The sequence below is a fragment of the Haliotis rubra genome, unplaced genomic scaffold (genome assembly GCF_003918875.1).
Source record: "Haliotis rubra isolate DU_JTF1 unplaced genomic scaffold, ASM391887v1 Scf2, whole genome shotgun sequence".
In the NCBI taxonomy this organism is placed as follows: domain Eukaryota; kingdom Metazoa; phylum Mollusca; class Gastropoda; order Lepetellida; family Haliotidae; genus Haliotis; species Haliotis rubra.
The window spans coordinates 5,159,877-5,231,965 of NW_025766002.1; the positions used below are offsets into that span (position 1 = coordinate 5,159,877).

The 72,089-nt window shown below is 43.4% G+C and overlaps 3 protein-coding genes and 4 long non-coding RNA genes across 14 annotated transcripts; 4 read left to right on the forward strand and 3 right to left on the reverse strand.

The window, feature by feature from the left end:
* Window positions 1-8,354: 8,354 nt before the first annotated feature.
* LOC124275400 (thiopurine S-methyltransferase-like) lies at window positions 8,355-27,911 on the forward strand. Its single transcript, XM_046710958.1, has 10 exons — window positions 8,355-8,713; window positions 14,304-14,368; window positions 20,790-20,938; window positions 22,627-22,719; window positions 24,353-24,482; window positions 24,828-24,880; window positions 25,803-25,877; window positions 26,577-26,653; window positions 27,034-27,078; window positions 27,593-27,911. The coding sequence occupies exons 3-10, from the start codon at window positions 20,811-20,813 to the stop codon at window positions 27,760-27,762; spliced, it is 771 nt and encodes a 256-aa protein (XP_046566914.1). The 5' UTR covers window positions 8,355-8,713; window positions 14,304-14,368; window positions 20,790-20,810; the 3' UTR covers window positions 27,763-27,911.
* Window positions 8,581-9,301, reverse strand: LOC124275414. The gene is made up of 2 exons (XR_006898271.1): window positions 9,152-9,301; window positions 8,581-9,023 (listed from the first exon to the last, which is right to left on the reverse strand). It is a non-coding gene; the product is annotated as an uncharacterized LOC124275414 (long non-coding RNA).
* LOC124275412 lies at window positions 21,168-22,600 on the forward strand. 2 transcript variants are annotated; one of them, XR_006898268.1, is made up of 4 exons: window positions 21,168-21,343; window positions 21,462-21,647; window positions 21,717-22,027; window positions 22,094-22,600. It is a non-coding gene; the product is annotated as an uncharacterized LOC124275412 (long non-coding RNA). The 2 variants fall into 2 exon arrangements; XR_006898269.1 differs by lacking the exon at window positions 21,462-21,647.
* Window positions 27,912-28,355: 444 nt separating the features above from the next.
* On the forward strand, window positions 28,356-29,449 carry LOC124275411. The gene is made up of 2 exons (XR_006898267.1): window positions 28,356-28,923; window positions 29,381-29,449. It is a non-coding gene; the product is annotated as an uncharacterized LOC124275411 (long non-coding RNA).
* LOC124275415 lies at window positions 28,981-43,968 on the reverse strand. The gene is made up of 3 exons (XR_006898272.1): window positions 43,936-43,968; window positions 43,781-43,782; window positions 28,981-30,046 (listed from the first exon to the last, which is right to left on the reverse strand). It is a non-coding gene; the product is annotated as an uncharacterized LOC124275415 (long non-coding RNA).
* Window positions 30,381-39,505, reverse strand: LOC124275402 (thiopurine S-methyltransferase-like). 5 transcript variants are annotated; one of them, XM_046710963.1, is made up of 10 exons: window positions 39,482-39,499; window positions 37,040-37,113; window positions 35,043-35,200; window positions 34,317-34,409; window positions 33,646-33,775; window positions 32,864-32,916; window positions 32,218-32,292; window positions 31,381-31,466; window positions 30,831-30,875; window positions 30,381-30,551 (listed from the first exon to the last, which is right to left on the reverse strand). In XM_046710963.1, the coding sequence occupies exons 3-10, from the start codon at window positions 35,174-35,176 to the stop codon at window positions 30,424-30,426; spliced, it is 744 nt and encodes a 247-aa protein (XP_046566919.1). In that variant the 5' UTR covers window positions 35,177-35,200; window positions 37,040-37,113; window positions 39,482-39,499; the 3' UTR covers window positions 30,381-30,423. The 5 variants fall into 5 exon arrangements, with proteins under 5 accessions (XP_046566919.1, XP_046566918.1, XP_046566921.1 ...); XM_046710962.1 differs by lacking the exon at window positions 39,482-39,499 and adding an exon at window positions 37,755-38,037; XM_046710965.1 differs by lacking the exon at window positions 37,040-37,113 and having other exon boundaries at window positions 39,482-39,505.
* LOC124275399 (probable thiopurine S-methyltransferase) lies at window positions 42,236-58,339 on the forward strand. Of its 3 annotated transcripts, none has more exons than XM_046710954.1 (9): window positions 42,236-42,364; window positions 44,208-44,356; window positions 51,627-51,719; window positions 52,952-53,081; window positions 54,789-54,841; window positions 55,168-55,242; window positions 55,718-55,794; window positions 57,087-57,131; window positions 57,529-58,339. In XM_046710954.1, exons 2-9 carry the CDS (start codon window positions 44,229-44,231, stop codon window positions 57,708-57,710), a joined length of 783 nt encoding a protein of 260 aa, XP_046566910.1. In that variant the 5' UTR covers window positions 42,236-42,364; window positions 44,208-44,228; the 3' UTR covers window positions 57,711-58,339. The 3 variants fall into 3 exon arrangements, with proteins under 3 accessions (XP_046566910.1, XP_046566913.1, XP_046566911.1); XM_046710957.1 differs by having other exon boundaries at window positions 42,313-42,368; XM_046710955.1 differs by lacking the exon at window positions 42,236-42,364 and adding an exon at window positions 42,380-42,567.
* The last annotated feature ends 13,750 nt before the right edge of the window (window positions 58,340-72,089 follow it).

Below are 72,089 nucleotides of genomic sequence, written 5' to 3' on the forward strand. Positions count from 1 at the left end.
GATATTTTGGACAAATCAAGAGTACGTGGTACTCATCTTCTATTTCGTTAGTACAAAGGGACATAATCTATTGGCAAATGGGATTTTAGGCACACTCCATCTTCCTTTTTTTCAATCATAAGCATATGTGAACTAAGTCGGAAACGTGTAAACGCAATTCGGTACTTCCTAACATCAATATTAGTTAAATATTTCTCGATGCACAGAGTTTCCTTAATATGAAGATACAATCTAGTTTCACTTAAAGTTGATAATTGATGTTTCCACATTTGAGAATAAATGTCCTTAACCCTTTGCGTAAATTCTCTCACAAAATCACAACTTTCAGGAACATATTGGGCAACCCAAATATAGCCAAAACCAAACCTGAAGAGCGTATCTCTCAGTAAACTTGCCCAGTTTTCAACATCAGGGTTCTCATTTGAACTATTCAATAATGAATTATACATCAAAACTATATATCTATCTGGTTTACTTCTCAAAATCTTAAGCCAATATTTGATAATCCTGACAAGACGAATAACTTTTTAAAGGGAATGTACCCAATTCTCCATATAAGAAAGTTGATGGAGTTGACATTTTGACATATAATATGTGTTTCATAAATTTCAAGTGTACCTTTTCAATAGCATTAGCTTCCATAAAGCCCCAAACCTCGCAACCATATGAGAGAATAGGAGAAACAACTGATTGGAATAACTGATACTGAATATCTGGAGTAATGTACGCATTATCATTGAATATATTGTACAATGAACCAAGTGCCTTCAAACCTTGTTCTGATAAGATTTTCTGAGCTTGTGAAAACTGCCACCTGTTGAAAATATTAAACCTAGATATTTAAAATTATTGATTACCTCAAAGGGTGAACCATTATAGGACCATTTTTCAGCCTTGCCTTGTCTACCCCTTTACGAAAAATAACAACCTTAGTTTTTCGGTATTTATGGTCAAGCCCATTTCGTGCAGTAAGTAAACATCCTATCAAACCGTCTTGTAAACCTTTAACACTATTGCTAAAGAGCACCATATCATCAGCAAATATCAACAGAAGTAAACGTACATAAGAAATAACAACTCCCAAGTCATCAATAGAAGAAAGTTCTTCTACTATATCATTAATAAATAATGAAAACAAAATCGGCGACAGATTTTCTCCTTGCCTGACACCAATAGACGACATGAAAAAGTTTGAATGAATATTACTGGACAGCCTCACACAAGACTTAACCCCCTCATACATACTTCGAACTAGAGTTAGAAGTTTTGAACTTATCCCAAGCTTATATAATTTACACCAAAGTGCATGTCTATTTACATAGTCAAATGCTTTTCGATAGTCAATGAATGCACAATATAATTTAACTTTATTTTTAATTGCAATATTAATTAATCCATGTAGAACAAATATACAGTCAACAGTGCTGTAATTTTCTCGGAAACCGGCCTGTTCTTCAATAATTACACTATATTTTTCACACCAAGAAGAAATCCTCAAGTTCAAAATACGAGTAAATAACTTGCTGAAACATGACAGTAATGTGACGCCTCTATAATTATCCGGTATTACCTTGCTACCCTTCTTATGTATAGGAACGATAACTCCTTCAGTCCATCCTGATGGGAAATACCCTGTTCTAAAAAATAGCATTGAACAATTTCGTCATTACGGGAATCAATATTGATGAGCCATGAACCAAAAAACTCATTGATAATACCGTCATAACCAGCTGACTTACCCAACTTCAACATTTTAACAGCAGTGGATACCTCGTTTTCACTAATATCGACATCTAATTCCTCTATCCACACTTGTACATCATCAAGATCTATTTCTCTGAGAGTATCATTATCGGTTTCCGGGAGTATCTCAGGATTAAACAAATTCTTAAAATGGTCCTCAAAATTACAATTGCTGATACTACTTGACTTTTTGTTATGACCTTTAACTTTCTTCCAAAATTGTTTAATATTTGTTTTACTCAGAAGTGACAGATCAGCTGCCGCCTTCTTCTTATAAGATTTAACCTTGTTTCTACAACATCTCCGATAAACAGAGCGGCAGTGTACCATATCAACCCTGTCAATATCACTCCCAGATTTGGTAAATCTTGCCTCCGACTCCTTGAACTTTGCCCTCAAAGACCGACACTCATCATCAAACCAATACTTATCACGTGGTGCACGTGCGGCTGGCTTAGCCACGTGATCACTGCCGGCACGTAACATAACCTCAGTGATTGACGCAACACAGTTGTCAATATCAACCTTGTCAATATTTACTTTATCGAGAGTGTTTTTTAGGCTCTGTAAGGCACATTTTGTATGATCATCCTTGAGGTAATTGTGGTAGTCATCACATTTACTGTCCCTCCATTTATATCGATCTCTATATTCGCCTGTAGGTTTACATTCTTGGTAATAACTGTCCAGTTTTAACTTTACATGGAGACAGCGATGATCTGAATGTTCTGATAACTGTCCAATTTCAAAATAACTAATCAAAGGAAACATATCAATTGTTGACAAAAAATAATCAATAGTACTTTCACCCTGGCACCCACAAAACGTGAAATTACCCACATCACGATCACAACTCACTCGACCATTTACAATTCTTAACTGAAATGTTTTACAGAAATCCAAGAGCCTATTTCCATTTTCATTAATCGTTTTATCCTTAGATATACGTTTCATTGTAAATCCGTTATTGTCCATGAATGACATCTCTGATTGTATGTCATCAACCACATAGTCTTCAGGGAGTGGAATATGGTCCATATCTTGTATATTTTCTAGTTCGATATAGTCAGATTTTTCACCTGTACGGGAGTTGAGATCACCCATAATTGTAATGTCACCGCACTGTCGATATTCCGCAACATGTTGAAATAAAAATTCAAAAGTATCTAACCCTTGATAAACATTTCTCCTACTCGAGTTCGACGGGGTTATATAAACAAAAAACAAATACAGATCTTTTTCCAAATTAAATGTCACCTTATGGAAACGAAAAATCATAATGTCCTCACAATCACTGTGAACTTGTGTAACACCATGTGCTACACGGTTGTGGAAGTACGCCACCATTCCCCCAGAGTCCCTCTTCGCTCCTCTTCTCCTCTGTCTGTGCTTACTGTACACTTCGTACTCGTCAATATCAACATTACTGTTCTTGTTAGTCCAGGTTTCTGAGAGCAAGATAATATCATGCTCTGTAATGTCTCTCACAAAATGTGAAACATCAAGTTTACTCACCAAGTTGCCATTCACATTCCAGGATATAAACGACACGTCCCGTGGTACACCCTTGGGCGTTCTGTCCTAGCAACTCCCTATATCCTCCTGCTCCTCGAAAACCTGGATCTCTCGAACCACTTTTCCATCCACGAACAGCTTTGCTGGATACAATATTGTTGCCTTTTGTTGTTTTCTTCGCTTGTTTAAGTTCATCTTTCAGCTTGTCTCTTGCTGTTCTAATTTCCTTAGGGAAATCTTCGCTGACACCACTCTGTTTACCTTTCAGATTTCTCCCCTGTCTTTTGACGAACTCCTTGTCTTTAAAACTTTCAAATTTCACAACTATGGGCTTCGCTTTCCCGGCTGTGTTCGCTTTTCCAAGCCTGTGTGCCCTCCCTATCCTTATTTTTGAGACTTCGCCTGCAGATATCCCCATTTCTCTGGTCATGAAGGATTTAACCAGCATTTCACAGTCCTCCGTATTGCTTGCCGTTCCCTGTTTGGGAGAGGTAGCAGCAGGTTTCAGACCGTAGAATATCAGGTTGTTCCTCCTGCTTCTTGTCTCTTGTTCCAAACCCCTCCTTTCCAGCTCTTTAATTTTCTTCATGATATTTTCATAGTGTACCCTGATTTTGTCTACAGTCTTATTTGTTTCTATCAGTTCTGCTTTCAATTTACAAATTACCTCGACTTCATCCTGAATTTTAGCAACTTTCTTTGAAGTGGATTCAATATTTTGTTGCATGTTTTGCAAAAGTTCATCATGGTTGTCCAGCCGTTTCTCAATGGCAGCTACACATGTATTTGTTTTCATCACTGTATCGTTTAATTCACCTAGCGTGCTGTTCACCTTTGCTAGAGTCTCACTCACAGTTACGAGTTCCGACCGCATGGCCACGAAGTCCTCGTGCAACACGCCGCCATCTTCATCCGCTCCTGGTGTCGAGCCCTGTTCTCTTTTTTCGCTTTTTCGCTCCTGTTCTTCTTTAAGTTCCTCAGTTTTTCTGCTTGTGTCGATGTTGTCCACCTCTTCCATCCTTGCCTTTGGCATTTCTGCTCAGTTTGAGACGGTCCCCGTTACGCGTACTATGTCTTTGACTTATTTTAAGTGCTGATATTTCGAAAGAGTTGGTAACGTACCGACATGTCTATCAGCACATCAGTCCCAACACAAAGTCTTGTTACATATGTCAGATACTTGAAAGTTCCTTATAAATCAAGCGAATTATTTTTACAAGTGCATCATCTTCACTAATAAAGTCTAACGTTGGTACATTGCAACGACGGGCTCAGCCGATTAACGGGATTGGGTGATCAGACTTCCTGTCTTGGTTGACACATTTTATCGTATCCCAAATGCGTAGATCGATGCTCATGTTGTTGATCACCGGATTATCTGGTCCAGACTCGATTATTGACAGACCGCCGCCCCATAGCTGGAATATTGCTGAGTGCGGCGTAAAACTAAACTCAATCACGCACTGTTATCGGTTCTCCAACACAGATGGATGTATCAATGTTTTACAAGCTTCACAGATACTGTTTCTAGAAACTACACTTGAATATTATAAAACGTATGTATGTCCAAATATTGGAGATTTCCCCTTGATAAGCCAGCGAACCGACATGTCACCTCTTGCACGACTGTTGTTTCTTGGCAGTGTAATCAACAAAATATTATATACGTTACGCTGTTGGCAATGTTCAAGTACATATATATTATAGTGTGCTAATCCACATTGACGGAAGTATGTAATGACCGAAACTGCTGACAACAAACTTGTATTTACAAATCGGTTCCAGCAGCCTAAGACATAACCAGGCGTTGTGATAGTTGGGCATAGAGGGGATGCCAAGGTAGGAAATTTGTTATCATTCAAAAGCTGTCGGTACCTTTCTGAGAGCCATTCGATAAGGTATGAGTACTTTCTTTACCTATTATATGAATGTTCAAATACTGGTGATATCCCCTTTATAAACCATCGAACCGACATGTATCAACTGGGATAGATGTGAAATCAGATCAGGAAAATGTTTTTTTGACAGTGTGACCAACATAAATATCATCTACTTCCCACTGTATGCCGTGTACAAGCAAATATAAGCTTATCCACATCGTGTGTAACAACGAGAAAACAATGACATTGAAAGTATAATCCTTCAAATAAGATACATTTAGGGGTCTGAACCGTTTAGTTATATACATGTACGTGCACTGGTTAAGGCTTAGTAAATGGAGCAGATGGTGTTTAAACAGACATACACGAGTCCATAACCTAATAATACATTTTACTATCATGATCTATAAAACTCAATCTCCTAATATGAAGAGATCTTTGTTTCACATATGAGGTAGTTGGGTCTAATACATACTTATCAACAGTGTGAATTGCGTTGTCTCTTACACATATATACTCATGCCAATAATGGTTGTCACCCCCCTCCCCACCCCAACCCCACCTCACACCCCCACCCCCCACCCCCTCTCCAATTACAAAAATTGAAGGGGGTGACAACCATTATTGGCATGAGTATATATTCACTGTTTACCTGCGCAAGCTTCCTGTATGACAAAACTTTGCATCAAAATATTTACAAAGGTATAAGAATGTTCAACGAATTGGCATTTCCTTTTTCAGAAGCCATCAAAGCCAACATTTGACATCCAACATAAGGACGAAATTTGGTCAGTTTGTCTGAGGGTTTTGTGGGCAGTGCAATCAAAATATTCACTTAACAGTTCTAAATACGTATGGGAAAATGTTGTAATTGGTATGTGCAAATCCACAACGCTAATGTAATCGCAACACGAAGATATTGACATTAAAAGTACCACAAAAGCTCTTTATTTCATATATTACCATACATAAGAAGACAACTTATAGTAATTGTTATCCACATTGTTGATACAATTACAGCAGGAAGAAAACTGACAATACGACTATAATCATTGCAATATTCGACTTAAACAATGTTGACATGTATATAACAAGTAACTTACAATGACTTGTTGTTCGTCTCAGTAATATCCTTCTTATTTTTCGATGGAGTGTTTTGAATGTGAGCTTCACTTTCACATCCACACGGTAAGGGAAAGAACGTTTGTGTGAATGATATGCGCGATTGTTGTATGTGCTGTTGTAAGTTGATATTTCGTGTCATCTCCACATGTTCGGACAAATGGGCATGTTAATGTACACGTGACCCATCGGACCAATAGGCATGAGCATTCACAACTACATGCATACAGATGGTGCCGGCAAATATCGTCCACGCTGAGAAGATGCCGCCAGCAAGTATCGACCACGCTATCTATTGAGAGCGAGGTGTTTAGTGATAGATATTATAACAAAGTATGCGTCAGCACAATATAACCCCAATTGTTTTAGTCCACGAAAACGAAAAGTAGTCGTTACATGGGTGAAATATAAACAATGACACACACACACCAATTTTTTAACTGATATTTCGTGTTAAGAAATCGTACGTATAAAACTTGGATCTGAACGACTACATTGATAAATATAGTTAGCATCTCCATTTTAGCAAATTTCTGGCCCGTATCTTCCATCGTTACATGGTATTTTTACCGGACATATTTTTCGATCGCCCAGTGAAATAAACTAGGAGAAAACTTTTAGATCCATATCAATGATGTTAATTACAGGGTTTGTCATGCCTATATTAAGCCTCTATAGTTTTGTAAATATAAATGCCATTTATTATCTATTTGTTTTCCAATGCATTAGGAGGTCATAATTCATCCATGTTTTTAACTGTGGATGTGCTTGTGACATTCTCGACTCTCGGTGGGATGATAAAACAGTAAAAATATATTCATTATCTTGAGTTACTTTGGCACATATCATTTGTAAAAGTTTGTAAACAGATCCATATACATAGTCATTTTTCACAGAATGTTGTCACATATTAAGTGTCTGAATCGGTTTGCAAAACAACATGAAAAAGTTATCATTCCAATATTATTCAAAATGTTTATGATTATAATAAATATGGTGAAAGAAATGATCTGTATACAAAAATATCCACAATTACACTGCTCAATACAATGAATTTGACACAGTATTTGACTAAACTGAAAATAAGAAAATACACAGTATGATCAGTATGTTCATACATGCCTTTAAAGATACATACATTACCCATAATAATACAAATCCTTTTGCTTTACTGTATTATACTTTACAGCAGTGTACACATGCATAGTTCAACACACAAACATTGATTATGCTTATGTTTGCTCTGAATATGTTGACTAGTTCAATATTGTGGTTTTAATACCAACAGGTTTCCAAACTGAATGGAGCCCATTCCTCACCCCACCCCAGCCCCAGATATAGTTACAGTTTTTTATGTGTATGACAATGGGAAAATAGACGCATATGAAATATTCATAACTGTTCTTTACTAAACGTGACTTTAGCAAACTTAAGCCTCACCTGGGAGCGTGTATTTCAGAACATCGTTTACAGATAAAAAGTACTTTTTTCTAGTCATTAATACTGCTCGTTCAGTTTAGTTCCAGCATACCACAGGTGATAATGGACCACATCATCGATAAATGTATGTGGAATCACATTTGCTAAAATAGAGATGCTAACTAGATTTAATCAATGTGGTCATTTTGATCTATGTTTTATGTCTACAATTTCGTGACAATAGTGAGGTGACACCAAATATCAACGCACACGTCTTTCTTTAAAATGGGGTGTGTTTCACTGTTTACAGTTTGCCCATGTAACGACGACTTTCGTGTCTTGTTTTTGTTAAACCAGAAGAGCACCCACCCAACAGGAGTAAGTTGAGGTCATTCTTTTCATTATTATTTCAGGTTATGCAGGACAAGCTTTGAAGTATCCAGTCCTAGTCACAGGCCCTCGTGTCTTTGTGAGGGTTAACGAGATTGATCAATTTTGAGATTGAGATCAATTTTGAGATTGACCCCCAACTCGAAATGCTTCACAGTACAATAAATCATAACAAAGCCGACACTTCGGTGTACCCCACCTTCCTGCAATCAGAGGGCTTGCTTTGGCATACACCTTTCGTCATCCATTTGTGACGAGATCGTTTAGTTGAGGGTCAAAATCGGCTTTCAGTCGACTTGCAGAAATAACAATAAAGAATCAGGTAGGTGTCATGAGTGGTGATCGATAGGCCAACCATCCATGATTATATTTACATTAAATTTTAATCGATTGCAAGTGATGGTAGCGCAGCGATCGGCAAAGCAGGCGGGTGGGGTGCACCGAAGTGTCCGGCCTGGTCATGATTTATTGTACTGTGAAGCATTTCGAGTCGGAGGGCATCTCAATTTTGTTTTCTCTCTAATCTTTAATCCTCGCAAAAACACGAGGGTCTGTGGTCCCAGCAGCGTCACTACATTCATGGGAGCTGCTATACCTGTGTCGCTGGAGAAAGGCCCACCATGAACGCCCTTATGAAAGACTCAGTGAGGACCAACAGTGTTACATTTGCAATAACTGAGAGAAGCAACGGCTCAGTCTAACACTGAATACAGTTGCTGGATAAGTAAATGAAATTCCAGTTTTCAATTCATATGCATATGGATTGTGTCAACATGTAAGTGATATCGTTTGAAAAATCGTCTGGATCACGTTGTCAATTTTCAGTTGTATTCTTGTCAGGTTTGAGACTCTTTAAGTGGCATGACAATATGCATACTGATGTTAGTGGGGTCCTTTTGTTTGTCAACCTTTATGTCCCCTTTGACCTTTAGTCTCCCTCCGCTGCATGCTGACCTGCACTGTAACAAAGCAGCGTGGTGAGTGGTATCTGTACATGTCCATATAGGTCATTAGCCAGGCGTCTTTAGTACAGGAGGACCTGGGGGGTCAGGTTAGAAGGAGGGTCAGTAGCCATCTTCCACGTGCACTGTAACATAGCAGCGTGGTGAGTGGTATCTGTACATGTCCATATAGGTCATTAGCCAGGCGACCTCAGTACAGGACCTGGGGGGTCAGGTTAGAAGGAGGGTCAGTGGCCATCTTTCACCTGCACTGTAACATAGCAGCGTGGTGAGTGGTGTCTGTACATGTCCATATAGGTCATTAGCCAGGCGACCTCAGTACAGGAGGACCTGGGGGGTCAGGTTAGAAGGAGGGTCAGTAGCCATCTTTCACCTGCACTGTAACACAGCAGCGTGGTGAGTGGTGTCTGTACATGTCCATATAGGTCATTAGCCAGGCGACCTCAGTACAGGACCTGGGGGGTCAGGTTAGAAGGAGGGTCAGTAGCCATCTTTCACCTACACTGTAACATAGCAGCGTGGTGAGTGGTGTCTGTACATGTCCATATAGGTCATTAGCCAGGCGACCTCAGTACAGGACCTGGGGGGTCAGGTTAGAAGGAGGTTCAGTAGCCATCTGTCACCTGCACTGTAACATAGCAGCGTGGTGAGTGGTGTCTGTACACGGCCATATAGGTCATTAGCCAGGCGACCTCAGTACAGGAGGACCTGGTGGGTCAGGTTAGAAGGAGGGTCAGTAGCCATCTTTCACCTACACTGTAACATAGCAGCGTGGTGAGTGGTATCTGTACACGGCCATATAGGTCATTAGCCAGGTGACCTCAGTACAGCAGGACCTGGTGGGTCAGGTTAGAAGGAGGGTCAGTAGCCATCTTTCACCTGCACTGTAACATAGCAGCGTGGTGAGTGGTGTCTGTACATGTCCATATACGTCATTAGCCAGGTGACCTCAGTACAGGAGGACCTGGGGGGTCAGGGTAGAAGGAGGGTCAGTAGCCATCTTTCACCTACACTGTAACATAGCAGCGTGGTGAGTGGTATCTGTACACGGCCATATAGGTCATTAGCCAGGTGACCTCAGTACAGGAGGACCTGGGGGGTAAGGTTAGAAGGAGGGTTAGTGGACATCTTTCACCTACACTGTAACATAGCAGCGTGGTGAGTGGTATCTGTACATGTCCATATAGGTCATTAGCCAGGCGACCTCAGTTCAGTAGGAACTGGGGGGTCAGGTTAGAAGGAGTGTCAGTGGCCATCTTTCACCTGCACTGTAACATAGCAACGTGGTCCCTAATTGAAGTAGATATATTTAAGCTACAAAGAACTGACTGTACGTTTTCGGTTCATTGTCAACCCATAGTCTGTTTGATTTTTCATTCACATGCTGGTTAGAACGATGAATATGCATGGACTTCGCTAAAGTGTTCAGTACATAATCACAAAGGTGAGAAGGGAGGTAATTCCCTCCACTTTGACGGGGATTCCCCTACATTCTGTAGGTTGTGATGAAAGAGCAGCCCGCTTCTGTGGGCGTGGTTTAAACGTTATCCGTGAGGACATTCACTTAAGCCAAACGACCCTTAAAACGGGCGTGGCACGAAAGGTATTGTCTAGAGATTTCGTGTATTGGAACAGAGAGTTTAAAGTCAGAACATAATGCCATAATCAGTTCTCGTAGTGTGTCTTGTATGATATTGCATGATCTATGACCTATGGTTGGGCCACACACCATGCAAGAGGTCACGAGTATGATCATGTGACATTCCTTATATGGACTCGTTACTACGAACGCCTCTTGCCCCACAATAATCATAGTTTGAGTCATTTAAGGCAACTTTATCAAATGTCCAGCAGCTGAGAGGAACTCCATGGGGTCGTGATTCTGGTTGTCAGTTGGTCCTTCAGTCTTGTGAGTCTCTGGTCAATCTCTGTGTAGACGGGTTGGCGGACGGGCGCCGTGCGACATCTGCACCAACTTGCTCCTCTCAGCTTTCTCCAAGAGGTTACATTTCAGTTACAGATTCTTCCTTTTTTCATGAATCTAATGTGCCTATTTTTTAGATTCTAAAAGGATTTTAGGTCAAGAGAAGATTTTGTCAAAGGTCACATTAACCTCTGTTCTGATCATATTTTGTTCACTTGTACAGTTTTCTAGGAATGATTTATTTGTAAATTGTGGAAATAGCGAATGTCGATTATTTGGTGACCTTTGTTGGAAACATCATAGCAAGGTGTTACTGCTGATGTCAGGATAAACTCTAAAGAGAAACGAAATTCTAAAACATTGATCATATTTACTAATATGTGGAGCAAATTTGAATCAACCAATCATTCGAGTTTTTGGGAGATAGTAAAGAGAGTTAATGATAATAATAGTAATATGAATTTGTAAAATGTATATCTGACTTAACTCGGAGTGAAGTGAAGGCTTCACAGGCGAGGTATGGGAAAAGCAAGGAAATATATGACAGCAACTTATTTGAGTTTATTATCAATTTAATGTTGTATATGCATTTCGGTTCTATGATTCACCCTTCACCAAAGAAATCATTTTCTTAGAATAAAATGCATAAATAAACACTTGCCTAACCGTATTTACACAAACGCGCGCGCACACGCACGTACACACACACGCACACAATATATGTCCAGGCTAAAAATATAGACTTTTAGTTGAAGACTGTTTGGAAGAAAGAAATTCTGCCTACACATGCTATCTCTTCGACCGTCAACAAATTAGGGCTGAAACTGAAGTAAATGCGGTTTTGACTTTTACATAACCACCCTCCTACCTAAACTTACATGCGTTCTAAAACTATTTCTACCAGGGCCGGCAACATTTATCAAAGCCAGTACAACAATTTGTACATGTCTTTATGCGTTTCATTCATCTAAAAACATTTAAACAACATATGCCTTTAACCTGTTTCATTTTTACCTAAAAAATATCTTAAAATGTGTAAAAACTATTGCCATTTGCGCATTTAAACTAAAATATATACTTTGAAAGTTAAAAGTATACGTTATTTCAAATCAGAACAAGTGACTCTCCAGAATGTAGCTAATGGTCTTACTGACGTATGTGTCCTTCATTGCTGAGGCTACCTTATCCTTTCAGCGAAGAATGGTTGAAGGATTTATACCGGTAAACTCCTTTCCATGTAATTTTGTTGTATATATACAATAACGACTTTAGTGACATCATTATGTTATGAAAACATATTGTATTCTCGTCCATTTGGTCTATTTAGTCAGAGAGGACAGACTCACTGACTTGGTTGACAAATGTCATCGTATCCCAATCGCGTAGATCGATGCTATTGTTGTTAATCACTGGATTGTCTGGTCCAGATTCAGTTATTTACAGACCTGGAATACTGCTTAGCACGGCGTTAACCAACCAGAGACCATATAATAGATTATGATATGGTCTCTGAACCAACATACAAAAAAAATCCCAAAATATTAGACTGACTGACTGACTGACTGAGTTTGGTTTTTGTTACGCCGCTTTAAGCAATATTCCAGCAACATCACGGCGGAGGACACCAGAAATGGGCTTCACACATTGTACCCAAGTGGGGAGTCGAACCCGGATCTTCGGCTACCCCACCGCCCCCAAAATAATAGAACATTCATCTTCATCACCAACAAAGTTGAAAAGAACCCTCTTGCGTGATTTGACTAATTTGAACCTCCTACAAAAGCGACGACAAATCTGAGATTTATTTAATGACACGACCACACACACGCACACGCACACACATACTTTGTGTAAAACTACGTAAAACGTTTTGAACTTGCCCCGCGCCGCGATATCAACTTGTCCATGCGCTATCTTGGTGCAACGTCAGTGCCCGCGTGTTTCAATGACTTGGCAGAATATGTATTAAGGTGATGAGTAGGCACGCTTATCTAGAGGTAAAGTCTTGCTGCAGCAACCTCCAGGTCCATAACAACATGCCTTCACACAGCAAAGTGATCGTCGAACAGCTGTCTTTCCACTGGACCTCCATGACTGCACGTTTAGCCCTACAATCAGTCTAAACAGAGGATATGAATTTATACACAAACGGAAATATACTCATGTTCATATATATAGTCACTAAGACGAATATACACTTGACGCCAAAAGAAACGTTACCCTCCTACCTTTATGAATGATTGAAAAAAATATCAAAGATGTCTTAGAAGGTTTGATTTTATTTACAAGAAAGCTTAAGACCACAGCTTTATGCAAATCACGAAAGAATTCTCAAATGCATTCATATTTAGGTAAAATGCATCTTTTTCAGAGTGAAATTGTCCTATATTCGTCCCTGCCGAAATAAACCAATAATAGTGATTTTGATGTCCAAAAGAAAGGTTGAAATAAAATTCCGCTTTGGGACAATGATCAACCATTTGAAGTCACAAGTTTTCAACTACTATGACAAGAAACCATTGTTGTAGAGTGTGTAAAATTGTAAAATATTCATTCCTATGATTTCAGTCTTTTAAAACATTTTCTGCTGATTTGCATCAGTGAAAACAAGTAAAACGTGTCTGATATTGTGAAAAAATGTTTAGGAACATCTAAAATTATCATTGTTAATTTCTTTGCTTGTAAAGTAACACTTTTCCATTTTCTGTTTACACATAGCAATATCAATCGCCAAAACGCAGCAATATTGAAGCAGTATTTAAGTGAGTGAGTTTAGTTTTACTCAGCACTATTCCAGCTATATGGCGTTGATACACAAGTACGAGAAATATGCCAAATTAACAGCTGAAGGGAGAGAAAATAAAGAACTATTGGGATGGTTCAGATGGGTTCGACATACAATGCTGTTGCCAACGCCCTCGGATGTCACCGTATCACGGTTATAAGACTTATTTAGGGCTTCAGACAGCCTGGGGTCACCGTAGACAGACCAAGAAGTGGACGTGCACGCATCACAACGCCAGCTGAACATAGGTACCTCCGTCATCAAGGAAGAAGGGTAACGTTTCTTTTGGCGTTTAGTATATATATGGGGTCACAATAATTTCGTGTGAGTGTGCGCGCGTACATGCGTCCGTGTGTAGCATGTTAACAGTGTAGATAATGTTGTAAGAAGATTGTCTCTGAAGTCATGTCCAAGTTTTACATGCGGTTAACAATCACTTTATCAAATTATCTTTCACGCGTCCTAATAACATCTTTCTGGTACTGTGTGCTCACCTGAATCCCATGTTCAATCTCGTGTATTTGGCATCTTGCTTTAGTTCTGTGACCTGCTCTGCTTTTCAGACATCCTAGCACCTGTCATGTATCACTAAAAGGCCATTTAAGACTGAAGTACTCCATAAATGAGGGTAAAGCACTTTAATATTTTATTTCTCAAAATATGTTAACGTCTGAATTACATGCTTCCAACCCTTGTCTCGATCTTTCACTCCCAAAAAGGTAACCTTGTCAGTCTACGACACACAGTTTTAACCCCTAGTCTGGTAACATCTTGTAACAAGGTCACGATGTAACATCCTCCACGTGGATGCTGTTGTGATGCAGAGGGTGCGAACCAGAGGAAGCTGAGGAACGACTGTTTTGTTGTTTTACGCGGCACTCAGCAATATTCAACTATACGGTGGCGGTCTGTAATTAATCAAGTCTGGGACCAAACATTCTTGTATCAGAATCGTTAGCATCGATCTACTAAATTGGAATACGATGACAAGACGTGTCAACAAGCTTGGGTTGCTGAAAAACAATATATTCTAACACGGATCTTCACAGGTGTTTACAATGATTTCATTTTCCGTTTGAGACTTTATGTATGCCTCAAATATTTTGCGGAAGAAATATAATACTCGAGGAAAGGGTAGGAAAGCGCCACTTCGCGTGCCAGCTGTGACTGAGATGGGCAGTACAACAAGACGATCACATTGACCAGTTGGAGAGAATAACACTACTTCGCTATTTTATCTCATGTCATATTATGTAATCTCAGTTCAGTAAATCCCTCACTATGTGAAATCTATTCATGTAAAAATTTCATGAGGAACTGTTATAATTTATTCACGTATTCCTTTTTCGCACACCATGTGATGTAACCTCGACCTAGATTTGCCGATATGATTGCGCAATTGGCTTGTCGGGAATACTCGGAATTCTCCGTGAACAATGACTTGTATCTTATTGAATGACCACTGCAAGGTAGGTGGCTCGATCCTCTGGCCGGGCCGTGCCATGCGTGAAAGATGGTACTTGTTACCCTGCCTCAAGGTATAAAATATTGTCATGTCGACTAGAAGTCGGTTACACTTTCATTGCTGTAAACTGTTATAGCGCGTCATGATATCTGGGCATGAATATGACACCAGATATACGGACTTGTTCCAACACGCTGCTATGTAGGTGAAATAACCTTGTGTGTTGTTTCCCATTGCTTCTCCATGCTGGGATACTGAAGACCTGCAAAATCAATATACACATGTATCAAACATAGCTTGACAATCGATCCACGCATGCAGCTGGAATACGATGACATGTGTCAACCAAGTCAGCGAGCCTGACCACCCGATCCCGTTAGTCGCCTCTTATTATAAGTATAGGCTACTGAAGATCAAATCACGGGTCTTTATCAATCTACTGAAATGTTTTTATGGGTTTAAAACTCCCACCAGTACCTACTTGATTACCGCTATATATAATTCCAGCTTTATGATCTGATGGGCTGTCATTGTTTTGTTGATGTGTTTAATGTTATAAATAACTGCGTAATATTCCAGCTGTCTGATACTGCAACTGGATTATATACTGCGAGTGAATGAATCAGACCATGTGACTCTTCCAGCCAATATAAGCAAATGTGAGGCAGTTAACATGAGTGAATGGATATGAGGCAGTGAATATGTGTGAATGAATATAAGCCAGTGAATAAGAAGCAGTGTATAACCGAATGCATATGAGGCAGTGAATATGAGTGACTGGATATAAGCCAGTGAATACGAAGCAGTGTATAACCGAATGCATATGAGGCAGTGAATATGAGTGACTGGATATAAGCCAGTGAATACGAAGCAGTGTATAGCCGAATGCATATGCGGCAGTGAATATGAGTGACTGGATATAAGCCAGTGAATACGAAGCAGTGTATAACCGAATGCATATGAGGCAGTGAATATGTGTGAATGAATATAAGCCAGTGAATAAGAAGCAGTGTATAACCGAATGCATATGAGGCAGTGAATATGAGTGACTTGATATAAGCCAGTGAATACGAAGCAGTGTATAGCCGAATGCATATGCGGCAGTGAATATGAGTGACTGGATATAAGCCAGTGAATACGAAGCAGTGTATAACCGAATGCATATGAGGCAGTGAATATGAGTGACTGGATATAAGCCAGTGAATACGAAGCAGTGTATAGCCGAATGCGTATGCGGCAGTGAATATGAGTGACTGGATATAAGCCAGTGAATACGAAGCAGTGTATAGCCGAATGCATATGAGGCAGTGAATATGAGTGAATGAATATAAGCCAGTGAATACGAAGCAGTGTATAGCCGAATGCATATGAGGCAGTGAATGAATATAAGCCAGTGAATAAGAAGCAGTGTATAACCGAATGCATATGAGGCAGTGAATATGAGTGAATGGATATAAGCCAGTGAATCACCGAAAACCGAAAACTCACGCAGGCACATTGCTTTTACACCGGTAGAATTGACCACCTCTCTTAGTCCTTTTTCCAATGATTATGCTTCCACCAAATAATATAGTCCGTATGGAAAAAAAATTGTTATTCGTAAATGTGTATTAATTTATTATATTCTCTTTGTTGTAAGGCAACACAAATATCCCCATATATGGTACGTACGCTTCTGACAGTCCAAGACGGATGGTTTGACAGAGCAATTTAGTCAGGCATCAGTTACCTCCCCTTTATGACTCGCTTCCCCAGTCACTTCTACGCGAGACGGTTCGCGCAGTTTTAAGAAAGTAAACATGTTTCAACACAATAACAAACGGGTGTGCGTTGGTGTGCCTCGAAAGCTGCATATATATTTTGAATCTGCGATGAATGAGCTTTCAGAAAATACTAAATGTAAGTTTCTGAAAAATATGCACAAAGGTGAAATTCGCTGTTCAATATTGTCAAATTTTGCTTAAATTTTGCACATTTTGGACAAAATTTGACTATCTAATGTTTTCTTGACACGTTTTCATTCATGTCAATCAATAACTTGAACACCTATTAATTACTGTAGCAAATTTTGTTTCATTATTTTCATAAATAACACTTTTAGACGCGTGTTTGTGTGACATGCAGAACTTCCCTGTCTGTGATTAGGCAGTCACGCGAATGAGTGACCCCCTCTCAGGTAGTCACTTGTACGCGTAACGGGGGACCGTCTCGCGTACACGTTACGTCCTCTACAGGTGAATACGAAGCAGTTTATAACCGAATGCATATGAGGCAGTGAATATCAGTGAATAAATATGGGGCAGTGAATATGTGTGAATGAATATGAGCCAAAGAATACGAGGTAGTGTATATGCGCGAATGCATATAAGGCAGAGAATATGTGTGAATGGATATAAGCCAGTGAATACGAAGTAGTGTATAAGTGAATGCATCCGAATATGAATGCCTGAGTACTTGGCAGGTCGACAAGCAAATGGACATGCATAAGCCCATGACAAGAGAGTCCAGTAAACGAACAAATATAGCCCAGTTTGCATCCTTGCCAATACATGTCGGTTTTATCTTCTGAATTATGAGGGGACTGTAACACACATCGACAGTCCAATCAGAGAACATTTTACAAAATCAAATCAAGGCTTCGAAAATGTGTGCGCTTCTGTGTCCAATCCCAAAACATAAGCAGTAGAGTACAGAACTTTTATTACGCTCAGACCGGGATACTAGGCACATATATACAGTTGAAAATACATGGGATGGCGGGATGGTTTACATGGAAGATTGTACAGTTTTCATGATAGTACTGCAAAATATACAAAGTTTTTTGTTTTTGAAAAACACTAAAACACTAATAGATAAACAATTCGTTAAATCTTACCAAACTGGGTTGTTTAACATAATGACTGACTGACTGACTGACTGAATATGGTTTTACGCCGTTTTTAGCAATATTCCAGCAATATCACGGCGGGGGACACCAGAAAAGGGCTTCACAAATTGTACCCATGTGGGGAATCGAATCCGGGCCTTCGGCGTGAGGAGCGAACGCTTTAACCACTAGGCTACCCCAGCGCCCCTAACATAATCACTGGGGATATAAGCGAAGACATATATTTTCGAAACTGTTCGAAGTTTTTAATTAACTCAAGTAATTGTATATTTTTGATGACGTAAGTTTTCGTTTAGCTCGAACGACCCGTGAAGGTCCGGGTAAGAATGAACCTTCAGTAACCCATGCTTGTCGTAAGAGGCGACTAATTGGGATCGGGTGGTGAGACTTGCTGACTTGGTTGACACATGTCATCGGTTTCCCATTGCGCAGATTGATGCCCTTACTGTTGATCACTGGATTGTCTGGTCCAGACTCGATTATTTACAGACTGCCGCCATATATCTGGAATATTGGTGAGTGCGGCATAAAACTAAACCCACTCACTCACTCACTTAAGCTCGAACGACTGAACGCTTATCGCAGTGACGTATCTGCAGTGCTATTTTTATGTGACCCCAGCTGTAAGTTTTGTCACTGCAATGTGTTGTGTTTTTTAATAGTGTGCAATCTGTATGCCTCTGTAATTGTCCGAGGTAGAACTACATTTAACGCGTTTTAACTGTGCTAACCTCTCAATGTGGTTGTTTGTCAGGGGCGAAATCTTAAACCAATTCGTTATCTCATCGACCAGGTCGTCTACAACTGGAGCCATATTTATGAAGACATTTAGAATAAAAGCGTAATATGTTTCCATCACAAGGGGAAACGGAAGCGGTCTCAAACCATCAGGTTGTAAAAAGTGTTCCATGTTTAAAGCATTTTCAGGATGGTGCAGTTGTTGAAAGTTGTGTTTTGGAAACACACACAACTAAATATACTTTCCCAAAAATGAAACGCATATGTGATATTGAAATAAGACATTTCAAAGTTCAAAATTAGTTTCTGATTGTTAAAATATCACCATTATAATGCTGGTTTGTGTACATGGAACGAATGAAGACTTTAATGCACGTTTACGTTCATAAATGTCAACTTGTATCATGAAAATGTCATGGAGAAAACATGGTTCGCAATATGCACGTGCAATTCTGAGAAATCGTGATCAGGGACATTGCCTACATAAGGCCTTTTTGCGTTGAGACGGTCATTAGTCATTTTTGAGCTGAATGAAAGAATATAGTTATATGCCGCAACTCACTGTTGTAAATCGAAACATGGCCATTGGACGTCAGGAGGTTGGGAGTCTCATTCTGCCGTTGCACGTCACTTCAATGTTCACCATAGTACCATCAGTCGTTTATGGGACCGATATCAACAAAACTATTCTATGCAAGAAGTGGTTGACCTCGGATTGCCACTGCAGCGCTGGATAGGTACAGTGCAGTTAGTGGTTTGAGGAGGGTGTCGGCGCAAACCATTTATCATCGTTTTTGAGAAGCTTGGTTTCGAGCCAGAAGACCCTTTTTTTTCCCGGTGCTGCGACGAATACATGGACGGGGCGATGGCCCAGTGATGCAATAACCTTTGATTCTGGAAGCTACAAAACTGGCGATGTGTATGGTTCACTGAGGAATCACGCTTTCTGCTTCAGTGCCATTGTGGAAGGGTTTATGTCTATCGACGTCGATAATGAATTGCCTTGAATTGTGTGTGCATAGGTTGATCGATATGGTGGTGAAAGTGTCATGTTGTGGGGAGCCATATGTTACATGCAGAAATCTAACTTTGTGCGACTTCAGGGCAATGTAAGTGCTATTCGATACAGAGCAGAAATCTTAAAGATTCGAATGGTTCCGATCGTTGTCCTCTAGAGGGAGTTGTTCCAGCAAGATAATGCCAGGCCTCACACAGCATATGCCACTAATCAGTATCTTCGTAATAAGAACATTACAGTACTCCATGTCTTTTAAAATCGACTACACCCGTGAAGACCCATGCTTGTCGTAAGAGGCGACTAACGGGATCGGATTGTCAGGCTCACTGACTTGGTTGACACATGTCATCGTATCCCAACTGCGTAGATCCATGTTCATGCTGTTGATCACTGGATTGTCTGGCACAGACTGGATTTTTTACCGACCGCCGCCATATAACTGGAATATTGCTGAGTGCGGCGTTAAACAACAAACAAACCAAAACCAAATCAACGATCTCATCCCATTCGACCATTTACGGGATAAACTTGGCCGACGCGTACGTGAACATCAACCGGCGCCCCAGACTGCTGCAGGCATTGCAAGAGGAATGGGCCAGAATTCTACAAGGTCGTACTCAGATCTTATTCAGCCCAAACCGAGACGGCACAGAGCAGGTTTAGGGGCTCAAGGTGGCCACAACAGATATTGAAAACAAGGCTCACCCTGAAACGGACGCATTCAGTTCTTGAAGTTTTTATAAGCTATACATATTTACAGACATTTGATCTAAGTAATATTTTGACGTTTGGCTGCAACCGTTATAGAATTACATGTATTATCTCACTTTAACGTCAGCATATTAATTTCTCGAAAATACACCAATGGGTTTATTTTGTGTGGGAGAGTATATTGTAAAACAAAACTACGGATAACGACATACACATGTAACATGTTACAGGGGAAGTATTAAATTGGAACTATGCTGAAAAAGGAAAAGGTTCGACCTGGCTACTGGCATGTGTCTGAGACTCCGGAGGGGAGGATTCAAGACTGGTTGACCCAATGGGACAAGGGTCACTGGGACTTCTACTACACAGAGCCCGGTCCGTAGGTATACATAGGATATATAGAGTAGGTCGGGTACTGGGGCTTCACCTACACGGAGCCCGGCCTGTAGGTATGCACGGGGTAGAGTAGGTCGGGTACTGGGACTTCACCTACACGGAGCCCGGCCTGTAGGTATACATGGGGTTAGAGAAGGTCGGGCACTGGGACTTCACCTACACGGAGCCCGGCCAGTAGGTATACATGGGGTAGAGTGGGAAGGTCGGGTACTGGGACTTCACCTACACGGAGCCCGGCCAGTAGGTATACATGGGTGAGAGTAGGTCGGGCACTGGGACTTCACCTACACAGAGCCCGGCCAGTAGGTATACATGGGGTTGAGTAGGTCGGGCACTGGGACTTCACCTACACGGAGCCCGGCCAGTAGGTATACATAGGGTAGAGTAGGTCGGGCACTGGGACTTCACCTACACGGAGCCCGGCCAGTAGGTATACATAGGGTAGAGTAGGTCGGGCACTGGGACTTCACCTACACGGAGCCCGGCCAGTAGGTATACATGAGTAGGTCGGGCACTGGGACTTCACCTACACGGAGCCCGGCCAGTAGGTATACATGGGGTTGAGAAGGTCGGGCACTGGGACTTCACCTACACGGAGCCCGGCCAGTAGGTATACATGGGGTTGAGTAGGTCCGGCACTGGGACTTCACCTACACGGAGCCCGACCAGTAGGTATACATGGGGTAGAGTAGGTCGGGCACTGGGACTTCACCTACACGGAGCCCGGCCAGTAGGTATATATACATGGGGTTGAGTAGTAGGTCGGGCACTGGGACTTCACCTACACGGAGCCTGGCCAGTAGGTATACATGGGGTAGAGTAGGTCGGGCATTGGGACTTCACCTACACGGAGCCCGGGCCAGTAGGTATACATGGGGTAGAGTAGGTCGGGCACTGGGACTTCACCTACACGGAGCCCGACCAGTAGGTATACATGGGGTTGAGTAGGTCGGGCACTGGGACTTCACCTACACGGAGCCCGACCAGTAGGTATACATGGGGCTGAGTAGGTCGGGCACTGGGACTTCACCTACACGGAGCCCGGCCAGTAGGTATACATAGGGTAGAGTAGGTCGGGCACTGGGACTTCACCTACACACACGGAGCCCGGCCAGTAGGTATACATGGGGTTGAGTAGGTCGGGCACTGGGACTTCACCTACACGGAGCCCGACCAGTAGGTATACATGGGGTAGAGTAGGTCGGGCACTGGGACTTCACCTACACGGAGCCTGACCAGTAGGTATACATGGGGCTGAGTAGGTCGGGCACTGGGACTTCACCTACACGGAGCCCGACCAGGAGGTATACATAGGGTAGAGTAGGTCGGGCACTGGGACTTCACCTACACGGAGCCCGGCCAGTAGGTATACGTAAGCTAGAATAGGCCGGGCACTGGGACACCACCTACACGGAGCCCGGCGCTTAATTATTATCGGTCAGTGCTTGATTACTTCTCAGCACTATTTACACCTGGGTGCTGACTTCCAGTGTACACACATAGCTCACTCCTTAATAGCCTTTCATTCACTTGCTGAAGGAGTAAGAACACATTCCGAAAGGTCGTGTTCCTTATAATACAAAACATGACAAGCCATATGTACAACCTCTCACCTTCATCATGAAATGTTGTTATGATTTTGATGCTGGGAACTTAATCTTTTTTGAGCAGGAATCTGGTGAAATACTTTGAAAAAGTCACTGATGGACGGAAAGGTCTGAAAATCCTCGTTTCCCACTGTGCAACGACCTATGACCTCATCTGGTAAGTTTTTCTGCTGGACATAGTGCCAACTCAGCACTAAAGGCTTCAACACTAAAGGCAAGCATACACCACAGGCATAGAGTGGAAAAACCCATTGTGATTTGAACAATCGTTCATATTCATGGATATGTCTGACTAAAAACCTACCTTGTTACAGTGGCATTTCTAGTGAGAATATGCCGAAATCAACAATTTTCCTGAAGTGGAAGTGACCTTTTCTACAAAGATACCTCGTGTGGTCTTCCATGGTTACAGTCCGTTTGGGTTCAAATGAGAACGATGAATGATTAAATAACTCGAAATAGCTATAAGTGAACAAAACATAAATAAGGCACATGGTCCTGAAACCTCTGTACCCAACAGGATCTGAAATCTGACGTTAAAAAAAAAAAGTAGTTTAAGAAACCATCATGCAATATTGTTCTATTTTCACGCTTCACCCCGAGGGGTGACAAACGGATAGTGGAACAGCGCCGGCATGCACTTCAGGTGCAACGCAGCGCAGCCAGGTGAGATGATCCCTACTTGTCAGGAAACAGCCGCGCTGTTCCACCGACCTTTCGTCACCCTTCAGTGTGAAGCTTGAAAATAGAACTGTTTAACATGATAGTCTCTTAAACAACGTCAGATGTCAGATCCTGTTGGGTACAGAGGTTTCAGGACCCCGGTTGTATTTATGTTTTGTGCACTTATACCTATTTAAGCTATTTAACCATTCCTCGTTCTCATTTGAACCCAAACGGACTGTAAGGCGTGTACAGCTAGACTCCAAGACATTCATGGACAGTGGGATTGGAATGGATTCCCGACCGACTGCAAGACTACTGATGCAACATGGCTATAGTCCGAGAGGTGTAGAAATTACCGTTAGCTCAGTTTTGTCTGCAGTAAGTGTCAGGATGTTATCTGTCATCCATGAGTTGACACAAGTTATACACGATACCATGCTGAGACGTGCCTCTTCTTCTTGAAACCAACCGGCCAACACTTCTTCTTGACGTGCTATGTCCAAAGCAAATCCTTTCATCTGCTGGGAATCAAACCAACAGAGACCACACGTGCGATAATTTGGGATTACACTTTCTTAGTAAAGTACAGATTCTAGTACTTTTGGGGTTGAGTCCCATCCGGGATTCGAACCCACATCCTCAGAGCCAGGCACCAAATCGCCCGCACACAAAGTCAGACGCCTAGACCGCTCACCCACCGCGGCTTCCACTTTGTGTACTTGCGATTAGGTGCCTGAATCTGAGGGTGTGGGTTTCAATCCCGGATGGGACTCAACCCAAAAAGTACTAGAATCTGTACCTTACTACGAAAGTGTAATCCCAAATATAGCATATGTTACATTTGACCACTTTCCAAAATGGCATTGTGTATTTCATGAGTTCGGTCCACATTACAGACTTGTGCAAGTAAACAGCTATGATGTTCTAGTAAACGATTTTACCACAAATGCATTTTAATCTTGAGCTGTTGGTTACGAGTTTATGCTTAAAGTTTTAGTTGTATTTTCATCTAAGGGGCTATCTACGTACGGTAAAGTGTTCTGTTCGGGTTGTTGGGGCAGGGACACTGTTGTACACAACATTACAACTGTACTTACCCCTGATATCGATGTCGTTGTGTGTAGGTTCTGTGAGCGAGGACACACTGTGGTTGGTGTCGATCTGGCCGAGAGCGCCGCACAACGGATCTTCAAGCAGTACAAGCAGAAACCTATCATTGAAGACGTCCCCAGTATCAACGGAAAACTGTACAAGGTATTTGCACAGTCGGGGAAAAGTGCACTACACTACCTATCTGTTTCTCAATTTCAAGCTTTTAAGAAAGATTTCAGTTATGTCTGTGCTAAAAGCGAAGCCAGATTTTTTTTCCAAAGCTTTCATTTCGCCCTCAATGTGCTTTATTAAACAGTCATTCTAAGAATTATGTGTCACGAACCAATTTCCTTATCTCTGCACGCATTAGCAGCACAATATTTAAGCAATATTATCATAATATTAATACAAAACATCTATTCGACAATTACTGAGATACTTGAACTTGTCAGAAATTGAAAAGAAGGTTCAGTGTATTGAATGCAATGTTTTTTTCTTCTGTCGCAGAATGAGACTGGTACCTTCAAATTTTACGCTGGCAATTTCTTCCTGTTCAACGAGTGAGTACTCTGATATAGTGACATTGCGAGGGAGGGAGAGTAAGTCTTTGCTTCTCTTTTATCAATATTTCAGCAATATCAGGGCAAAGACGCAACAGATAGGTTTCACGTTGTACCCAAAAGATAGATGGACATTCGAATAGTTGAAAAACTTTCTTGACCGATATTGATCGTATTAGGCCATGGCTTCAGCATGTCATCAGCATTGTGACAGTGTCAAGGGTCACACAACAAAATGCTACTCCGTTAGCTCATGGTAACACAATGAAACTTATATTGTTTGGGTAAATACATAACAAGTCTTTACCAAGATTATAAAGAGCATCATACCACTCTTGCTCAGAAGTTGTTTGGTCAAGGTTACAAGATTCAAGCCCCCAGTAAAGCTTTCAAAAAGTTTTATGGAAGACATGTGGAGGGCATTTGATGCAAATTTGACGCAAGAGTGACAAAAATGATGTTCGATGCAATTCCCTATTTTGACTTATACCAAACGTTCTCGAATTATTTCGCGAACACTTGGTATCATCACTATTCCAAAGGATATTCCACTCAGGATATTGTCAGAATTGTACAATCGACTCTGCCTTTACAAGAGAATTCTTGTGGATGTTGGAAAAATATTCTCATAACTACGCTCTCCATATGTCTTCACATTTTCATATTCATCTTTTGGTTGGGAAAGATTGGAAACATTGTCCCCAATTGTGGCCGCCCGCTTACTTTTATCTATATGCTTTTAGTGAGTGATTGACGTTTTATATATTCCAGCAGTATACAAGTAATGGTCTCACATATTGACAATGTGGGGAATCGAACTAGGGCCTTCGGCATAACGAGCGAACGCTTCATCCACTGGGCTACCTCCCCTATAAACATTTAGAGATAATTTGACATGTTATAACATACCTTCTGTTCCAAGGGATTTGGAAGGAACGTTCGACTTTATCTGGGACTCTAAGGCTATGTGTGCTGTTGATATCAGAGACAGACCCAGGTATGTATTCAGTCAACTCGTTTGTTTCATAAGCAATGCTTCCAACAATATGGTCGTTTTGTGATGTCAAAACACGTTGTGCGCCTCAGTAATAATTAGATAATTCTCTGCCATAACAAAGCTTGACGAACTGGTGTCTTTTGCAGGTCAGCATTTGTGTTAAGTGTTGATGTTAGCTTTTTAATGGCAACAAGGCTGCATCAATCTTACGTATGTACTTTATTTTTATAATGTATTGGAACGTACAGAGAATGTATGAGGCCTAAGGATCCGAATAAGCCATTAGAAGTCGTTGCCTGCTCAAAGCATACAAAAGGGCGGAGGATTTTGGATGGCCACGATGTTTCTAACGCTGATTATTACTTTCATGACATTTGCTTCTATACATGTATATTGTTATATCTTGACATTTCCATGGGGAATCGAACCCGGGTCTTAGTCGTGACGAGCGAACGTTTCAACCACTAGGCTATCCCACCGCCCCACTTGCCCTAAGAGCGAAAAGGATGGCGATTTGGGATGACCACAATGTTTCTCTCTGTGATTGAAATAAGGATAATTTCTGCTTACATTTCACGTGTTTAAAGGTTTTCCTATTTAAATCCTACCCGTAGTTAAATATCATTGATATCCGTAGATATGCAGTGTAGTGTACTGCATACATGTAGGTCTTAGTGATCGGTGTGTTTGTACTTCCAGTTACTTGAAGGTTATCCGACGAGTGATGGGACCAAAGTGTACAATGATGCTGGAGTTTCCGACGAACATTTTCCCAGGTAAATTGTAAATACCTTGATGGATATATAACATATATCATGTATGATATATCAATATAATATATCAATATATCAATCAACTTCTTAATTACGATTTTATACTGACATGGATCAATCCGATCAGAGACATCTACCACTTCCCAGTGTACACGTGTGTGTGTGCGTGCGTGCGCGCGCGCGTCTATTTACGCAGTTGGGATACCAAGTCAGCGAGTATTATCACCCGATCCCGCTATTTTCCTCTTACCACAAGCATGGGTTGCTGAAGACCAATTCTCCACAGGCTTTAACCAAGTTCAGATTCACGAATAGAAAACAAACACACAATTATATATTATAGTATATATATGCGTGTAAATCTATTCCTTGTTTAATTTCAGGAGCACCCTACTATTTCAGTGAGGAACAGTTAAAAGAGCTTTACGGTAACGCCTGTATTTCTGAGGATCAGTTTAGAATCTCTTCTATCATTGAAGCACGTGTTGAATCAATGTCATGAATGTCCTACCTAGCTTGATACCAACGTTAGAGTGAGTGAGTGAGTGAGTGAGGAGAGGTTTACGCCGCATTTAGGATTATCCAGCCATATCGCGATCCGGGGACAAAGGTTAGATAGTCGGGGCAATCGAAATACTTTGTTCCTCAAAATTAACAACTGCATGGATGGCAATCTCTTAGTCGTATCCACAAGAGGTTGTAGTTCCGAATCATGCTGTTAAAACTTTGTTGCGAATTTTCCTTTTGTTTTCTGTGTACTGAATCGTGATGGAGGAGAAAAGACGTGATTGATATGATAAACAAACTCGGAGATCTTACACTCGGCAACATATTTTTCTGATATAAAAAAGTCATGACGAACACGAACAATTTATATTTGGATTAATGGTTTTCTTAAAAACTTATATCCCCTAACCACATGGGCATGTGTTGTTTCCCAAGGCGACTACTGCGACGTGAAGTATCAGGACCAATACGACTTCAACCCCTACAGAGCCTACCACGGGGACGTGGACGAAGACGGGAAACCGCTGAAGCAGGAAGAGGCTGTGGAAGAGGAGGAAAAGCTTGTGATCCACTTACAGAATTATTGTCTGAGGAAGAGGGACTGACGTTGGTATTTCTCTGCTAGTTCCAAACAACTCTCATAATCTGACAACGATCCAGAATATAGTCAATTATATAGAACAATTAGTGATAGAAACAAACAATTCCATTTAAATTAAACAGATCCCCGGTGAGCTGGGAGATTCAGAGCCTGGGGAAACCTTGACTTGCTTCTTTTAGGGCTTTTGCATTGCAGAAAGGGCTAGGCAGAAGGAAAATGATGCAGTTCAGAGACTGTGAGACAGACATGATGAGGTCAAGCCCGAGTTGCGTGCTGAGCACATAAGTAGCAGACTTTCAAAATTAATTTGATAACGTATCAGTTGACGAGGCTGTAAGTGAGGTGAGGTGAAATTGGGTTTTACGTCGTGCTTGAGAATATTTCGCTCATATGAAGACGTGCATGTGTGTGTATGTGTATGTGCGGCTGCTTGTACTAGCCCAGACTTAAGCTGGTTTTATAGTGCTAGCCCACTGAGATACCATGCCGCAGTGAAGCATGAATACCCCACTCAGACACATTATACTGACTCCGAGGCGACCAGTCCTTGTTGTACCTATTATTGCCGAGCACCAGGCAGGTCCAAAAAGTACCATAGTTTAACGTCTTTTGGTTTGACGCGGTCGGGGATCGAATGTGATCGACCTTCTGCTCATAGGGCGGACGCTCTAACCACTACACCACGGAGTCGGTCGACGAGGCTGTAAGTCAACTGACGGAGCTTGCTAAATGAAGTCTTTCACTAAGGCCACATCACACCGGTGTGATCTGTATATACTCTGGTGCATAGCAATCTAGTTTTCGGTTATAACCCTAATTAGTAACAAACATGGTACCGAGTCTGTGTAAACGCTGCCTGAACATGGGCAACTTATGGAGATGTGATCAACTATTCTTGCCTCAGCAGGTACATATTGTTCGTTAATCGTATTTGTAGATTGATTTTTTTCGGCTAGATATGCACAGAATGGAACTTGTAATGTGAAAGTATTTTATTTTAATATAATCATAATCAATTGTTACAAAAGAATATGAAGCTTAATATAGCATGGCACACAAACATATTGTCTTATCTTTGTGGTTGACATAACGCACGCCAATAAGGCATTTGTATTGCATAAGAAATATTGCACTGTACGAGAAATAGAGTGAGTGAGTGAGTTTGGTTTTACGCCGCTTTTAGCAATATTCTAGCAAAAATCACGGCGGGGGACACATGAAATGAGCTTCACACAATGTACCCATGTGGGGAATCGAACCCGGGTCTTCAGCGTGACGAGCGAACGCTTTAACCACTAGGCTACCCCACCGCCCCCCTGGAAATGGAGGGGTTAGTTCTAATACACAGGGAGTACTATTGAAATATCATTTTTCAGCTAAATAAAACTTCCTGTTTGTGCTGATTGTGATAGTCTTTACAGAATGCCTGCTCTTTGAAAAGATGGCCAAACAAATGTTCGCTCCTTTTCAAATATTGCTGACATGAACGTTGACCGTCAACCTAAATAAAGATGAGTTGGGCTAAAATATGTCTCATCGGCATTATTCCAGACATATAGTGACGAGATCAAGTCATTCAGAAACATTTATCTCGCATACTGAAACAATCTCAAGAGAATGAGTGAGTGAGTTCTGTTTTGTGCAACGTTTGGCAATAATCAAGCTAAGAATTGGCTTCAGTGAATGAAGAATGAGCTTCACACATTGAAGAATACAGGGAAATCGACAAGCCGACCCAATCCAGAAACCACTAGGTTCTTTGGTACAAGAGCTCTTTAAGAGTCCATTATTTAGTATCAATTTACTAACATTGAAATTGCACCCAAACAACAGAACAAAAGTCAGCTTTGAAACATGGAGCCATTAATACCTTGGCGATTTGTTTGGGGCGATCAAAGTGCTAACAAACTGCACTATAGATAGACTGAAGCTATTACGTTTAGTTATATCAACACATCAGGCGACATCTGAGTTATTGTCGGATGATAGAATGTTCCAACTGACACGTGGTGCTGATTTTCCAGCCGCTCCATTCGCCATACAAAGGGACACCACTCTGTTAGTACTAAACTCTCTTTAGCAAATCAACTTCCCAAGGAAGAGGCATTTCACAAATGATTATTACAAGGCAACTGCCGAATATCTGACAACTGACGGTTAAACGACTTAACCGCAAATACCGCGACTCCTTTCTGATAGTTTTTGCCAAATCTCCTTTGGCATTTGTGTATACAGGAGTGAGTGAGTAAGTGAGTGAGTTTGGTTCTAAGCCGCTTTAAGCAATATTCCTGCAATATCACGGCGAGGGACACCAGAAATGGGCTTCACGCAGTGCTCCCATGTGGTGAATCGAACCCGGGCGTGACGAGCGAACCACAAGGCTACCCCACTGCCCCGAATGTACAAGAACTGTATTTTATGGACGATGTTCAGATGAAGGGGTAAGAAAGTACTCCTAAACGTCGGGTGTCCATCCATTATCAGAAACCTGACGTCAATGACTCGTGTGTACTCTAGGGCGAGGTCATGGGGAAGTGATTATGCCCCACAGCGCTGGTGTTAGTTGTGACGTCACAGAACTTCAACCGTGCCCCCCCCCACCCCCACCCCCCCACCCCCACCCCAACATGCTATACAAGACGCTGATGGAGTTGACTGAGCGGTGTTACATCCGTGTGAGACAATAAAAGTGGAATCGAAATCCGATATCCTGGATACCCTCTTCGATATCCCAGTCATCCTCAGGGACGTCATAGTCATGCTCTGCGACTTTGACCACGGTAAACTTGTTCCCTAAAACAGAGTCACACAGTTGTTTTTGAAAGAGCAAAATCTATAGGACAATTATCCAAACTATACGTCATCACGGATAAGTGTCCACCGAAACAGGTTATCCATATGGATTACGTGACAAATAACCCCAGGAAAACTCCATAAATCATGTTATTATCTTCTTTGCATTATCAATAGGTATAGCATCAAATAAAGCGCAGTTACTTTATTCCAGTAGAAATACTTTATAAAACAGTAAACATAATACTTTTGAACATTTTATCTATAGAAATATTTTACCAAACACTTCCGGGACATCTTCGATGTGGAAACTATAGGGCGGACCTGTAAGCACAGAGAAAGCATTGAGTGTGCAGAATGAGAAAATATACTCATGGAAACAAATAAGGGAACACATGAAAATACAAGTGTTCCTTTATTCTTTTCCAGGTTTCTTCACAAGGTATAGTATGTATTGCACTGTGAGTGAAATTCTGAAAATAAATAAAGGAACACTTGTACATTCATGTGTTCCCTTATTCGTTTCCATGAGCATATATCCATCCAGATTTGCGTGTTAAAATATTGTAATTAGTGAGAAGATAATTATTATTATACTGATATTGAGGTATTGTTTTTTTTATAATATTACATTTATTACGAACCTTGGACATCGGATAATCGAATTGTACTGTAACCATGTGGAGAAACAAACCCAGATGTTTGGCATGACGAGCTATCGCATTCTCCACAAGGCTTCACCCTGATACACTCGTATTTGTATGGCCTCGAAGTATTTAATGACAGATTGTATTGAATCATGAGATTGTATTGAATCTGATATGCATACCTTCAAATTTCGTTTTGTCAAAGACCAGTGTCTCGAGCAAGTAGACGCAGTTTGGTTTGAGCACGCTGTTAATGGCGGTCATATACCTGAAGAGAGAAGGGCGATATATGTCGACCAATACAATGTCGGAAATATATTCTAGTTTAGGGTTAGGAGTATAGCCGAAGGAATAGCGGAGTGTGATTCTGTTACATCAAATCTATTTAAAGGTCACCGTACTCCATAAATATATGGTGACTTGAGACGCCCTTTGCAGCGTCCTTGCATAGGATACCAGTATCTCCATATGCATCTCGTGCCGCCTCTTTTGGGTAAGTGAGCAAAGTTTGGTCGACGCCGGTTTGAACGGTATTACAGTCATATTACGACGTGTTAGGGAGTGTGTTTCAGGTTTATGCCGCTTTTAGCAATATTCCCTCAATATCACGGCGGAGGACACCAGAAATTGGCTTCACGCATTGTACCCATTTGACGAACCGAACCCGGGTTTTCGGACGTGACGGGCGAACGCTTTAACCACAAGGCTACCCCAACCCCTTACACGGCGTGTTAACTTTGGTGGAAAGACACACGGGATACTGGTCTCATTACAAATCTATATAACATTTTTGTGAATGGGATAAGAATCCACCTCCACAGGATTCTGGCACGCCCAAGGGAGGCAAGTCTGCTCAGCCAGCGAACTGCATCACCTTAGCCGTTCAACCGGCCTGAACACTGGCGTGGTTCGATTCTCATATTGGATCAAACTGGTATTACTGTGTCAGTCTAAAAATATATAAAATAAAGTCATAACTCCGTATAGTCGAGTTGTATGGTATAATGTATGCATTTTACCGGTCTCTGTCTCGAACATCGATAGAGCCAAGTGACCCGGTGTCCCACACAACATCAAACAGACCCTCCAGGTTTCTGAAACATATATAGATGTGTGACAACAAATTACTAACGTGGAACCGTATATGCTTGTGAAAAAGGGTTGCAGGTTTTATCCTGACCTGGAAGTGAGGGGGGTGAGCTCGGTTTAACGCCTCCTTTAACAATATCGCTCAATTACATCCAGGTCGTCCTTGGTGAAATACGACGACACGGGTATTTTGCTGACAAAACGTCGAAATAAGCAGGGCGAACAGAGAATCGAGCTCTCGATCTTATGCTCCTGACGCAACAAAGGGACGCAACTCTTAAAAAGACGATGATGACAACCTCGTCCATTCCTGCTGGGATATCCAGTGACCTTGCACACCTTTCCAAACAGACCTTTGTCAGCGGGTCTGTTTGGTCCAGGTTCGAATCCTCAAGGTCAGTATGGGGTCAAAATATGTTCATGTACTCACTTAATAGTACAAAGTCTTTAAGTTATATCTTCTGTGTACGATCTTTCCTGAAAACTAGCTTTACGTATGAAACCATATTGCTGAATTATATGGGATTATATATCGACAGAGAGCAGGGATTATGTGAAAGTTCTTAATATACTTACTCGTTAAAATCGTAGAAGTTGATCACGTAGAATTTGAGGGCACCATCCGTTGACTGTCAACATTCGAAACATTCATATCAGCAACTTGGAAAGGTTGTTTTAAAAGACCTTCCGCATCAGATAGAAATGCAAATATCCATTGATTTATCTCTTACATATCTTTGTTGATTTAAGCAGTAAATACTTCCTGGCTCGAGGCTCGAGTGAGTGATTGAGTGAGTGCGTGAGGTTTTTATTCGAACGGTATCACGGCTGGGACACCAGACCAACGAAGACATTAACCGTCAGGCTAAGTCTCCTGCTCGAAAAGTCTTTGATAACACAAGACTCGAAGGAGTGAAAAAGACAAGAGCTTTTCTTCCAGATTGTAGAGAAAATGTGCCGTCATAATGGCCAGCTTTTGGTTGGTTGGTCTCACCCTGTAATACTCCAGCTATATGGCAGCTGTAAATAATCGAGCCTGGACCAGACAATCCAGTGACCAACAGCATGAGCATCGATCTACGCAATTGGGATACGATGACATGTGTCAACCAACTCAGCAAGCCTGATCACCCGATCCCGTTACCTCTTACGACAAGCATTGGTTACTGAAGATCAATTCTAACCCGAATCTTCATGGGTCAATATCCAGATGTACTGAACGCTTGGTCGCAATAAGCTGAGGAAAGGGCGTTAGGTTAACTTTGTTTTTTTTGGGTTCCAACAAGGAAATACAACGAACTGTTGGAGATATAAAGTATCTGTAGTGTGTCATATGTTGCCATAGTGACGCCAAGTACCTGATATAGTTTCCCCTGCACGTGCGGAAGGTCATGCACTGTATGGGGGATCTGGTTCCGGTCAAAGAACAGTCTGGCCGCCACCTCGGAGATGTCCACGCCAACCACGCTGTGGCTACGCTCAACAAACCTACAACATGAGCTGTGGCTTTACTGCTTCTGGTCTGTACAATCTGATTAGGTCAATACATAGTACACGTACGAGCGTTAAGTCACACTACAGTACGTATTACGATCATTAGATCTCTATAAGTACACATTACGATAGTTCGGTCTCGATGCAGTACGTATTTTGATCAAAAGGTCGCGATAAAGTACTTCCTATGGAAAGAATGCAATAACGTACAATCATAATCACAATACAATTAGTATTACGTCACAATACAATACGGTACGTGTTACAATCATGACATCACGATACACAAGTATTATGCTTGTGAAGTCACGACATATAATACAAGAATGAGATACAGCCACCGTGTCCTTGATGAATATGAATATTGAATATTGAAGAGTCTGAAATGTATTTCTGATGAAAATGTACCGGGGGGCATCGTATTTACGATTGGTCAGCATGTGTTCAGACGAACCCTTATTCGTGTTACGTTCACAGATGGACGATCTCCCGATAGTTCGTATTTAAAGTGACGCCACAAAGGTTCTTAACTCACCACTTCATATCCAGACATGTTCCACACAGAGGTACCAGGATTCTCAGGTGCGGGCGTCCATCAGTCAGGTCATGGAAATGTTCCACCAGACATCTGGACCACATAAAGAGTGTACAGTGAAATCACAAGTCCCAAAAAGTCTGATAAAGGTCGCAAATAATACTTGTCTACAAATCATGACGTCTATGAATAAGGTGATGCCTGCCCCCTCAATCTGGGCTGCTGTTCTAAGCGATCATAGTTAACAGCTTTAGAAATCAACGTCGGTCCTTAGGCCCGAAGCCGACTGAAAACCACTCGGACCCACAGCTTTTGTTTTCTGTAGGTCCTTATGGACAAGAGCATTTTCATCCCCTGTAACTAAGAGTAATATTTTTCAGAAAATATCTATCATGGAAATTACTTATATTGTAGCTAAAATATAGGGCCTGCACACTCTTCTCAGGACTCCCAACCTTTTATTGTTCTGAGTCCTTAGGGCCTGCAGCCTTTCAGGGTTAAAGGCAAACACTTTTAGTTTATCGATCATAATAATCGAATGATATCATTACTTTGCCGAACAGAATATGGACCAGAAACGATAAAGGATAACGGTCGTGAAGAATATAGTTTTGAATAACCGATTGCAAAGACAAGGCTCGATGCCTTTAACGCAGGAAGATATATATACTTGCTGACAAAACTATCAGCAAAGCAAACATGCTGTGAAGATGGTGGGCAACTTACGGGTCCGGGTGTGTATCCACCAGCGATCCCAGGGTTCCATCGTCCCAGGATTTCAGCCAATCATCAATGCGTTGCTGTGCGTCGTCTACCGAGACAACGGATTGGGAAGATTCATCTGGACAGTTCTCCGTCATCGGGGTCGATTTGGCACCTCACATCTACATTCACAGTGATAACAGATATACTTAACTGGTCAAGCAATGACCCGAGTACAATCATTTTCACCAGTGAGAGAACAGTTATAGAGTGGAAGCCCGTAAATCCAGACGTTAGTGTGCGTCATTGTTCGGATAAATAATATAGATGTCCGAATGAATGCATTTTTGAATTGAATTTGAATTATTAACGTACCTAAAATACCTAAAAATGTATTCGTTCAGCGTTGTATGGTGATATACCTTCAGTTGTTGGCAATCTACCGCCTGTCTTGTCATGTATAGTAAACTTTATTTAATTACTAGTTTTAAACTTATATCTGTGATAATCTAGTTGTTTTACTGTCCTTTGTTGACAGGGTTTTTATGATTTACCTTGAATTATTATAATTCTATAACTTGATTTGGTCACGATATGGTTGAAATAAGGCTGATGTGACTTAAAATCTTAACTCACTCACTCACCTCACTGTTCAACGCTGTCTAGACGCGTGGCTTTTTGGATCACTGTGGTTAACAAGATTACACCATGTAAAGCCTACGGTAAACTGACGTTTATCCAGTTGAGCCGAGTTCGGGGTGTCTATATCACCATAACTCACACCGAAATTTGACCATGTACCCGTGGCTTTGGATACCAGGGTCTAGATTTTCGAAGTTCTCTTAGCGCTAAGATAGTCGTAAGTGCCATACATTAACATTAACTTACGACTATCTTAGCGCTAAGAGAGCTTCGAAAATCTAGGCCCAGACTGACTTAGATCGTTGCTGTTTTTGTGCCTTACCCGTTTCACCGAAGTGTCATGAAGATGTGATGGTTTTTCCAAAGTATCACAGTGTGAACAACGGTCATTTTTATTTTTTAGCCATAAGCAGATTTAACACACGTTAGTTTGTCTGACTGTCGGTACTACACTAAACCGACCTGCCTTCTTGCGGGGCCGACACCCTGTGAGTATATCCTTCAGCCCAACGTGTAAAAGTATTCCCGTGAAGGTCCGGGTTAGAATATTGATCTTCAGTAACCCATGCCAATCGGGATCGGGTGGTCAGGCTCGCTGACTTGGTTGACACACGTCATCAGTTCCCTGCTGCGCAGATAGATGCTCATGCTGTTGATCACTGGACTGTCTGGTCCAGACTCGATTATTTACAGACTGCCGCCATCATGATGGCTGGAATATTGCTGAGTGCGGCGTCAAACTATACTCACTCACTCACATGTAGAAGTCAGCACAGGAATTTCACACTACACAGGCATAGGTTGCGAAAATTGATGAACACATATCGGATCAAACCATCTGTTAAGTAAATCTGATCTTTGACTTTTCCTCTGAGCACGGACACTGCTGTACAAACTTGGGTCCTGTTCGGAATACTTCCCCGAGAGGATATTTCAGTATAAGCACAAATACGTTGAAAGGCGCGAATAGCGTACGTCGAGGTAGGCAACCTCCGGGTGGGCTTTTAGTATTTACCTCTCCCATCAAAGGTTAAAATATTTATGAATTATATAAGGCTTCCCTCTATTATGTAAACTAAGCATTATATACTCATGCCAATAATGGTTGTCACCCCCCCCCACCCCACCCCCACACCACACACACACACACCCTCTCCAATTAAACAAATAGAAGGGGGTGACAACCATTATTGGCATGAGTATAATAAGGTCATCATCACGAGGCGCAACTTTAGTCGTTAAAACGATGTTTCATATACAATTGAGGCCCAAGTTGTGCAAATTTAAATAAAAACACGAGGTCATGAAACTACGTCTCCCCACTGTGAACCTGGTCACAGTGACAATGACACACTATAAACCAAATCACCGAGCCTCACCTCCAAATACATTTAGTTGCCTCAACCAATGTGATGACTGGGGACGTATCCGACCAGGAATTTCCACGAGGTACCTGTTATAAAAATAAAGCAAGGATATGTTGAGGTACATAAGAGAACGCCAAATATCTTAAATTATTCCTTACCTTCAAATAAAACACCTGCCCTAAGGGACCGTTCATAATTTATACCAGGGGGTTGAGGATGATTATATTTTATGGAGAAGCATGTATAATGTGAATGACACCCCTAAATTTATGTAAAAGCAAGTGACTCCCCTGCATGTCATGTATGTACAAAATCAATGACCCCCTCCCCTTCCAATATTTTTAAGCATAATTTTAAAATATTTTTAGGTACAAAATTGCTGACCCCCAAACGTGTACAAATTTGATGACCTCCCTACCTCCCCAGAACAAAATGGGTGAACCCCCTTAAAATCATCTCTCTCTCACACTCACTCACTCACTCACACACACACACACACACACACACACACACACACACACACACACACACACACACTCACTCTCTCTCTCTCTCACACACACACACACACACACACACACACACACACACACACACACACACACACACACACACACACACACACACACACACACACACACACACCACCACCATCACACCACCACCACCCAGCCATAAATTATGAACGGTCCCTAACATCGTCAGATCGCTGTTGCCTTTCACTCACGTGAGCGCCTCAAACGTTGCTCCACTAATACCCAGCTATAATCCCAGGTCCTTCATCGTCAAATAACATCTCTGTTCAGATTCCACAAGGAAGTATTATCACGCAGGAAGGAAATTATGAGTAAACAGGAAGAACGTTCTGTGAAGTCACCTATTTTCGCTATCTATAAACTCACAAAGCTATCTCCATGACCGGGCTATTCAATGTTTAAAGAGTGGTCTGAAATGTTGAAAGGATTCAACGCTGTTAAGATATAGTGACTGAGAGAGTTGGGATTTACGCCGCTTTTAGCAATATTACAGCAATATTACAGCAATATCGCTGCGGGGGACACCAGAAATGGACATCACACATTGTACCCATGAGGGGAATCGAACCCGGATCTTCGGCGTGAGGAGTGAACGCTTTAACCACTAGGCTACCCTACCGCTCCACTGTTAAGATAACCTTTTATAAGACATTTTCAGCTCGTGGAAGACTTTTTTTCTCCATTTTATTGAAATCCACAAGCACAATGAATTGCGTCATCATGGACCACCTTATCCCTCCCCCAGGTTTGAGAAAGATCAGAAAACTCTGACATTGTTTATATTTGTCTATTTACTATTGTTTCATATCTAACTTGGGGGATTTGGGGGGTATTTTTTCAAAACTTAACGAAATAAATCATACATAGTGAATGAATATTGTTTACTGCAGTCATATTCCAACAATCTCACGGATGTAACCTGTTTTAGTCACGGCATAGCTGAAATTTTGCCCATGTGACTATATAATTCACTCACTCCCTCCCTCCACTCCCTCCCTCCCTCCCTCCCTCCCCTCCCTCCCTCACCCACCCACCCTCCCTCACTCACTCACTCACTCACACACCACCCACCCACCCACTCACTCACTCACTCACTCACTCACTCACCCACCCACTCACCACTCACTCACTCACTCACTCACTCACTCACTCACACTCACTCACGGGGGTCTGTACACAAACATGTCTGGATCACAGCACCAGTGTTTGAATTAAGACATGAACAACGACCAGCGAATAACAGATCCACTTTAACAGGTTTACGACCACCGTGGAATTCTCGGGACTCCTTCTGTTCCTGAATGAATTACGCATTTCGTGTAACCATGGTTACAAGTGTGTTTGTACGTACACACAGAAAACGTTTAATTAACCTACAAAATCAGGTCATATTGATTTTAAGTATTCGTTCAATTTAAAATTGAAACAAAACTATACATACGCGCAGTTGTTCACTGCAAAACTGAAAATCTAAGTTAAGACAAAGGAATATACACGTATTTGCTGGATTAAAATAAAAGGGAGAAAAAAATATGTCAGGAAGCATTATTTCACCTGTAAGAATTATGAGTGAATCACTTTCGATAATTTCTAATCACAACTTTTCTGTGCCGAGTATATTTTCCATTGCTATCTCTGTGCACTATACGGCAATAGTTCACCCCGTTATAACACACCCACTATACCCGCCGTGCGTTATGATGAGACTATTGACCTCACCTTGCTGTGTCAAGTGTGTGTGTAACACACGGGATAGGAGCGGCGTCAAAGCAAGAGTTATCATAGATGTGTGTGGATGAAGAGAGGATCTGTGCTACAGCCCACGAGGCACAGGTCGTCATGAAACCTATCACATTTTTCTTTTTGTAATTTAGATGATGAGTTCAATAGGTGTGAGAATACGTAGCATCTGTCCTACCTTGATGACGATGAGCCTGACAATTCACCCTCTCTCACAATCCACGTATGTCCGTTGTGCGCATGAACACAGTTACCGTTAAGTATGAAATAAGTGTCGCGTTGTATATGCAGATTCGTAACGGTGTTCTGACTGATTTTATCATTGAAGGACGAGTGTGGTTAGAAGGCTGCAGCCTGTGTCTCTCTGTGTGTACATGTATGTGTTCGCTCTTATACTATTCCTGACTGATTTCGGTTTTATTGTTCTCGACCACTAACATGCATTACTTCAATCAATGACTATTCTGATCTTGGCTTGACCACGAGGTCAGGTGTCCGAACTTGATTGTAATGTGCAGATGGTGGTGGAGTATTATTCCATCCCATCCCACAGGATACCACGGTGGTAGCAGTACTTGAAGGTATAACGGCTGGTACGAGTTTGCCTGGTTGTACTTGTGTAGCGTCAGACTCCGTTCATCACCTGATCGACCCTTGAAGGTCCTTCATTGGTCTTCAGCGACCCATGCTTGTAACGGGATCGGGTGGTCAGGCTGGCTGACTTGGGTGACAAAGGTCATCGTATTCCAATTGCGTAGATCGCTGTTCATGCTGTTGATCACTGGGTTGTCCAGACTCGAGAAACAGTATAAGATCAGGTTAGATTAATCTCGACAACTGTTTGTTCCACCTACATGTATTTTCTGCAAATATAAATACATTCTTATCTGTACCCGCCGTGGTATAGCTGGAATATTGCTGAAATAAGCGTAAACTCTACTCACTCACTCACTCACTCACTAACTTATTTGTACGTCATGCTTTCTATTGCTACATTTAGAGGCCCGTGTGCAGACATCGACGCGATGTGTGCTTTATAGAACATGTTGAATTAAATTCCCCAGTCTGTTTTGAGGTTCACTGGTGTACGAGTGCTTATGTAAACAATCATGTATGGGTGTCATTCGGGACTATATCATAAGTTAACTGGGACCGCTTCGAAATTTGCTACAGTGACGGTCTAAGTTTATTTTAAACATAGAGCTCCGGAAGCAAGCTATCGTTGCAGACAGCTTTTGCTAGAGACATATGATCGGTGGTTCGAATCCCGATTCGTCCTTGAATATATTTCTTGGTTTGTCAGCTCCATATATACTTGTGCTCGTGACGTAACGTAAAAGTGTAACATCAGCATCACTTTTGATCGGAAGAAATTTCAGAGTGATTAACAAATATAAAATTTTTCGACACAACCCCCCAAAAAACATTGTTGACAGATGTTCTTTTAAATAGATATTTAGGTTCAGTTGTAAATAAAAACATATCTATCGCAGCTGAAAAAATATCCAGTGTCCATACAAAATCACCGTGAAGTTGTGTAGCAAATTCTTGTTCACGATTAAGGATTGTTTGTAGAAGTGATTCTCCTTCTTTGTCATACTTTATACAAGATATTACATGGTGTTGCTCATCTTCCAAGGCGTTACATGTTTCACAGAGCGGGCTTCGATGAATGTAAACCCTACAACTAATTATAATGTGAACAAAGAATGTATTCACAAACAGAAATATATACATGCTCATGATTAAAGTCAGCCAAATACTAACTCAAATCTTGGGCATAGTTTGTCACGTTTTGATATTTTATCAGTCGAGTTAAATATTTCATCATATGTATACTTTAAGACAATAAGACAAAAAATGTTCAAAAACAACGTGTATTTTGTAAAAATTAGAGTCATAATTAGGTCAAGAAATATACGTATCTAACTCAAAACTACATAAATACAAAAATCCACATGAAGCCTAGAGCTAGTATAATTCTAAATTTCAGCTTTAGTTACAGGTTTAATTACGAATTTTAATTAGATAACATTATTTCTGGAGCTAAAATTAATGCCATGCAAGTCACTTCCTGCTGGTACGTGGTACGGATGTATATATTTCTATGGCAATGCCTACCAGTGACCAATTTCAACATTTCAAGCCTTGTGTAGCTGGCACCTTGCTTTAGTTCTGTGACCAGTCCTCTCAGGAGTGTGTGAGTGAGTGATCATGAGTATGGGTTTACGCCGCTTTTAGCAATATTCCAGCTGGGGACACAAGAATTGGGTTTCACACATTGTACCCATGTGGGGAATCGAACCCGGGTCTTCGGCGTGAGGAGCGAACATTTTAACCACACAGGTACCCCACCGCCCCAGTCATTACTGGACCTGTCATGTATCTCTATAAGGTCATAAATTGACTGTCTGACTGAGTTTGGTTTTACGCCGCTTTTAGCAATATTCCAGCAACATCAAGGCGGGGGACACCAGAAATGGGTTTCACACATTGTACCCATGTGGGGATTCGAACCCGGGTCTTCGGCGTGACGAGCCAACGCTTCAACCACTAGGATACCCCAACGCCCCGTCATAAATTGAGAGTGGGTGTATTTCAATATTGTATTTCTTAATAATACGTGAACGCTTTGGTCACGTGATTCAAGGTTATTTGTGTACATTAACACTCACACGTACTCTGGCTAAACAAATATATCCATCACGTTTAACAACACGACAGATTTGACTATTCTAAGCAATGTCATCGTATAATGTAAATGAACTTTGTGTGAGGATTCGATGTATATTTCGAAAATTAAAATGTTAGAATAAAAGCTGATTCATCTTTTATCAAATCCCCATCGTTTACCACAAATATTGTTTTACTATAACTGTACTGAAACTGGTTTGGCTTCAGCGATATTATATATTTTCTGCTTTTGATACGCTCCCTCGCCTCTCTCTTGACAGCCGGGTAGGAAATCGCCCCTTCAAGTGTCTGCAGTCATGCGCAGTACAACACGACGATCACATTCAGAGGTTGGGGAGAATAACGCTGCTTCACTGTTTTACCTCAGGTCAGTAAATCCCTCACTATGTGTAATCCATTCGGGCTCCTCTGATGACGAACTGGGTAAATGTGTTTACATATTAATCGTCCGGACATGATGTGTAATGTCACCTTGACATTGATGTGCAGACGTGACTGTGCTAGGGGTCGGGAAGGCTCGGTATTCTCCAGTCTCTTGATTCATTCTTGAATGAGCAGCGGCAGTGCAAGGTAGGTGCTTCCATTCTCTGGCCGAGCCATGCCATACGTGAAAGATGGCACTTGTTGTTACCAAGCCTGGTTCTCGGCGTTAACGAGTAACAGTTTTTTGGTTTATCCATATTAAAGTACGTCATGATATCTCTGTGTGCGTGATTATGAAACTAGATACACGCGTCTATGTGGGTGAAATAATCTTGAACCGACCTCAAACGCTGTTACATGTTGCTTCCAAATATTGAGAACATACTGAAGATTTGCGATATGTCAAACACGTGTTACAGCTCTAGCACTCTTCAAATAACACGAGGCGTTGTGGGGTACAAAGATAGCTGTGTTTATTCTCACGGTACAACTTTGTGGGTCAGGGTGTACAGTTCACACACAGTTTACATAGTACGACAGATATTACAAGGTAAGGCGGCGAAGTTAGGCTAACACTTGGGCAGTAGATGGGCTGGATTGGCTGGCCAGCGTTCGTCCTTTGTCGCAGGCTCACCTTTCTGCTGGTCTGTCCACGCCCTTTTCGCTGTCTGTCGGCTCCTTCACTGTACTCTGCAGTCTCCCTGTAAGGCAGATGAACAACGAATATCTAGGTGGGCGATTCCCATGGACATAATCTGCTGGTCATATTTTGACGCGCTTGACCTATCTCGGACGTGTACACGATAAATAGTGTTACACATGGCTTAACGGTCAACTGCAATTACCACAGGATTAACTCGAGTGAGTGAGTGAGTATGGTTTTACGCCGCTGTTAGCAATATTTCAGCAATATCACGACGGGGGACACCAGAAATGGGCTTCCCATGTGGGGAATCGAACCCGGGTCCTTCGGTGTGACGAGCGGACGCTTTAACCACTATGCTACCCCACCGCCCCGGATTAATTTTACAAACCCCAGTAAATACAGTAACGTGTTCGCTCCTATACATAATCTAGTGTTATGATCTGATGTAGAGACATTGTTTTGTTAGTGTGTTAGGATTATGAACTCCTGAATAATATTGAAGTTGTATTATACCATGAGTGAAAGCCCTGATAATGTGACTCATTCAGTGAATATAAGCCTATTGACTGACTGACTGACTGAGTTTGGTTTTACGCCGCTTTTAGCAATATTCCAGCAACATCACAGCGGGGGACACCAGAAATGGGCTTCACACATTGTACCCATGTAGGGATTCGAACCCGGGTCTTCGGCGTGACAAGCCAACGCTTTAACCACTAGGCTACCCCACCGCCCCCTATTGACATGAGGTGGTGAATATGAGTGAAATAGTATAAGCCGGTGGGAATAAGAAAATTGAGGTAAGGCAGTGAACATAAGTGAGTGAATGTGAGGCAGTGTTTTAAGTGAGTGAGTCAGTTTAGTTTTACGCCGCTTTTAGCAATATTCCAGCAATATAACGGCGGGTTACACCAGAAATGGGCTTCACACATTATACCCATGTGGGGAATCGAACCCGGATCTTCAGCATCGAACGCTTTAACCACTAGGCTATCCCACCCAATCAAGCGACTATATATGAGTCAGTGAATAGGCAGTGCAAACAATACGCACATATTGACTGTCCAATCAGAGAAGGTTTTACAATCATTTGGAGTAAAATATAATTTAATAACGAAAATAACGGCAATATATGTTACAGGGGAACTATTAGATTGGAACTATGTCGAAGAAGGAACGTGCGCGACCTGGCCACTGGCATGTGTCTGAGACTCCGGAGGGAAGGATTGAAGACTGGCTGACGGAATGGGAGAAGGGTCACTGGGACTTCACCTACACGGAGCCCGGTCCGTAAGTATACGCAGGGTAGAGTAGGTCGGGCACTGGGACTTCACCAACACAGAGCCCGGCCTGTAGGTATACATAGGGTAGAGTAGGTCGGGCACTTGGACTTCACCTACACGGAGCCCGGCCAGTAGGTATACACAGGGTAGAGTAGGTTGGCCACTGGGACTTCACCTACACAGAGCCCGGCCTGTAGATATACTTAGGGTAGAGTAGGTCGGGTACTGGGACTTCACCTATACGGGGCCCGGCCTGTTGGTATACATAGGGTGGAGTAGGTCAGGCACTGGGACTTCACCTACACGGAGCCCGGCCAGTAGGTATACATAGGGTGGAGTAGATCGGGCACTGGGACTTCACCAATACGGAGCCCGGTCTGTAGGTATACATAGGGTAGAGTAGGTCCGGCACTGGGACTTCACCTATATGGGGCCCGGCCTGTAGGTATACATAGGGTAGAGTAGCTCCGGCACTGGGACTTCACCTACACGGAGCCTGGCCTGTAGGTATACATAGGGTAGAGTAGGTCCGGCACTGGGACTTCACCTTCACGGAGCCCGGCCTGTAGGTATACATAGGGTAGAGTAGGTCCGGCACTGGGACTTCACCTACACGGAGCCCGGCCAGTAGGTATACATAGGGTAGAGTAGGTTGGGTACTGGGACTTCACCTACACGGAGTCCGGCATGTAGGTATACATAGGGTAGAGTAGGTGAGGCACTGGGACTTCACCTACACAGAGTCCAGCCAGTAGGTATACATAGGGTAGAGAAGGTCGGGCACTGGGACTTCACCTACACGAAGCCCGGCCAGTAGGTATACATAGGGTAGAGTAGGTCTGGTACTGGGACTTCACCTACACGAAGCCCGGCCAGTAGGTATACATAGGGTAGTGTAGGTCGGGTACTGGGACTTCACCTACACGGAGCCCGGCATGTAGGTATACATAGGGTAGAGTAGGTGAGGCACTGGGACTTCACCTACACGGAGCCCGGCCTGTAGGTATACATAGGATAGAGTAGGTCGGGCACTGGGACTTCACCTACACGGAGCCCGGCCAGTAGGTATACATAGGGTGGAGTAGGTTGGCCACTGGGACTTCACCTACACGGAGCCCGGCCAGTAGGTATCCATAGGGTTGAGTAGGTGGGGTACTGGGACTTCACCTATACGGGGCCCGGCCTGTTGGTATACATAGGGTGGAGTAGGTCAGGCACTGGGACTTCACCTACACGGAGCCCGGCCAGTAGGTATACATAGGGTGGAGTAGGTCGGGCACTGGGACTTCACCAATACGGAGCCCGGTCTGTAGGTATACATAGGGTAGAGTAGGTCCGGCACTGGGACTTCACCTATATGGGGCCCGGCCTGTAGGTATACATAGGGTAGAGTAGGTCCGGCACTGGGACTTCATCTACACGGAGCCTGGCCTGTAGGTATACATAGGGTAGAGTAGGTCCGGCACTGGGACTTCACCTACACGGAGCCCGGCCTGTAGGTATACATAGGGTAGAGTAGGTCCGGTACTGGGACTTCACCTACACGGAGCCCGACCAGTAGGTATACATAGGATAGAGAAGGTCGGGCACTGGCACTTGAACACCCACACGGAGTCGGCCTGTAGGTATCCATAGGGTGGAGTAGGTCAGGCACTGGGACTTCACCTACACGGAGCCCGGCCAGTAGGTATACATAGGGTGGAGTAGGTCGGGCACTCGGACTTCACCAATACGGAGCCCGGTCTGTAGGTATACATAGGGTAGAGTAGGTCCGGCACTGGGTCTTCACCTATATGGGGCCCGGCCTGTAGGTATACATAGGGTAGAGTAGGTCCGGCACTGGGACTTCACCTACACGGAGCCTGGCCTGTAGGTACACATAGGGTAGAGTAGGTCCGGCACTGGGACTTCACCTACACAGAGCCCGGCCTGTATGTATGCATAGGGTAGAGTAGGTCCGGTACTTGGACTTCACCTACACGGAGCCCGGCCAGTAAGTATACATAGGATAGAGAAGGTCGGGCACTGGGACTTGAACACCCACACGGAGTCGGCCAGTAGGTATACATAGGGTAGAGTAGGTCGGGTACTGGGACTTCACCTACACGGAGCCCGACCAGTAGGTATACATAGGATAGAGAAGGTCGGGCACTGGGACTTCACCTACACGGAGCCCTGCCCGTAGGTATACATAGGGTAGAGTAGGTTGGGTACTGGGACTTCACCTACACCGAGTCCGGCATGTAGGTATACATAGGATAGAGTAGGTGAGGCACTGGGACTTCACCTACACAGAGTCCAGCCAGTAGGTATACATAGGGTAGAGAAGGTAGGGCACTGGGACTTCACCTACACGAAGCCCCGCCAGTAGGTATACATAGGGTAGAGTAGGTCTGGTACTGGGACTTCACCTACACGAAGCCCGGCCAGTTGGTATACATAGGGTAGTGTAGGTCGGGTACTGGGACTTCACCTACACGGAGCCCGGTATGTAGGTATACATAGGGTAGAGTAGGTGAGGCACTGGGACTTCACCTACACGAAGCCCGGTCAGTAGGTATACATACGGTAGAGTAGGTCGGGCACTTGGACTTCGCCAATACGGAGCCCGGCCTGTAGGTATACATAGGGTAGAGTAGGTCCGGCACTGGGACTTCACCTACACGGAGCCCGACCAGTAGGTATACATAGGGTGGAGTAGGTCGGGCACTTGGACTTCACGCCACGGAGCCCGGCCTGTAGGTATACATAGGGTAGAGTAGGTCCGGCACTGGGACTTCACCTACACGGAGCCCGGCCTGTAGGTATACATAGGATAGAGAAGGTCGGGCACTGGCACTTGAACACCCACATGGAGTCGGCCTGTAGGTATCCATACGGTGGAGTAGGTCAGGCACTGGGACTTCACCTACACAGAGCCCGGCCTGTAGGCATATATAGGATAGAGAAGGTCGGGCACTGGGACTTCACCTACACGAAGCCCGGTCAGAAGGTATACATAGGGTAGAGTAGGTCAGGTACTGGGACTTCACCTACACGGAGCCCGGCCAATAGGTATACATAGGGTAATGTAGGTTGGGCACTGGGACTTCACCTACACAGAGCCCGGCCAGTAGGTATACATAGGGTGGAGTAGGTTGGGTACTGGGACTTCACCTATACGGGGCCCGGCCTGTTGGTATACATAGGGTGGAGTAGGTCAGGCACTGGGACTTCACCTACACGGAGCCCGACCAGTAGGTATACATAGGGTGGAGTAGGTCGGGCACTTGGACTTCGCCAATACTGAGCCCGGCCTGTAGGTATACATAGGGTAGAGTAGGTCCGGCACTGGGACTTCACCTATATGGGGCCCGGCCTGTAGGTATACATAGTGTAGAGTAGGTCCGGTACTTGGACTTCACCTACACAGAGCCCGGCCTGTAGGTATACATAGGGTGGAGTAGGTTGGGTACTGGGACTTCACCTATACGGGGCCCGGCCTGTTGGTATACATACTGTGGAGTAGGTCAGGCACTGGGACTTCACCTACACGGAGCCCGACCAGTAGGTATACATAGGGTGGAGTAGGTCGGGCACTTGGACTTCGCCAATACGGAGCCCGGCCTGTAGGTATACATAGGGTAGAGTAGGTCCGGTACTTGGACTTCACCTACACAGAGCCCGGCCAGTAGGTATACATGGGATAGAGAAGGTCGGGCACTGGGACTTGAACACCCACACGGAGTCGGACAGTAGGTATACATAGGATAGAGAAGGTCGGGCACTGGGACTTCACCTACACGGAGCCCTGCCCGTAGTTATACATAGGGTAGAGTAGGTCGGGTACTGGGACTTCACCTACACGAAGCCTGGCCAGTAGGTATACATAGGGTAGTGTAGGTCGGGTACTGGGACTTCACCTACACGGAGCCCGGCATGTAGGTATACATAGGGTAGAGTAGGTGAGGCACTGGGACTTAACCTACACAGAGCCTGGCCTGTAGGCATATATAGAATAGAGAAGGTCAGGCACTGGGACTTCACCTACACGAAGCCCGGCCAGTAGGTATACATAGGGTAGAGTAGGTCGGGTACTGGGACTTCACCTACACGAAGCCCGGCCAGTAGGTATACATAGGGTAGTGTAGGTCGGGTACTGGGACTTCACCTACACGGAGCCCGGCCTGTAGGTATACATAGGATAGAGAAAGTTGGGCACTGGGACTTCACCTACACGGAGCCCGGCCAGTAGGTATACATAGGGTTGAGTAGGTGGGGTACTGGGACTTCACCTATACGGGGCCCGGCCTGTTGGTATACATAGGATGGAGTAGGTCAGGCACTGGGACTTCACCTACACGGAGCCCGGCCAGTAGGTATACATAGGGTTGAGTAGGTGGGGTACTGGGACTTCACCTATACGGGGCCCGGCCTGTTGGTATACATAGGATGGAGTAGGTCAGGCACTGGGACTTCACCTACACGGAGCCCGGCCAGTAGGTATACATAGCGTGGAGTAGGTCGGGCACTTGGTCTTCGCCAATACGGAGCCCGGTCTGTAGGTATACATAGGGTAGAGCAGGTCCGGTACTGGGACTTCACCTATATGGGACCCGGCCTGTAGGTATACATAGGGTAGAGTAGGTCCGGTACTGGAACTTCACCTACACAGAGCCTGGCCAGTAGGTATACATAGGATAGAGAAGGTCGGGCACTGGGACTTGAACACCCACACGGAGTTGGCCAGTAGGGATACATAGGATAGAAAAGGTCGGGCACTGGGACTTCACCTACACGGAGCCCTTCCCGTAGTTATACATAGGGTAGAGTAGGTCGGGTACTGGGACTTCACCTACACGGAGTCCGGCATGTAGGTATACATAGGATAGAGTAGGTGAGGCACTGGGACTTCACCTACACAGAGTCCAGCCAGTAGATATACATAGGGTAAAGAAGGTCGGGCACTGGGTCTTCACCTACATGAAGCCCCGCCAGTAGGTATACATAGGGTAGAGTAGGTCTGGTACTGGGACTTCACCTACACGAAGCCCGGCCAGTAGGTATACATAGGGTAGTGTAGGTCGGGTACTGGGACTTCACCTACACGGATCCCGGCATGTAGGTATACATAGGGTAGAGTAGGTGAGGCACTGGGACTTAACCTACTCGGAGCCCGGCCTGTAGGCATATATAGGATAGAGAAGGTCGGGCACTGGGACTTCACCTACACAGAGTCCAGCCAGTAGATATACATAGGGTAAAGAAGGTCGGGCACTGGGACTTCACCTACACAGAGCCCGGCCTGTAGGTATACATAGGGTAGAGTAGGTCGGGCACTTGGACTTCACCTACACTGAGACTGGTCCGTAGGTATACATAGGGTAGAGTAGGTCGGGAACTGGGACTTCACCTACACGAAGTCTGGCCCGTAGGTATACATAGGATAGAGAAGGTCGGGTACTGGGACTTCACCTACACGGAGCCCTGCCCGTAGGTATACATAGGGTAGAGTAGGTCGGGTACTGGGACTTCACCTACACGGAGTCCGGCATGTAGGTATACATAGGGTAGAGTAGGTGAGACACTGGGACTTAACCTACACGGAGCCCGGCCTGTAGGCATATATAGGATAGAGAAGGTCGGGCACTGGGACTTCACCTAAAAAAAGGCCGGACTTTAGGTATACATAGGGTACAGAAGGTCGGGCACTGGGACTTCACCTACACGAAGCCCGGCCAGTAGGTAAACATAGGGTAGAGTAGGTCGGGTACTGGGACTTCACCTACACGAAGCCCGGCCAGTAGGTATACATAGGGTAGTGTAGGTCGGGTACTGGGACTTCACCTACACGGAGCCCGGCCAATAGGTATACATAGGGTAGTGTAGGTCGGGCACTGGGACTTCACCTACACAGAGCCCGGCCTGTAGGTATACATAGGGTAGAGTAGGTCGGGCACTTGGACTTCACCTACACTGAGCCCGGTCCGTAGGTATACATAGGGTAGAGAAGGTCGGGTACTGGGACTTCACCTACACGGAGTCCGGCATGTAGGTATACATAGGGTAGTGTAGGTGAGGCACTGGGACTTCACCTACACAGAGTCCAGCCAGTAGGTATACATAGGGTAGAGAAGGTCGGGCACTGGGACTTCACCTACATGAAGCCCCGCCAGTAGGTATACATAGGGTAGAGTAGGTCTGGTGCTGGGACTTCACCTACACGAAGCCCGGCCAGTAGGTATACATAGGGTAGTGTAGGTCGGGTACTGGGACTTCACCTACACGGAGCCCGGCATGTAGGTATACATAGGGTAGAGTAGGTGAGGCACTGGGACTTAACCTACTCGGAGCCCGGCCTGTAGGCATATATAGGATAGAGAAGGTCGGGCACTGGGACTTCAGCTACACAAAACCCGGACTTTAGGTATACATAGGGTAGAGTAGGTCGGGTACTGGGACTTCACCTACACGAAGCCCGGCCAGTAGGTATACATAGGGTAGTGTAGGTCTGGTACTGGGACTTCACCTACACGGAGCCCGTCCAATAGGTATACATAGGGTAGTGTAGGTCGGGCACTGGGACTTCACCTACACAGAGCCCGGCCTGTAGGTATACATAGGGTAGAGTAGGTCGGGCACTTGGACTTCACCTACACTGAGACTGGTCCGTAGGTATACATAGGGTAGAGTAGGTCGGGAACTGGGACTTCACCTACACGAAGTCTGGCCCGTAGGTATACATAGGATAGAGAAGGTCGGGTACTGGGACTTCACCTACACGGAGCCCTGCCCGTAGGTATACATAGGGTAGAGTAGGTCGGGTACTGGGACTTCACCTACACGGAGTCCGGCATGTAGGTATACATAGGGTAGAGTAGGTGAGGCACTGGGACTTCACCTACACAGAGTCCAACCAGTAGGTATACATAGGGTACAGAAGGTCGGGCACTGGGATTTCACCTACACGGAGCCCGGCCAGTAGGTATACATAGGGTAGTGTAGGTGGGCACTTGGACTTCACCTACACGGAGCCCGGTCCGTAGGTATACATAGGGTAGAGTAGGTCGGGCACTTGGACTTCACCTACACGGAGCCCGGTCCGTAGGTATACGTAGAGTAGAGTAGGTCGGGCACTGGGACTTCACCTACACGGAGCCCGACCAGTAGGTTTACATGGAGTTGAGTAGGTCGGGCACTGGGATTTCATCTACACTTCCTTCCTTGATTAATATTAAGATTGTAATATTTGTTCCAAAATCATTAGTGTTTCGATACTGAGAACTCTTTTTGTGCAGGAATCTGGCGAAATACTTCGAGAAAGTCACAGATGGACGGAAAGGTCTGAAAATCCTCCTTCCCCTCTGTGCCACGACCTACGACCTGATCTGGTGTGTATTTCTGTTTGGCTTCACAGGCTTCAGGCTTCAGCTAAGTACACTCAAACACAGGCGCTGCGACAACTAAGCGAGCTGACCAGTAATTCTTTTTTCTGGAACTGTCGGATACAAACGATCAAACAAAACCACAAGAAACCAAAACTTTCAAGTTTCATACTTCGGTCATGGGTGACGTCAAGTTAATTCCAGTCTCGAAGATTTCTAAAGTTTGTTTGTTGTTTGTTTAACGCCGCACTCGGCAATATTCAAGCTATATGGCGGCGGTCTGTGACGGGCGTAACAGTGTGTGGCGTAGACGGAATGAGAGTCAACATATCCTGAACGTCAGACAGAACGATCGTTGTGGGGAATGGCTCGGTTGGTTGGCTCAGACAATCTAGTGATCAACATCATGAGCATCGATCTACGCCAAAGGGATACCATTACATTTGCCAACCACTTTGCACGGTACAGTAAGCAGACTGTCGACTATCTAGAATGTCTGAACACCGCTTCTCAGCGGAAACCCTAGGCCTGCTTTCAATAAATCAGAAATCACAGACTGATGTGCTGATATTCGATGTACCGATTTGCACCAATTAGTCACGCGTGTATCCACTTATTTTTGGTTCGAATCCCACATTTTCACTTATATTTTGATGAGATATGGTTTGTCAAAAAGGGGAAAGGACCGCTAGGATTTCGTCTATAGCTGTACCGATACCACATGTTTATATCGGGATTATAGTATGAGCAAAACAACTTGGCTCTCAAAAGAGCGGATTTATATCCCATTAGGAACGATAGGGTAGCCTAGTGGCTAAAGCGTTCGCTCGTCACGCTGAAGATCGGGGTTCGATCCCCCACATGGGTACACTGTGCCAGTTTCTGGTGTTGCCTGCCGTGATATTGCTGGAATATTGCTAAAAGCGGCGTAAAACCATACTCATTCACTCACCTGCATTAACCCACGAAAGGATCATAACCAATAAGCTGACAAAGATTTATAACTTTGAAGGATACTTCATATGTCCTTGTCACCAGTAAATGTCTAAATGATTTTACCACAAATACATTTTCATCTTGTGCTGTTGTGTTACTCGTTTGTGCTTAGAGTTCTACTTGGGTTTTCATTCTTAGGCTATCTACCATAAAGGGTTTGATCATCCTGCTCGGGTTGTTGGGGCAGGGACACATAACATTACAACTGTCCAGACCTCTGATATCGCTGTCGTTGTGTGTAGGTTCTGTGAGCGAGGACACACTGTGGTTGGCGCTGATCTGGCCGAGAGCGCCGCACAACGGGTCTTCAAGCAGTACAAGCAGAAACCTATCATTGAAGACGTCCCCAGTATCAACGGAAAACTGTACAAGGTATTTGCAAAGTCAGGAAAAAGTGTGATACGCTACTTATGTGTTTCTCAGTTTCAAAGAACGACTTCAATAATGTCCAGGCAAATACTGGACGTTTTCCAAAGCGTCCTGAATGTGCTTTATGAAACAGTCACCAACTCAATATACATTACCTATATGTGTCACAAGGTAATAATGATTGTATTTCTGTACGCAGTACATTATCGAAATAAGAAACGTGTCTCTCTATATAACCATATTTTCAGTAAACAATGTTCTGTGTCTTTGCTATATAGATCTTACATCCAAGCTGTTTATTGCCCCCATTGTTACATTACTTACACTGTTAATAAAAAGAAGAGGTTATTCTATAAACAAGTGTCACAACTTTAGTGAGATAAATAGTCTACAGTGTAATAGGACGGTGACGTACGTTCAAGGATATCCCAGATTGGTTCGATGGGTGTCAAGTCTGGACTGTGTGCTGGCCATGGTAGGGTGGTTATGTTATCCAGCTGGAGGTAGTCATCCTGAAACTCCAAACGACGTCCACGTGTGCCTCCGTGATGCTGTCACGCCGAGCACTGCTCCAGCGACACGTCCCTGAGTAACATGTACAGGTATTCACAGTGATCCAGACCCTATCTGTTGCGGTTGTCGAGGAAGTCCAATGTGAACCTTGATTCATCCGAAAACATAGTTCCTGCCCACGGACGATTGTTCCAGCGCTGCCGCTCTCTACACCAACAACGTCTTGCAACGTGACGGCCCCTCAGTCGCGGGATAACACGGACGTCGACCATACAGGTTCCTTCTGTGTAGCCGATTACACTCACCGTCCGTCTACTCACCCTAACACCTGTAGCTCTGTGAAGCTCATCTTCAATTCGAGAGACACTTCGTCCACGGTTTCGTAACACAGTCGTTCTGATGAAACGGATATGTGATCCAGTTGTCGCTTTTGGTCGACCAGATTGACATCTGTCATCGACGTTATTTGTCTGTCGATATCGGAAAGGGGCGAGTGGTGACGAATGATATGAGATTGCGTACACAATTCAGTACTGCTCGAAGAGCCTGGTTGGAACTGGGCCTCCTTTCACAAAGCACTAAGGTGGTCGTAAGTCACTAAGGTGATCTTAGTGCAATGTTAAAGAATGGGAGTTAAGGTTAACCTTAGTAAAGGTTGCTTCGTGAAAGGAGCCCCTTGTCTACAGCAACCCAAACTTGTCGTAAAAGGCGACTAACGGGATCGGGACTTGGTAGATGACGTCATCGTAACCCAAATTCATAGATCGATGCTCGTGATATCAACCACTGGATTATCTGGTCACGAATATTTATTTACAGACTGCTGGCATATAGCTGAAATATTGCCGAGTGCGGCGTTATACAACAAACAAATTAATACAACCTTAGGACATTCATCTTAATGACAGTCAAAGTGTTCAACAAAGCTTCTAAAGTTATTTGACTAAGTTGAACCACCTACACAAGCGACGACAACCTCGCGGACTGCTGAGACATATATTTCATGACGCACGCACGCACGCACGCACGCACGCATGCACGCACTCATTGTGGAAATAAGTACGGCGTTAAAGATCAAACAAACATCTGAAACAAGTAATATTAATAGAAACCTTCTATAAGACAATCACTAAGAAATATGGACATTTGAAAAATATGAGAAGGTTCAGTGTATCAAAGTTTTTTCTTCTGTCACAGAATGAGACTGGCACCTTCAAATTTTACGTTGGCAATTTCTTCCAGTTCAACGAGTGAGTATACCAATAAACTGACAGGGCGATATACTAGTAACCGGCGTGCGAATATGATTTTACTCAGATCTTAGCAGTATTTCAGTAATATCAGAGCAGAGAAACAGAAGAAAAAGATATTCTGAAGATCATGGAGTGATAAAGTTAGATAACGTAACATTTGTTTTTTTCTCCTACGCCACATTTTTAAAATGTAAACAGCATTTGCCGATCTGCCCAAGAAACAAACCTGTCACTACTGCAATGTCACGCACGAACGGTTTAAGATGAAAACGTCTATATGCATACAGTGATAACATACCTGTTGTAACATCATCTGTTTCAAGGGATTTGGAAGGAACGTTCGACTTTATCTGGGACTCTAAGGCTATGTGTGCTGTTGACCCCAGAGACAGACCCAGGTATGTATTCAGGCAACTCTTTGTTTCAGTAGCAATTCTTCCAACAATAAACTCGTGAATTACAGAATGTCATAAAGAAAATATATCATTTTTCTCTCACTGCGAAAACAAAGTTTGGTGAACTGGTGCCGTTTGCAGGTCAGCAATTGTGTAGTTGTTAATTTTAGCTTTTCAAAGACAACAAGTTGCTGCAAACTTACGTATGCACTTTTGTTAATATATCGGAACGTACAGGGAATGTATGAAGACTGAACTCGGGGTCAGAAAAAGCTACCCTCTCACTTGCCCTAAGAAGCAAAGAGGATGGGGATATGGGATGACCACAATGTTTCTCACTGTGATTAAAGCTAGGGAAATATCTGCTTATATTTCACGTTTTTAAAGGTTTTCCTGTCTCCTACCCGTAGTTAAATATCACAGCTATCCAGTGTAGTGTACTGTAAAGGTCTTGTGATCGGTGTGTTTGTACCTCCAGATACCTGAATGTTATCCGAAGTGTGATGGGACCAAAGTGTACAATGATGCTGGAGTTCCCTAAGAAAATATTTTCAGGTAATTGGAAAATAAATCTTTTGCTTAGTCGTAAGTATCACCTATATCGATCAATCACAGTTATTTCTTAATTCCCATGCTAAAAAAACAATCTGATATGGGCCCCAGCCACAGGAAGCTTCCGCCAAGAGCAGAGCCGACTGCACCATTTCAAATGCCATGTGCATGTGTTTGTGAGTCACCAGGTAGTGATGATACCAGGTAGTCATAATGCACAAGTCAAAATAAGGAACTGCTTAGAACTAGTGTTGGGAATTGGTTAAAATCTCATAATTGATGATTGGTTCATTACAACTGATCAATCATCGAAAATAATTGGTTAGCGTCATTAATGAAATTTGTTAATGCACATAAAAATATGGAAAAACATGTAGTTCTTTGGGTTTTTTTGGCAAAATTTCACATCTTTAAATGATGACTATAGTCCGGACCGATGAATTGCAATCTAACTCGAAAACTAATAAACATAAAATACTCAATGAAACACTGATCATAATCAAAACGTCAGACCAACTCGGTGAGGTTTTTGCAGAATTTATGTCCTAAAAATAAACAAGTTGTTTAACAAACTATCATTAAAATATTGACACAGTTCACTATTTGTTACGAGGGAGGAGTGCAGAGAAAGGGACAGCCAGGTGTGCGAGAAAGGATGGAGACGGCACAGCACAGGCTAATGAATCAATAACTTTGTCGGCACTTGTGCATGTGCTTCCCTAACACCTGGCTGTCCCTTTCTCTGCACTCCTCCCTCGTAACAAGTAGTGAACTGTGTCAATAGTTTCATGATAGTTTGTTAAACAAGTTTTTTAATTTTAGGACATAAATTCTGCAAACAAATCTCAGAGTTGGTCTGATGTTTTGATTATAATCAGCGTTTCATTGAGTGTTATATGTTTATTAGTTTTCGAGTTAGATTGCAATTCATCGGTCCGCTTTTGAGCCAAACGGACTATAGCTATAGTATGTTAGGAACATAAATTTCTTGGAGTCTTTAAGATAAATTCAATCATGACTTGAAACGAGCTTGTAGTGCTTATGAAATGTAACAGACAAAACCAAGCTTGTGAAAAATATTATTAATGGAAACAAGTGTTCCAGAATTGTTTGTGTTCGATTATGAGAAAACATGATCGATTGCTTGGTCGTTTAGTCACTGCGACCAATCTTCGATTATTTCAATTAATCGGACCACCACTACTTAGAACACTATTTGATTGGCCTTCATCAGAGACACCTTGCACCAAATAAATGTGTATGTGCGTGTAAAGTTGAGCTTTGTTTTACTTCAGGAGCACCGTACTGTTTCAGTGAGGAACAGATAAAGGAGTTTTACGGTAAGAGTCTTACGGTCATTTTAGAATCTGTAGTATTAATGAAGGCCGAGATGAATTGGAAATTCATTTTCTGTCTCCATCGGTTGACACGTTTTTGTACAGGTGAAGTACATTTATCAAGTAAACCTGTACCCAGATGCCACTCTGACAGGTAGCCTAGTGGTAAACGCGTTCACTCGTCACGCCAAAGACCGTGACATTGCTTGAATATTGCTAAAAGCGGTATATAACCTTACTCACTCACCCACTGGACTTGTGGGTGCTGAATTGTGACGAAGGGCGAGATTGATATAATTAAAAAACTCATATGTCTTACACTCAGCTATTTGTTTTCCTGATTATTATATTTTGGTTAATTATTTCCCCTTAATCGATCCTAACACGTGTTGTTACCAAGGCGACATCTGCGACGTGGAGTATCAGGACCAATACGACTTCGACATGCACAAAGCCTACCACGGGGACGTGGACGAAGAAGGGCGACCACTGAAGCAGGAAGAGGTGGAGGAAGAGGGTAAGGAAGAGGATAAAGACAAAATCATCCCCTTACAGTCTTATTGTCTGAGGAAAAGGGAGTGATGTGGCTCTTCTCTCAGCGAGTTGCAAACTCTCCTGGAACCAGCATCAACCAGGGTACACTCAGTTTTGTGGGCGTGGTGAGACTGAGTCTAATCTCCGCGACTCAAACACATCGTGCAGGCGGATATGCTTGAAACGATGTCTCAGCCGACGAGTCTGAAGTCGTCATGGTAGAGCAGACTTACATGTGCTCTTTAATGGGGGTCACCTCACATCCATGTGTTGGACTGTATAACTATATATTGTAGTATAAATCAATCTAATAATCAGTTATTACCCTAACTCGTAACATAGAGTGTCTGAGTTTTACATACGATGCTAGCTGCTACCTTAATACAAAGAGTGAACATGTCAGCAGATTTAAAAGATAAGATCACACATCATCGTTGTGACTAGTTTTGCCTTAACAGACACATGTTGTTTGGTAACTGGTATTTGCAATTTCATTTTTGTGACCAGATATACAGAGCAGAACTCTTCATGTAAATCCATTTTGTTTTAGAAATGCTTTTGTTACACATGGCATATAAAGTTTAATAAAACATGACACAAAAGTTATATTTTAGAAATTAATTTAGAGTTGTAACACATAGCATATAAAGTTAAATAAAACATGACACAAAAGGACATTGATGACTTATCTTTGCCCATAACATAAAGCATGCCAATAAGGCATTGTACTGCATTAATATATTGCACTGAGAAACAAGGAGAGGGTAAGTAAAAACAGCAAATATCGTGCAACTAAATCATCATGTTACTGATGACAGATTGTGGTTGTTTAGTTTATAGTATAGGAACACCAGCCTTTTGGAAAGGTGGCCAAATGAACGTTCGTTCCAGTTCAAATATGAACAATCGCATACTGACATCACCTCAAGTTAGTGAGCGAGTGAGTGAGTGAGCATTGTTTTGTGCAGCGTTTGACGATCTTGCGGCACTTTCACTACAGGGACACCAAGAATGACCTTCACACATTGTTCACATACTGGACATCGACATGACGACTCGATCAGTGTATTAACTGACATGTATCTGTGCCAAATATGATTCGAACAATTGCTTCAATATATAGTACCAGTCCAATATTCACATTGCACCGACACCCCAGCTTTGTAAACAATGTTAAAGTATTACAAGCGCTTAATTCTACAACAATCTTCAATATATAGTACCAGTCCAATATTCACATTGCACCGTTACCCCAGCTTTGTAAACAATGTTAAAGTATTACAAGCGCTTAATTCTACAACAATCTTCAGTGACGTAACTAACAGTTTTCATCGTGCATGTTCTTAGTTATTTTAGAAAAATCCTGTAAAAAGTTTCTGTGATTGGGTTTCCCTTCAGGAATTCTTGAACAAACTAGAAATCAAAACATGCCAGTTTAAAAGAAAAACATACAACCTTTACTTCTTCACATTCGTAAATACTCGCCGCTTTCCGTAACCTCCAAGAAAGCATTCGTGACCAACTCGTGTTATTACACAGGGGCGTATACAGCTTTTTGAGAATGTGTGTGTGTGTGTGTGTGTGTGTGTGTGCGTGCGTGCGCGCGCACACACTTCATTTTCACCAGAGTTTCAATGGTCATTTAAAAGACTTTCAGCACATGTTCATTATTGGTGACTGAGCATGACTGGCGTTGTTAATTAGAATACAAATAGACATGCAGACATGCCTTCACACGGGAACATTTTAATACGACAAAAATTAAAACATTTTACCCAACTTGTATTACAAATCTGGTAACAAACAATATGATGTGTTCACATGTTGGCTGGGATTTTCCAGCCGCTTCAAAGAGTTAGCAAACAGGGCATGACAGCTACGGATTTGGATTACCCTTGCCCTGTAAAGTGTGCTTGTGTGTGCGTGCGTGCGTGTGTGTGTGTGTGTGTGTGCGGGATTCAAACCCACATTCTCAAAGTAAGTCACCTCATCGCCAGCACATAAAAGACTGCGTCTAACCAAGCCAACCACCGTGGCTTTCACAAGCATGGAAGTCAGAAATTGGTTCTGAAGACCACGTACTTCATGTACCCCTCTTACAAGTGTAAATTCATACTGTTCCAACGGCCGCCCAAACTATGAAACACATAGCCATTTAGAAATTAGTCAAATTAAACATCGGTAATATTTGGGAATACCTTTTCAGTACAGTACAGGTATGTTACAATTGACCACATTCTAAATGGCATTATGTTTTCAGGGAGATCACTGTTTTGTAGTAAACTTTACAAAGAAAACGTATGTGTCGTCTTCTGTCAAGACCGGGACTCAAAAGGAATCAATACACACGCACACATACAACACACACATCATTATCATGTTGTCACTTCTCGCTATTTGCACGAGGGGGGACCACTTGCTGGTGCAGCAGCAAAGATATTAAAGTGAAGCAGTCTGCTTGCACCTATGATACAACCTATATATACACCTGGAACTTAATTAAGCACCCCCTGATAAATTTCATGATAGTAGAGCAACTGTTAACCATCGTTAAACATGAATGATATCTCTGTATTACAACACATCTCTAGTAGTCTAAAAAGGTGTTTCAGTTCCTTTGCACTCGTCACAACGCATCCCTTGTGCACTTGAAGCATACAACCCACACTTTTCCCAAAACTCAGTTTCTCTCATATGCAATTTATGGGTATAAAAGCAGACAAATTTGTAACTGTCTCCATTAATGAATACTGAAATGGCGAGGAGATGACTTTCTGAAGCACTAAGGTGGCAAATTGTAGGCATACATGCAACAGACATGTCCTTCAAAGCTATTGGACGACAACTGGGCTACAGTCACTCGGTCATCAGCCGACTTGTCCGAAACATCAGATGACAGATGTGAGAGATCGTTCAAGGCCTGGACAACCCAGGAAGACAACGGCCCGTGATGATCGCAGCCTGGCACGTCTGGTAAGGCGAGAACCCTTTGCCACAAGTTCGGGTTTGAAGCGACTGTGGTTAGCCTACAGACAATTATCCACCAGAACCGTCAGAAATCGCCTTAGGGCACTTGGTATGAGGTTCAGAAGAGTCATCAAACGTCCTGCTCTGTCTGATCTCTTAAGAGACGACGTCTAGAGTGGTGTATGGCCCGTCGGCAGTGGAACCTGAGGACATGGAGGAGGGTCCACTGGTCAGATGAGAGCAGGTTCCTCCTCCACGTTACAGATGGTCGAATGAGAGTGTGGGGGGCATAAAAACACTGCTTACGTGCCCAGGAATATCCACCCTACTGTTCCTTATGGTGGAGGATCGGTTATGATCTGGGTTTGTCTTTCACACGACTGTAAACTTCAAATGGTGACTGTCCGAGGACATCTTAATGGTCAGCAGTACATCTGGGATATTCTCCATCCAGTTGTCGTGCCTCACTTTGACAACCATCCGTTGGCTACTCACCCGATATTCTTGGACGCCGTGTGAGGTTGAGAGAACCCCCCTCTCCAGAATCTTGCACAGCTGGAAGCTGCTTTGCATGAAGAATGGCGGCAATTGCCTCTTGATCGTATCAGAAGGTTTACCAGTAGCATGAGGAGAAGGATTCAAGCTGTCATCCAAGCACGTGGGGGATACACCCGATACTGATGCCAGACCCATCAGATGTTAGCATGTGACATTCCTTGTGCATCATTTCTTGTAATAGTCAGCCATTGACAATGCTATGACCATACTTGTTCAGTGACTATTTTCATCAAAAATCAATAGTGACCAAATCACATTGGTTACGCTATTAAAACAACACGAATTGGAACCATTGTCTTGTTTTTCATTTGCCAATAGATCGTATGTTTCACAATAGCTAAGGTTCCACTATCTTTGGAATAGTGATAAAGTTACAGCAAGTTTTGTTTCTCATCATCCAAAAATAGGGGGGTGCTTAATTAAGTTCCAGGTGTATAGATCCTAATAGCTAAACTATTCTACACGTGTTTCTAACTTTCATGTCTAATCTACTTCCGGGTACTACAAAAAGTCCTAATTCTGCATAATGCGGAACACACCCGCACAACACTCCTCCCCGTTCCGAAATTGAACGGGGCACTCATAAACCAAAACATATATAAACCCAAAAAATTCGATAACTGAAACCTGCTGACCTCTCTGAACTCAAAAAGAAATATATCAAACGTCAGTCTCTCCTCCCCCCTCCCTGCTGCCGGTGGGAAAGGAGAAAAGGAAGAATCGGGACACCCTCTGAATCTGTGTCCCATTCCATATTTATATCCAAAACAACGACATCTCCTGGATGAGCCATACTGTGCAGAAAGCACAATTTTATACTTTGGATATACATACAAAATTGAAACAGACAATTTTCAAATCAAGATATTTCAACTACATACAAAATTGAAACAGACAATTTTCAAATCAAGATATTTCAACTCAACATTTCCTGTTCAAAGGTAATCCTAAACTTACAGGAGCAAAAAACAAAGCCTGGAAGTACAGTTATTGTAGGGACGAGGGACATGGAAAGTGAAACCATGAGGTCTTGGCTTCACACCCTCTGTACATGTACTGGTCTAAAGCTTCAGCTGCAGACGGTGTAATATCGACACAATCTCCATGAAACCACACGAAACAGGTTTCACACTGAATCATCAACTTCCAATCGTCGGGTTTCCGGCACCAACAATGCAACTCCTCACATGATAGCCCTTCCGTAGGCTTAGACTGACCCCTGTTGGTGGGAGTGGCATCTCCAGTGGAAATAGATAAACCTCCAGCGGAGGTTTCTTTGCTGGAGAGAAGGGATTCCCTAAAACGGAGAGCCCATGTTGGAACATCAATGCCCAGATACGGCTTCAGACGATCATGATTCATGATGGTGATGGTATTCGGTTTTGACGCGGTATAGCAGTGATGAAATACGCTCTGCTATAACACAGGGACCCTTCCAAGGAGACGTCAATTTTTTGCATTTTCCTTTTATGGTGGCTGTGTCCATCACCCAAACAAGATCACCGACATTGTACTGGTTCAACAAAACATTGACATCATAATCCCTTTTTGCAGTTTCCTGTGTGGTCTGGAGCATTTTACGAGCTGTCTCGTGTGCTGTACGCATTCTGTCAGTCATAGTCTGTACATAGCTATCTGTATCCAAATGACTTTCTTGTGGCAACACTGAAAACATTAGGTCTGCTGGTGTAGTGACCTCACGGCCAAGCATCAGCTTATTGTCTGTGTACCCTGTACTCCGGTTGACCGCACTGCGTGGCAATTAGTGGCAGGTGAACATCCCATTCTTCCTGATCCTTGATGAAGCAGCGGACAGCATCCATGAGTGTGCGATTGAAGCGTTCTACCTGGCCGTTTGATGATGGGCGATAAGGAGTGGTCCTGGTTTTGTGAATTTGGAGTGTGTCACACATGGCCTTGAACAACCTACTCTCAAAATTCCTACCTTGATTAGTGTGGATAGCAAACGGTAAGCCAAAACGGGAAAAGAATTTATTGACTGCACCCGCGGGCAGTTTCCTCAGCCCCTTTTGAAGGCAAGGGTATACATTCGACCCATTTGGAAAACTGGTCTACGATCATCAGAATGTGTTCATTGCCACGAGGCGTTCTTGGCAATGGGCCCAAAAAATCTAAATGAACCCTCTCCATAGGAGCTCCTGCATGGAAATTGGTCATGGAGTGTTTTGCCTTCCTATTGCCCTTCTTTTGCGAGTTACACTCAGAGCAAGTGGATACATGTCATGCGACATACCATACCAGTGATAATTGGGTTTGAGCCTAGCCTTGGTTCGCTTCTGTCCCTGGTGACCTGCTGAGGGAATATTGTGATGCAAATAGAAAACATCATGGTGAAGATCCTTCGGGACAACCAATTGACGTTTGGAGTCCAGGGTCATATACAGAATGCCGTCAGAAATGTGGTACAACTCCTTGTTCAGGTAATAGAATTTGCTTGCTGGACTGGATAGATTCAGATGACTCTGTGTAGGTTCTACACCATTCAACAAGAACTCCAAAATGATATCCAGATCTGTGTCATTCCTCTGAGCATTGAGAATGTTATCTCTAATGTGGGTGCGAATCTCATCCTCAGAGAGTACCAGATCCCCCCTTGAGAGCGTGCCTGACCCTGAAATCTGAGTCTGTTCTGGCAGAAACGGGGGTAACCCTCATCGACGGACGCACAACCTCAAGCGGAGGGTAATGCTCCTTCAAACACCTGTTTTTTGGTCAATCTGTCGAAGGATATATCCAGGGTACCATCAGGGGTTTCAAGAATGTTGACACCTTGAGATGCTGACCTGAAATTCGGAGACTCATTCACGTTCCTCACTGATTGGGTGTCTGTCGGGTCGCACCTGGAACTTGATTGGTCTACGCAGAGAGGCTTTTCATTCCCAGCTGGAGATAGCGATTCTCTTGTGGATTGAGTTTCACCTCCATTAGAGGGTGATTGAGTGGTCAAAAAGAGTGCTTGGTGAGTGGGATCTTCGGGGGGACTTGGGACCCTTGGGCAGTGGCAGCACATCATCAACAGACTGGCGAAATTCATACCAGTTCTGGTGTACTTGCAGCCATGGCAAGGGAGCTGAGATGGAAGGACATCAGTGTCTACATTTGGGCAGGCTGTCAGAGATGGACGGAGGGATAGGGAGTCAGCATTACAGTGCTTGGAGCCTGCCCGATGAACTACTTTCATGGAATACTGGCTCAATTCCTAAAGCGATCTTGCAAGCTGGCCGTTAGGTTGTTTAAAATTCATGAGCCACTGCAAACTGCTGTGGTCCGTTCTGAGCATAAACGGTCGGCCAATTAGGTAGTGCCGATAGGCCCTGGTGAACTTCACAACAGCTAGCAGCTCCTTTCTCGTAGTACAGTACTTGAGTTGTTCTTTTGACAGAGACAGGCTTCCATAAGCGATGACCTTCTCAACACCATTCTGGACTTGAGTCAGTTCTGCACCGAGAGCAGTCAGATGCATCAGTGTCTAAAATGAACGGATCATCCATGTTGGCAATTCCCAAAACTGGAGTGGACAGCAGGGCATCCTTTACTGCTTGGAATGCCTGGTCACGTTCATCAGTCCAGAGGAAAGTTTTTCTACCCATCACCTCATACAATGGCAAAGCCAAGTCAGCATACTTTGGTATAAACTGACGATGATAGTTTGCCAGTCCTAGGAAGCGTTAAACGTCCTTGCAAGAGTTTGGGGTTGGCCACTGCTCCACTGCGCTGACATCAACTCCTGCTTCAAGGCCATCTGGACCAATTTTTCGTCCCAGGAACTCGACACTCACTTGAAAAAGTTCACATTTCTTCGGCTTCAACTTGAGTTGATACTTACTGAACCTCAAAAAAAACTTCTCGGAGGTTGTCAAAGTGGCAGTCAATTGTTTTCCCCAGAACCAGTGTGTCATCCAGGAAAGCCAAGACAATTTTCCAATTCAGCCCAGCTAGAACTAAATTGATGACATGATCAAAGGTGGCTGGGGCAGACCACAGACACAGACCAAAGCCCATCTTGGTGAATTCGAACAAGCCATATTTAGTGATAAAAGCAGTCTTATGTCGGTCACCTGCTTTGATAGGAATCTGCCAGTATGCATTATTGGCATCAAGCTTTGAATACAACACATTGCCGGAGATTGATTCCAGACATTCTTCTATGAGTGGCAGAGCAAATACTGTCTTACGACATTGTAGATTGAGCTTACGGTAATCCAAGCACCACCTTACTCCGCCACACCTTTTCCTCACAAGTACAGGTGCTGCTGCCCATTCTGAGGTGGAGGGTTGGATAACCTGAAAATCAAGCATCTTCTGTAGATGACTTTCCTCCTCGTGTGCAAAGCTTGGCGGAGTTTGTCTCATCCGTTGCTTCACAGGTGCGGCATCACCTGTGTCAATAGTGTGCTCTATGGCTGTGTAGTTGCCCAAATCCATGTCATGGCAAGCAAACACATCCTGGAATTCAATGAGCAGCCTCTCAAGCTTTTTCACATCGTCTTCTGTGAGCTGTGCTGAAGATCGATTGAGGAGGTCTCGAAGGTGCTCTGGTACAGAAGCAGCTTCAGCTGACTGACAAACACAGGACAAGTTGTCTTGATTGTGGTGAAATTCGGGCAAATCCCTCTTCAAAGTTGGTACCTCCTGTGGTGGATCAACCTTGTCATCACCTCCATAGTCAGCTACAAGATCAGCTTCAGAAACTCTCGCCAACAGCTGACCATGTGAGAGTTTAATGGCTTCATCACCAAGGTTTACAACACAGACAGCTGGACTGTTCAAACTATCGTGGAACGTCCGAGGAAGCACTACGGATAAATCAGGGGCTGGTTCAAGTAGGTAATGACTTGCTTCAGACATATGATGTGTCACACACGGGAGTTGTACTGCTGATCTGGCAGGAATGAAAACTTCCTTTGTGAGATGGACGGGAAAAGATTCAAATGAGGGTGCCTTTACAGAAAATATCAGCGGAAATGTATCGCCCTCAAGCCTCAACCAATCTCCATCAGTTTCAATGCAACAGTGATGAGACTTCATGAAATCAAGTCCAAGAAAGAGATCCTCCTCTAATGGGGCAACATGGAGTAACTCCTGGAACATTTTGTTTCCAATCTTCACCATGACTGGTCCTACCACTTTTCCAGAGTAGGCGGGGTTGGATCAAGTTTCCTATATATGTCCTCAGCAAGAATAGTCACAGACGCTCTAGAATAACGACAGGGACCTTTATACCTTCCACTGTCACTGGTAACCAATAGCTGGCATTCAATCCCTTAGCCTGATTGATGACAACTTCTCTAGTGGGCTTGCGAACACTGTGGCCTGAACTGGATGATATACCATTCTGGGCCATTGGTGGTGAATCACTTTCCTCGATATGTCGGGAACACAGTTTTCCATTAATGGAAGTAGATCCACCTATGGTTGTCAATTGTTCATTGTTGGATATAGAAACAGGGGTAGGTTGAGATGAGATTACATCTAAGTCATGTCGGTCGAAGATGAGATGATACCCTCAGGCATCCACTGCCCAACCAGGAGTGTCCGTCAGATTAGGTTGTTGACAAGTTGGGTTGTCATCAAACTCCTGTTGTGGTATAACAGAAGTGTCAGTGGGCATTTCATAATCTGTTGTCTCTAGAACAAAGTTTGTGCATCCGGACTCCACAAGAACTCCTGGTCCTACCGGAGTCGCACATACCTTTGCCACTCCAGATGGGGGCGGCAAGCCACACGCTGTTACAGGAGGAATCCGATCCTCATGTTCCCTTACCAATGTAGATGGGGTGGGACTCGGTTGCTCTGGTGCACCCTTCATAAAATCCCTGACAGACTGCAACAGTTCCTGCTGCAAATACTTGTTGTTGTTCCTAAACTCTACGAGTGATATGAGTGAGGGGCCATGATACTGCCTCCATGAGTCAGATGATGCCCCAGACTTCGGCACAACTGTCTCTCCACCTGTGGCGATTACTGGGACATCAAACGACAACTGACGGGAAAAGTCATCATCAATTAATACTCAGCAGAATCAAAACTTGACATGTTTGGCATGTCCGGAGATGTCAGCAGACTCTGACTCTGAGTCTGGAATTGTGTCCTGGGGTAGTGATTCAAGTTCAGGGTTTATAAGAACATCGCTTTCTGCATCGACCAAATTTGAAGCTAACTTGGTGCTGCATCCATGCGATGAGGAAGCAGGCAATTTTGGCCCATCAGAGAAGTTGTCATCACATGTATCATGTTCGTACATGGGCTCACAAGGTGGACTTCCGGTGGTTGGAGTAATCTTATTTACCGCAAAGGTATTTGGTCGTGTGTAGTCAAAGTTGCTAAAAATTCCATTACAGCCTTTGTGTAAAACTCCTGGCACCACGGCAAGGATTTCATGATGTCGTCCGGACACCCCAAGGATTTACACTGTCGTGTCTCTGGTTGTTGGTGCACATGCTCTGATGGTTCACTTGTGGTAAGAGACCCATGTTGGTCTACTCCAAATCTTGCCCCGAACTGACATTAATTTCTGCTGTGGACAAGTTGTCACCGACAATGGAACACCTTCTTCACAATTGTATGGAACTGTGTAGGGGGAAACATCGTCTTGCGTCCCTCGAGATGCGAGTCAAAGTCAGCAAATTCTGTTGGCGGTGGTTGGCCTACCGGTTGTGTACGGGTCGGCTTTAGGCCAAATGATCCGACCCCGGTCTGTTTAAAGACTTTTCATCAAAGGACACAGACTTTGATATTTTCGGGCAATCTCGAATGAGATGGTTAGGGTCTTTGCAGTAAAAGCACCCAGAACGAGCTGGCGAGTATGAACGCTGTCTAGTTGTTTGTTGTTCCGGTACTCGTGAAATACTCAGCTGATCAAACCTTGTGGCGATTTGCGACAATGCGGCAATGACATTATCTACCTTACCAGAGAGATATTTTAGTTGTTGGGAGAGATGTTTTACTTGTTAGTCCAGAGCGACTGTGTACTCAGGTGTATCACGTGGTGTAGATGTTGTCACTGGTGTTGGTGTCTGTACCTGAGCAGAAAGTGTACTGTCAAACTGCTGTAGATCCCTCCTTGGAGACTGTGGAGACATGCAATACTCATTCCCTCCTGATAAAGAGAGAGATTGTGGGACCTCCCGGGGAGCACGCATCAGTCCCTGTGGAACATATGGACGTCCTCTTGAGGAAAGACTTTGCCTTGACTTGTCAAACCCACGAGTTCGCCTTGCAAGCAGATCCTCACTTTCACTGTCGTCCTGAAAATATGACTCTGAAACTCGGCGAGCTTGTTTGCGGGACGTCCACTGATTGGTGTGGAGTGCCCGACGGATGATGCGAACAGCTTCGTCCACTGTCTGTGGTCTCATGTTAAAGGCCCAAGCCCCTGCATCGGAATCAAAACAGCCTCTACAAACCTTGTTAATTGCCTGTGTTTCCGCGATACAGCGCGAGGGCAGGTAGCAAAAGAGTAGGTGGCTTGTAGTTTCACACGGTTCGCAAAGTCTCTAATATCTTCATCTCGTCCTTGCATCAGATTGTCAAACTTTATTGACTCTTCAGCAGGATTCTTACCAGCGGCATAACGGATCCGGAAATCTGATACTTAAGTACTCCAAGGAATAGTTGACAAGGGTCTATCACCAACCAACAAGCTGTAGTACAACCCAGCACCACCATGCAGTGTGTGTACAAATTCCCTCTTTTTCCTTTCAGCGTCCCAACCACATGATTCACCAAAAGATTCATAATTCAACAGAAAGGTTCTCTAGTCACCAGATCCGTCAAATGTGGGAGGCTTCGACGGTGTCCGGTCAAAATGAGTTCTGCTCTCATTGAAGTATCTGGTGGAATGATTCACAGTGCGGTTTTCAGCGAGGTCCTGGTATGTGCGGCCAAAGTTCTCACGTTCAGCTGTGCTGAAACGGTTGAGTGATGAACTGGGTGAAACACTGTATGCAGTTTGTTCATATTTCGAACTGCCCAATAAAGAATCCCTGGATTCAAATGACAAGCACTGTTTGGCAATATCACAAAGTTCTGGCAAATTACGTGCTACATCATCAAACTTCAGGTCACCTTTGCTACCTCTCAGTTTAAGGATGTTGACTGCAGCACTCTGTGTCAACTCTTTAAGGGGAATCAAATCCTCTAAAGTGGCTACATAAATGTACACCAGCATCATGGAGGTTGTGATATTGACACTACCTCAAAACAAAAATAGTGCACAAATTGTTATTCAATAATGATAATCGTCAATTCAACAGTCGCAGGTATGAGGGACAAACACCAGTACTCTTCTACAAATAGCAAACTTATCAATCACCCGGGTCAAATGGCTGTCATGCAACTGCTGCGTTTCTCAAATGCCAGTCACAGCCAAGGATATAAATGGCGAAATTGTCTCAAATTCAGTCGTGAAATCTTCAGCGGGTAATCATACAAAGCAGTTCCACGACTCTCATCCAATAGTCACTCAAGAACTGAATGAAAACCCAAACGAAGCCAATCTGAACTCAGTCGCCACAACCATGCGTATGTCAGACACCAGCGATGTCCACACATAAACCAAAATTTCAGTTCTAAAAAATCACAAAGCTGACATACCGACCACTGTCAAAACGGTGAAAGATAAGTACAAAAACCTTCCACACAATTTAAAACACAATACCACTCAAAATATCGAGCCAAAGTATCACAGTTCACCTCTGGCTAAGCAGTATAAGCACTAGCTCACAGTCACAACCACGTGTCACAAAGGCCAAAACAAATCAAAATGCGATGGGCCCAAACAAAATAACCAAACCACACGAATCCCCGCGATTCGACAGTCACAGCGCCAATAAAGTGAAGCAGTCTGCTTGCACCTATGATACAACCTATATAGATCCTAATAGCTAAACTATTCGACACGTGTTTTTAACGTTCATGTCTAATCTACTTCCGCTAATTAAAATCAGAGACCAGAGTGAACACCAATGAGGTAGTAGTAATAGCAGTAGTGGTAGTAGTAGTAGTAGTAGTAGTAGTAGTAGTAGTAGTAGTAGTAGTAGTAGTAGTAGTAGTAGTAGTAATATACTAACGGAAAAAGTAACTGCGCATAACATAAAATTTAAAAGTTATAAAATACCCCTAAATATGCATGTAGCAAAGCACTTTTCATGAAATTTGATGTTACTAATCGCGCTTTGTGCATGCACTTTGAGAACAATGAACTTACTCACTTTTTGCATGCTTTTTGACACCTAAAGTTCTCACATCTGATATTGAAAATTGAAGAACTGTTGATTATTCTCTTGCCTCTGAATGTAGTGGAAAAGACCTTAAGCTCAACCTTAACTGCGCCACGGCTCACAGCGTCTCCGCGCCATGTGTATGCTGGAGACTGGAATGGCCAAAAATGAGGTGGCCAGACATGTTGCATTGGTGTCAATCGAAACACGATCACATGTCTGTGGAGACGTTTTCAACATAATGGGAACAGGAAGAGATTTGCCTCGGACCGACCGTCCGCTCGTGACGTCACGTCAGTAAGACAACCACATTCGGCTGACCCATCTAAGGAATCGATTCCAGACTTCCAGTTTGACTGCTCGGACAATTCCTGGCTTACGTACAATCAGTTCCAGGTCTGTACGGAAGCGATTGAGGGACACAACATCCGACCCCGACGGCTTGCAATACATCCAATTTTGCTCCAACGCCATCAACAGGCACGTCTAGCCTCGTGCAGACAGCATCAACGGTACAGGAGACAAGATTTGGGTGGTGTTTTGTTCACTGACGAGTCAGGATTTCATTTAGACAGCTCAGATGGCAGGGCAAGGGTGTACTGACAGCAAAGTGAACGGTATGCTGACGTGTGCGTTGTTCAACGTCGACAGTTTGGTATGGGGAGGAATCACATCTAATTGTCGGGCACAACTAGTCATTGTTAATGGCAATCTGACAGGTCTGCGATACAGGCCGTTCATTCAAGGACAGAGAGGTAACTTCATGCTTCAGAAAGATAATGCCCGTCCATATGTTGCTCATGTTGTGTCAGATTTCCTGAGACAGCAGGACATTCCGGTACTCCCCTGGCCAGCTGTTTCTCTGGACATGTCCTGTTTCGAGTTCTAGAATGAAACAATCAGCCATTGACATCAGCTGAATTGGGACAAGCGTTGGTTCAGACATGGAACAACATTCCCCAAGCTTTCTTCAATTGCTGAGTGTCGTCTATGCGTCGTCGTTGTCAAGCCTGTATCAACGTCAATGGTAGACTCTCGCCATACTGAATTTGTGAACTGACGTTTGACACCACATCTCTTCAAGGGCGGACACGATTCCTAGTGTCAAATCATACAGATTTCAATATTATTCTGTCAAAGGTTAAACAGTAATTAGAGAAAACACCATAAATCATGTTATCTCTTTGCATTAGAAAATGGCATTACATCAAATAATGCAAAGTTAGTTAGGGGCCGTTCATAATTTATGGCTGGGGAGGGAGGGGGTATGATGATTTTTATGGAGAAGCTTGTACAATGTGAATGATCCCCTAACTTTTATGCACAAAATAAGTGACCCCCGTATGTCATGTACAAAATCAATGACTCCCCTCCCCACCCATAATTTCTAAGCATAATTTTAAACATATTTTTATGTACAAAATTGATGACCCCCCCAATGCGTGTGTACAAAATTGATGATCCCCTAGCTCGCCAGAACAAAATGGGTGCCCCCTAAAATCATCATCAAACAACCCCCACCCACCCCAAGCCATAAATTATGAACGGTCCCTTATTCCAGTACTGTATATTGGGATTGTGAGGCCATACTTACTCTTAGTCTGCTGTCGCTTCATGGATGTCTGTAGTGTCTATGTGTAGACTCATCCAACGTGATGTC

Bases quoted from the DNA above. Each gene is read 5' to 3' on its own strand.
- LOC124275399 (XM_046710954.1), top strand. From the start codon at position 44,229: ATGTCGAAGAAGGAACGTGCGCGACCTGGCCACTGGCATGTGTCTGAG. The intron at 44,357-51,626 runs GTAAGTATACGC...CTTTTTGTGCAG, and splicing joins ACCTACACGGAGCCCGGTCC to GAATCTGGCGAAATACTTCG. The intron at 51,720-52,951 runs GTGTGTATTTCT...CGTTGTGTGTAG, and splicing joins ACGACCTACGACCTGATCTG to GTTCTGTGAGCGAGGACACA.
- LOC124275400 (XM_046710958.1), top strand. From the start codon at position 20,811: ATGCTGAAAAAGGAAAAGGTTCGACCTGGCTACTGGCATGTGTCTGAG. The intron at 24,881-25,802 runs GTGAGTACTCTG...TTCTGTTCCAAG, and splicing joins AATTTCTTCCTGTTCAACGA to GGATTTGGAAGGAACGTTCG. The intron at 25,878-26,576 runs GTATGTATTCAG...TTGTACTTCCAG, and splicing joins GATATCAGAGACAGACCCAG to TTACTTGAAGGTTATCCGAC.
- LOC124275402 (XM_046710965.1), bottom strand. From the start codon at position 35,176: ATGACGGAGAACTGTCCAGATGAATCTTCCCAATCCGTTGTCTCGGTA. The intron at 32,293-32,863 runs GTAAGTATATTA...TATATGTTTCAG, and splicing joins AACTTCTACGATTTTAACGA to AAACCTGGAGGGTCTGTTTG. The intron at 30,552-30,830 runs GTAAAATATTTC...ACTCTGTTTTAG, and splicing joins AGATGTCCCGGAAGTGTTTG to GGAACAAGTTTACCGTGGTC.